The sequence below is a fragment of the Quercus robur genome, chromosome 4 (assembly GCF_932294415.1).
Source record: "Quercus robur chromosome 4, dhQueRobu3.1, whole genome shotgun sequence".
Classification (NCBI taxonomy): domain Eukaryota; kingdom Viridiplantae; phylum Streptophyta; class Magnoliopsida; order Fagales; family Fagaceae; genus Quercus; species Quercus robur.
In genome coordinates, this window is record NC_065537.1 from 68,469,755 (window position 1) to 68,541,275 (window position 71,521).

The 71,521-nt window shown below is 34.6% G+C and overlaps 5 protein-coding genes across 42 annotated transcripts in view; 4 read left to right on the forward strand and 1 right to left on the reverse strand.

The window, feature by feature from the left end:
• LOC126723489 (THO complex subunit 1) overlaps positions 1-13,338 on the reverse strand; it is a 16,172-nt gene extending 2,834 nt beyond the window's left edge. Inside the window, exons 1-21 of one of the 5 annotated variants that reach the window (XM_050426953.1) lie at positions 13,146-13,323; positions 11,683-11,766; positions 11,336-11,389; positions 10,900-10,974; positions 9,580-9,673; positions 7,984-8,129; positions 7,795-7,866; positions 6,364-6,436; positions 6,202-6,267; positions 6,036-6,082; positions 5,557-5,628; positions 5,324-5,449; positions 5,134-5,199; positions 4,992-5,033; positions 4,635-4,751; positions 4,430-4,512; positions 3,341-3,407; positions 1,583-1,654; positions 1,365-1,415; positions 96-155; positions 1-3 (exon numbers count right to left, since the gene is read on the reverse strand). The exon at positions 1-3 is cut by the window's left edge and continues 147 nt beyond it. In XM_050426953.1, the coding sequence (XP_050282910.1) occupies positions 1-3; positions 96-155; positions 1,365-1,415; positions 1,583-1,654; positions 3,341-3,407; positions 4,430-4,512; positions 4,635-4,751; positions 4,992-5,033; positions 5,134-5,199; positions 5,324-5,449; positions 5,557-5,628; positions 6,036-6,082; positions 6,202-6,267; positions 6,364-6,436; positions 7,795-7,866; positions 7,984-8,129; positions 9,580-9,673; positions 10,900-10,974; positions 11,336-11,389; positions 11,683-11,766; positions 13,146-13,220 (1,545 nt within the window). In that variant the 5' untranslated portion in view covers positions 13,221-13,323. Of the gene's footprint in view, positions 4-95; positions 156-1,364; positions 1,416-1,582; positions 1,655-3,340; positions 3,408-4,429; positions 4,513-4,634; positions 4,752-4,991; positions 5,034-5,133; positions 5,200-5,323; positions 5,450-5,556; positions 5,629-6,035; positions 6,083-6,201; positions 6,268-6,363; positions 6,437-7,794; positions 7,867-7,983; positions 8,130-9,579; positions 9,674-10,899; positions 10,975-11,335; positions 11,390-11,682; positions 11,767-13,145 lie in introns of those variants that run through there. The other 4 variants (XM_050426954.1, XM_050426956.1, XM_050426955.1 and 1 more) reach the window with 4 other exon arrangements.
• Positions 13,339-17,978: 4,640 nt separating this feature from the next.
• LOC126723486 (putative disease resistance protein RGA4) lies at positions 17,979-29,565 on the forward strand. 34 transcript variants are annotated; one of them, XM_050426952.1, is made up of 16 exons: positions 17,979-21,661; positions 23,280-23,366; positions 23,984-24,066; positions 24,277-24,360; positions 24,752-25,425; positions 25,775-25,862; positions 26,320-26,430; positions 26,555-26,648; positions 27,390-27,460; positions 27,593-27,656; positions 28,047-28,169; positions 28,266-28,376; positions 28,500-28,589; positions 28,680-28,772; positions 28,861-28,911; positions 29,057-29,565. In XM_050426952.1, exons 1-2 carry the CDS (start codon positions 18,430-18,432, stop codon positions 23,288-23,290), a joined length of 3,243 nt encoding a protein of 1,080 aa, XP_050282909.1. In that variant the 5' UTR covers positions 17,979-18,429; the 3' UTR covers positions 23,291-23,366; positions 23,984-24,066; positions 24,277-24,360; positions 24,752-25,425; positions 25,775-25,862; positions 26,320-26,430; positions 26,555-26,648; positions 27,390-27,460; positions 27,593-27,656; positions 28,047-28,169; positions 28,266-28,376; positions 28,500-28,589; positions 28,680-28,772; positions 28,861-28,911; positions 29,057-29,565. The 34 variants fall into 34 exon arrangements, with proteins under 34 accessions (XP_050282909.1, XP_050282908.1, XP_050282902.1 ...); XM_050426926.1 differs by lacking the exons at positions 23,280-23,366; positions 23,984-24,066 and adding exons at positions 21,980-22,065; positions 22,775-22,967 and having other exon boundaries at positions 17,987-21,661; positions 26,233-26,430; XM_050426925.1 differs by lacking the exons at positions 23,280-23,366; positions 23,984-24,066 and adding exons at positions 21,980-22,065; positions 22,775-22,967 and having other exon boundaries at positions 17,987-21,661; positions 26,284-26,430.
• A 1,256-nt stretch (positions 29,566-30,821) lies between these two features.
• LOC126723485 (putative disease resistance protein RGA3) lies at positions 30,822-36,066 on the forward strand. Its single transcript, XM_050426915.1, has 4 exons — positions 30,822-34,280; positions 34,671-34,760; positions 35,008-35,139; positions 35,702-36,066. The coding sequence occupies exons 1-2, from the start codon at positions 30,943-30,945 to the stop codon at positions 34,693-34,695; spliced, it is 3,363 nt and encodes a 1,120-aa protein (XP_050282872.1). The 5' UTR covers positions 30,822-30,942; the 3' UTR covers positions 34,696-34,760; positions 35,008-35,139; positions 35,702-36,066.
• A 2,975-nt stretch (positions 36,067-39,041) lies between these two features.
• Positions 39,042-40,189, forward strand: LOC126722457 (putative disease resistance RPP13-like protein 1). The gene is made up of 2 exons (XM_050425615.1): positions 39,042-39,121; positions 39,310-40,189. The coding sequence occupies exons 1-2, from the start codon at positions 39,042-39,044 to the stop codon at positions 40,187-40,189; spliced, it is 960 nt and encodes a 319-aa protein (XP_050281572.1).
• Positions 40,190-40,751: 562 nt separating this feature from the next.
• On the forward strand, positions 40,752-42,218 carry LOC126723490 (putative disease resistance protein RGA1). The gene is made up of 2 exons (XM_050426958.1): positions 40,752-41,261; positions 42,060-42,218. The coding sequence occupies exons 1-2, from the start codon at positions 40,847-40,849 to the stop codon at positions 42,101-42,103; spliced, it is 459 nt and encodes a 152-aa protein (XP_050282915.1). The 5' UTR covers positions 40,752-40,846; the 3' UTR covers positions 42,104-42,218.
• Positions 42,219-71,521: the final 29,303 nt, after the last annotated feature.

Sequence of the window (71,521 nt, forward strand, 5' to 3'; positions counted from 1 at the left end):
GAACTGCAACCATATGAATCCATATTTACGTGAATTCTTTGTGATTTTTTTACCATATAAAAGTAAAAAGGCATAGGTTGTAAAATTAAACATACTCTAGAAAATCCATCCAAGTCCTGTCGAGCCGAAAATCGAAGACCTTTCCAACAATAAACCTGCAGAAGAATATGATAAACCTTTCTGAGAATAAAATACACTTCAATATCAAATTGAAGGCCAGCAGTCAATACTACTAACTATAACTACTTAAAATGCATGCTTTACAGTGCACAGACACGACACAAGACACTGCTATTCTAGAAACATTATGACACAACACAATGGGGACATGACAATTAATATCTCGATAAACATATATTTTATTTATATTTTAAATATTTTTAAACATATTTTATGTTTTAGAAATAAGTAATAACAATAAAAATGTTTGAAAAATTATCAATTTTTAAGCAATAATTAATAACAACAACAAAAAAACATTTATATTCATAAATTTTAGTGTTAATAACCACAGGAACTTTTTTTAATAATAAAAATTTTGTATGTTAAGTTTTTTTAATAAAAGACTTTTCTTTAATAAAAATGGAATTTTTCAATAATAATTATCTTTTAGTTAAGTTTTTCTTAATAGCAAACATTTTTTTTATTTAAATAAAAAATAAAAAAAAGGAATCTAAGGCCACACAAGTCAAGGAGGTTATAAGTAATAACAGAATTCTCTGTGTTTTAAATAATAAAGCCGGTAAAGAAAAATATTGGTCAAAAGACAAAACACAACAGTTAGTAGAAAACAAAAATCTGAAACTGGGATGAGCTCTGGGCAGTTGTGGTGAGTTGTACCCGTACATGTGCGTGCACAAGAGATAGAGAGAGAGAGAGAGAGAGAGAGAGATGAGATTCAATCAGCAGCCAATACAAGTGCCGATATAAGGCAGGAGAGTTCCAAATGATCGATCAAGAGAGTAGATCAACAGAGTTCAAGAGAGAAGATCTAATCTGATTAAGCGTCAATCAACAGCATTGATTCAATTTGATTATGCCTAATAATCAAAATCTTTAAAAAAAAAAAATAGTGGTTGTGTCCCAGCCGCATTGCCACCGTGTCTGAGATATAATTTTGCTGGGACATGCATGCAGCCATGTCCCCGACGTGTCCACGTCCTAGATGGAAACACCATGGTTTTTGGCATGTCCATGCTTCTTAGATCCAAACACAAGGTAAAACATTTGAAAGGACAAATTACCGTCATTAGCACATCTTGTGGCAATTGATACTTACAAACATAATCTGTATTGAGAGTACAACCATCTTCTGGGTAACATCAACCTAAATTAAATCTGAAGTACTAAGAACCAAATCTCACCCGACTATTTTTGTGGTGATATTCAGCTTCTATTCCAGCTGATGCATCCATCTGCAATTCCAAGAAGAAATAACTTTATTCTGATACTTGACAAAATAAAATTGAGGTTCAGATATGAAGGAGAAAGACTCCTGATAACTTAGCAATATGAAAGGGACAAAGAAAATAGGAAAAATAATTTATCCGTTAAATTGACTTCAGGAAGCAAGGATCCTTACATCTTCAGCCAAGGGTTTCCAGTATTCCATGATGTGAGGAGTTCGGACACGTTGAGGATCAGTCAAAGCATTCTGGACATGTTAATAAGATCTTAGGCATAAAATAATAGTCCAGAAGTGTTATATTAATGCCATGACATCAAGTACATTGAAAAGAAAAATCTGGATACAAGGATAGAAACATATAGCACAAAGCATACAGGACCGGGAGTTAATTTAACTTTTTGACCAAACTGGTAAACTTTGTGTGGTTAGTGTTGCAAAGTTTTTTTTTTGATTGGTTAGTTACACACACACACACACCTAGTGGGTCTTGAACTCATGACCTCACCCTCCACCGAACACTTGCCAGGGGAGGAGATGACAGTTGCAAAGTATGAGTCATTAAGAGTCTTTTATTGCATTAGAGTTACATGATGAACAATATTGCACAATTAACTAATTAATCAGAAGTATAAAACTTAAAGAAGATCAAACTGAGCAAAATTGACCCTGCAATAAAGAGAGAGAGAGAGAAGAGAAAAAGGCAAAATAAAGCTTGAGGGCTAACTTGACTTTCGTGAGTTGTATGCCTACTGGCTCTTGTAAGTTGTAACATATATCTAGTAGCAGTTTCAAGAACAAAAGCTACTCAAAGTAAAACTCTTTCAGTACTCTGTGGGTCCAGTCTGAGCCTAAAGCATTTGGATGTGTGCTTTGAACAAAAATTCTCCATTCTTCCACCGAAATGTCCCATGTCGATTAGCCAACCATAACTAAACCATTCTCTTAATTTAATCACACTACAAATGTCCATGATCTGCACAGTATCTAGTTAAGAGTTACGCTAACTATTATACCGAGATCCTAGCACTAGCCTAAAGATCTTTTACCCACTATCCTTAAACAAACTCTCCCCTAAGTCCTAATCAGATTCAGACCATGACTTAAGGTACTAGATTTTGACTCACCCTCATTCGCACTACTTCCTTGTTTTCCTTGTTGCTTCACAGCATCAGAATCCCATTTTATGTCTAGCACCAAATCAGAGCAGGCCATGTTCTCTCATGACTATAAGTGCATAAATTATTACTTTTTATGTTTGGAACACTTAATTCTATTCCGATACATTGTTAAGCCAATTACAGACAGTTGCCTTGTCCAAAATCAAATTTAACCTTTTCTTGCTGACTCTCCTTTCAGTTTTATTTTAAGAATGAAGCTGCACTTCCTTCTCTTTACTTGAAATCAAGAGTAATTAATATTTCCTGGACAATGCTTATGATCTTGGGCAAGCATGTGCAGTGCAAAGCATATCATGTGAGGAAGAGTGGCCAATCTACAATAAAAGGGAGTTATTGAGAGCGAAAGGAGAGAAAATTCCACTAGAAAAATTGATATTGAGGATTTTTTTTTTGTTGGGGGGGGGGGGGAATGCCAGTCTTAGTACATGGTGGACAAATACCCCAACCATTGTAAGTGATATTAACCGCCTAATTGAAAACCTGTTAAGAGCTCAAAAAGAGTTCTGAAAACAAAGCAAAGCAAATAAAAGGCGTTCTAGAGTTAAGTGATGAACACTTTCCATGGAAATTATTGTGCTCAGTATGAATGATCCACCCAAATCCCCATATGTAGAGTTTTGTAGCGACCACTTTTTACTTTTAGTGGTAATCAACAAATATATCAAGAAAAGGTAACTATTGATTGATTAAATCAGTAAAATCAACATATTGCTATTATGAACTAACGTAAGTATTGAGTTAAATGAATACACACCGGATTCTGATCTGCCCACTTCCACAACTGAGAGAGTTCTCTATTTCCCAGTCTCCACTTTTGTCTACTGCAGTAATAGAAGTACTCAATTTATTACTAAATCTAGATTGACAAAGCAAACATATTCAATATTTATATATAAATGGCAAACAATGAATGAAAACAAAATTCAGGCCACAAAAAGCTCGGTAAGAATTTAAATTTAGGCATGAGGTACAATAACAAAATAATGTCATGCAAACAAAAACATAATGGTGGGTTTGGTTTGCACCATCATAACTAAAGAGGTCACAAGTTCCTAGAAAACCATCCTTTGAAGAGCCACATCAAAACTCAAACATTGTTGGAGATTACTAAAGCCCACATCCAATGCATTCTACACAGTGCCAAACCAGAATCCTTGTTGGATAGGGACAAGAAATGACAACTTCTACTCCCATAATAAAATCCCCAACAAGCTGTCTTAATCACCAATCTATTAAAAATCAAAAGAAGATCATTTTTAATAAATTATAAAGTTTGCACAGGTTGTTGTATCATTTAAGAATGAGCAACAGTATAGACAATTAACAAGTTTTTTTTTTTTTTGATACTTCAACAGTTGGGGGGGAAGGGGGGACTTGAACCCTAGGTGTCTTTGTTGGAAGCACTAGAAAGTAAAAACTAGTTTAGCAACAAGGCCCTTTGCAACGAGCTTTTCTATTTTCTAACCAATGGCCTTAGCCCCCCACCCCCCTCCCGAGTAAAAAAACTATACCTAGCAAAAAAAGAAATTCCATATTTCTTCTCCACCTTGGCAGTTCATAATATTATTTCAAAACCTATTTATCAACAAAGTATAAAGATTGTAAACATCTGGTTTTTGTTTTTGAAATATCATTATTTTTAGCTGATTGGTATCTTTCCGATTTAAAAACAACCCCTGCACAATTCCTCATATTGACCATTGGGGTATGGAAACATGGATTTTGAAGAAAAGATTGATGTTTCTTTCTATCCTCCTAAATATTCCTTGAAAAAACCACTAAAATCTAACAGAATTTGTTATCATAAAAATAAATAAATCGCCATAAAAAGTTATATGCATACCGCTTTTTAGATCCATCTTGTACTGTTTTCTTCTCCAATGGTTGCTTTTCAAATGGTGGGCAACCATCACGTTTCCACCACACCTAAGAGCAAAGAGATTTGAAAAAAATTAAGATATATTGCAAAAATAACAATTTCCAAAGAATGTCTTGAGTGAGAGAGAGAGAGAGAGAGAGAGGAGGGGGGAACTGAAAGGTGTTCTCACCCAATTTTTCTCACGTTCTAAGACATGATCAATTTTACGAAGAAAATCTTTCCCTTTAGGTGGAGTCATTTCAAGCAACTTTTTCACACGCTCCTCACATGATTTTATTTCTTCTTTCTGGAATCAACAAGGAAATGTTGTTAAAGCAAATGTTAAATGTTAAGTATAATGAACACATATTTACACATCTTAAGATGTCAACCTTGATATACAATTCTGAAGTATATACAGGAGAATAGTATAAAAAGCATGATGTTGATGTACACAAACGATAAAACTTCTTTTCCTGATAAGTAATAACCAAATTTTATTAGGAAAAAAAAAAAGGAGAGACCTTATCAAAGCAGCAGAACTTACCATGCTTTCAGATGGCAAATCTTTCTCGTTCTTTCCTGGGGCCTATAAGCAAATAAGAGCTGTTTAGTCACCCACTACACAGTTATTGAACCAAAGAAGGCCCCTATAACAATTTAAATTTAAACCTCCAGATAATCATTACCTTCAAATAATCAAATAATATAAGGCACTGCACAAGAACGTGGCGTCGAAAACTTGGATCCTTCAACTGTCCCAAAATATATTTATGTGAATAAAGGGTTTTAAAATCAAGATTCAAGCTATTCTCCAAAAAGCCACAACTACATATTTTTAATCTGCTTCATTATAGAAAACTTCTAAACACTGCTTACCTCTAAACCCATTAGTTTACTGCTAGTAAGATATTTTATGCTGAAATTTGCTGACTCTTCCTCCAAATTATTAGCATCCCCCTCTTCATCACTTAATGGTTGAGCTTCAAAGGTATTCAAAACAATCTATACATCTCAAAATTCAAGGAAAAAAAATTGAGGTCAATAATGAAGTAGGAAAAACTAACAAAAAACCAAGATCGACAGAACCTATTGACAGATGAAAGTTGTACCATTAAACTGGATGTAAATTTCTGCCACTTAGCAGAAGCAAGAGTTAGAGAAGCAGGGTTGCAAAAGTGTTCCTGAACAAAAACAGACACCCATAAGAAAACTTAGATGAAGCATGAAAACATCACATATCTCATCTAACTAAGGTAATTGAAACAATTCTGAACTCAGTTTGTGAATCTCTATGTCAAACTAAAAACGTTTCAATTAGAGGTAATCAAACGAGCAGATTCTAACAACTCTGACATATGGACTCATGGAGCCATGAATACTACATGCAGCATGATTAATAGAAGTGGCAAGTAATTGTTAATAAACCACTTGTACTTTTAAGTTTGTGATTTGTTATCACAAAAGAGTACTTCTGGCATTATTCCATATGCATTAGGTTCAGAGACTACTCAATAGCAAGGAAGCAATTTACATGGCAGAAATAAACTCTTTTCTTTCACTAACTATGCATCCAAATGGGAAGATTTACCTGTAAACTCCAAAAGGTCTTATAAAAGTTAAAATCAATAGAAATCCCTGGAAAAGTAAGGAAATTAATTAGTGTATATGCTCAAGCAAGAAACCTGTACAGAATAAATACAACTTAAGAAGACTGACATTGAAGTAAGCCAAAATATTGTTTAGCAAGTACATACCATCAGGGGGGTCTTTCTCATACTTTGTTTCATTTGATGTGTTAAAAACTCCTTTAATATTCACAGCTGCAATAATTAAATGACATCAACAAAATGTCACAAGGCGAGAAACTTTGTAAAGGTGAGAAACTTTGTAATAAAGTGAAAATCAGGGTTGAGTACCTGAGCGTTCAGACAAAGGAAAAAAATGTGCCAGAAACATGAGAATTCGTCCACAAAACACCACATCATTTGCCTAAAAATTTAAATACAAAAACGTTAAAAAGAAAGGGTCAGATTCACATTTCTCAATTGAAGTTCTTTGTTAATATGAAGATAGATCAACCAGGTCCAGATTCCAAAATAATGGTGTCCAAAAAGTTTAGTTTCCAGTAAAACAATTAAGAAAGATGTTGAATAAAATAATTTTTTTAAATTAAAAGTTGTCAAGATAATAACATCTCTATATTTTTGTTATTAAACATGTATATTTACCCAACAGAAACACAGATTATGGCTTTTGCTTGGTTAGTAACTCTTAGGATGGTTCATACAAACAACTTGTCTCAAAATAGATTAAAAAGATGCTTCCACTTGTATTAAATCTGTGAAAGGTCTAATAAGTAGTGGGACTATCTTTCACCCATCACTCTGCACTTCTATTTACTTGGTAAAGGGAAGTTGATCATTGATGGCGGCACTTCAAGTCAGCTATACCAACTAGCAATGAGATTATCTTGTGAGGCCACCTTTAATGTGTTGTCTTCCCCTGTTGGCTTGGAAGATTGTTTTAAGGCAGAAATTCTAAATCTAACTTAGGAATAGAATTGAACCTTGGGAAACTCCAAAGAACAACCATCATCTTTATTTATTTTTATTTAAAAAAAAAAAAAAACTTTCCTTTTCTCCTTCAAAATTTTAAACCAATCTTTTAACTGGGAATCACTTGTTCTGTGGTGCAAACACAAATACTGATAAAGAAGTAAATCTGTTGGCTAAAAGGAGGCTCAATCTTAGAGAACCTTGACCCATTGCGAGTCTTTCCTTTTTCCATCTTGGAAATATGAATCATGATAATACAAAGAGGATTGCACTATCATGGGGTATACCAACATACATCATATTAATTTCTGTAGAAATGATCTGTAGATTAGTAAGGCTTGTATTTGCCAGAGAATGGTAATTTCTTATCAAAGTGCAAAACTACTTAACAGTGGGATTCACTGCAAATGCTAGCTTGGTTGTTATTGCTGAAATTACTGTCTACTTCTTCACATCCATTGTACACCACAAAGTAGATTGAGGACATTTGGTAAATATCTTACAAAAATTACGTTCCAAATTTATCACATCTTAAATCTAGTTAAGCTCTTCTGTTGCAATTAATGAAACTTTGCTAAATTTTATCAAGACTAAAGATTTTAGGTTAGGCCAAATACGTTAATCACTTATAAGATCACTTCAGTTGTAACTTTGTTAAGAAAAATCACTAACCACTTCCAATATTGGAACAAATCATAATATTAAGGAAAAAACAAAAATATGAAAATTGAATTAGTAAGGGGGAAAAAAGAAAGAAAGGAAAACAACAATGATAATGGTTCTCTATACAACCTTTGATAGACGACGAAGAAGTTGATTGCATGTTCTTAACATCACAAGTTTCCCACGCGCAAAAAGCTCTTGCTGTATGTAATGCAGCCAAAGATTTTAAAAACAACTAGGTAAGGATTGCAGTGATTAATGAGTCCAATAAATCAAGAGGAAAATAAATAAATATAAAAATTCTTATAATTCAGTTACCTTCCCTAAAATATCTTGTTTACTCTCTATATAACCAAAAATATCCTTGCAGTTTCTCATTGTAGACATTTCTGTCAAGTCTTCCAACAGTTGAAATATCATGCCACCTTCAACATGTTCTCTCTCACAAAGATATAGCACAATGTCTGACCGAAAAAGAAACATTAGAGCGTGTAACTAATAGATTTTTAAAATTTTAACGATTATATTAATTATGTACCTAAAGCAAGTAAAAGCTGTATCAAAATGTCAAAAGATACACCCCAAAAAAGTCAGAACATAGATATAAATTATTACATTTTTTCAAGACCTATGGAAGTCCACCCTAAGAAGCCTTCAAATTAAAATATACCAAAACACTAACCCCAGCATGCTGGGTGGCTGAGTACCCTCCAGAAAGATATACAACAATTACAAAGCCTTAGTCCCAAATTTTTGGGGTCAGCTACGAATCCTCGACAAATTAGTTAGGGTTGGTCATATTTGTAATTTTCAAACATTTTTCCTAAAGTATTTTTATAAACAAACACCACACAGCCCATTTAAACACCATACTACCATACTTCTTCTCCACCAGCCTTTGCCATAAGGCATCTTGTTCTATGGCAAATCACCATAGCCATTTCCCCAAAAAAGGCTTGATATTAACAGATTTCTAAAGTCCAAAGACTCCAAACCAAAGGTAATGGTAAACCAATCTAATTGAAGCATAACCACAGCGCATACCAGTGGCACACATATAAGCTGTTGGTCCCTAAGGCAGTTAGCCTGATCTTCACGTCAAACAAATACTTAATTGACCATGTAACTGAGTTGCTTTTCTTCATGGAACATTTTCAATCTGAATATAGATTACTAAACATGTACATCAATAACGAAATCCATATATGAAAAGAAAATCCAATTTTTATGTTGACATTGTCAAAATGAAATATTGGAAGTACATAACGACACAGCAGTGCAAGTTGAAAGGAAAGAAACTAAATGGTGCTCTCAGATATTATATTTTCAATTTTTCAAAATCCATTGGGACTAACTTCCCTACAGGAACTACTTGAATCTGAATGTTAACAGAAAGATTTTTCAAGTGGAGATTCACAACAAAACACAAAAGTATTCAATTCAAGAATCAATTAAGGAAATAGTATTATGTAAAATCTATTCCAATATTACATTTTCAGAAATAGCCTAAAAGAAACAAATAAATACATAAAGATTTCTGAACATAATAAAGTAAAAATAGTGTTAAAATTACAACTAAATCTAAATAAAAACCTCTGACTAAACCAAAATTTTTGTCATGGTCATCTTCTATGCCACTGGCACATCAGCAAGTGAATTTTCTCCCTAAGATTGATTTATACACTGAATTTGAACTTTTTTCTCTACATTTTTCTGAAAATTTCAATCAGAAAATCAAGTTTCCAATTGTCCCTTGCTATCCTTGATCTCAAGACATGATTCCTTGCAGAAAACTCATGAATAATGCAGATTTCCAAAAAGGTCTATTTCTTTTAAAAAGCTGAGGTCTGAGAATCAGAAACAGCTTATTGAAAACCTAATATAAACTTTTAGCAAGGGGGAACTTGTACAGACCAAGAAGACGAGGAATATGACCCTGGCTAGTTTCACCATCATCAATCAATTGCCCATACTGCATTATTTGCTCCCCTGACTGCACTGCAGATGACTGCACAAAATACAAGAAAACTAAAATTTTTTTTTGATAGGTAACGTAAAATATTATTAAAAAAGTAGCCAACCCGAGTACATTGGGTATGTACTATGGAGGCAAAAATCAGGAGCCAAAATTACAATGATCAAGTAGAACAGGAAGGGAAAAACAAGAAAAATGAGACAAAGCCACACTCCATTCAAGGAGAGTTTTCAAGAAAAAGGACTTAATCTCTAGCATAGAATGTTCACATCCCTCAAAACTTCTAGCATTCCTTTCACGCCAAACACACCACATCACACCAAGAAAACTTAATTCAATCACATACAAAATTTAGTTAATAATATCAGTGAACTACGATAGGACAATACATGCCCCAGCTCTGGAGAAAGTTGCTACTTTTTTTTGTGTGGGTTTTTGCTCTGTTAACCAAAGTTTAAGAAAAATTCTCAGAAACATACTTTAAACACAGTGAACACAGCATATTAACCAAATTTAATTTCGAGAAAATTGAAGTCTCAAATTTTATGTTAGTTTCAAAATTAAGTCCTACATAAAAAAATGCGCAAGCAGCAAGCAATGAGATCAACTAATTGTAAATGTTTCCTGAATCAAATATACAAGCAAACATTGGTTTTTTCTTCTTCTTTTTTAACAACATCTGCATCTTTTCTATAACCAAATTTGAAAAAAGAACAAAAAAATACAGGAGAACATTTAAAAAGAACCTAAAGAAGTACCCAAATAAGTAGATGATGGAAGCAATACAAGCAGACCTTTTTTTCAATAAGTAATAAATTTCATTAGAAAAGCACTATCCTAATACATGGAGTATATAGAAAGGAATAACTAGAAAGAAAGAATCAATACAAGCAGATCTGCCGCAAGTTTGTAGTCTTGTGAAAGGACATAATGAATTGGCTTAGTAAATTATTGCCAATGAAGTGACTATGGATACATCGAAAATTAGGGGCTTCCGTCCCTCAATACCCAAAAAGCAGAAAATTAGCAGGAGTAACATACAGAAAATCAAGCATATTCAGGAAGAAATAATTATAAACAATATATTGTCATGATTTTCTTCAAGAACAACTAAATGCACCCATTCATAAAAGGATGTAAAAACAATAAAAACCCAACTAAATCTTATCAATACATAAAAAGATATGGATAAAATACAGTGCACAAGTACAACCACATGCATGATTGAAATCTTGAACAAGCACAAAAGAGTAACCTACCACTAGTTCCTGAAGCAACGTCCGAAGAATGTTTTCTAATAATTGATTCTCATCTTGGGCTAGTTTTGTTTGTTTCTGTCAAAGAAAAAAACAGAAACCAAATCACCTATCAAGCCTAAAGAAAAGAAAAGGGGAAAAAAAAACAACAACAACGAAGAGCTTAACAATATAAGCACGCAAACCATTGATAGACTAGTTGTGTTTCATGATCACGGCATATGAAAAATTGAAGAGCAATAGTTAAATGTTAACTTGGTAAGAAACTGATCTGATCAGAAATCGTAGCAAGGATCAAGTATTGATCCCGGTTAAAACATGGATCATTCATCTGGGAGACACAATAGAACAACCCCCATATAAAGGTTTGAGCTTTTTATTTGTCATTTCTTTTTTCTTATTTATAAGTAAAGCTTGTTAGAAGGTTTGCACACACCACCTTTTTCACGCACTCCAAATGCTCAAATCCACTAGGGAAGAGCTCAAGGCTTACCTTGGAAATTTAGAGCCAAAGAAAGAAAAAAAAAAGACCATTAAATCAATCATTTGAAGTTAGAGAGTAGAGAAACCACAAGACATAAAAGTAAAACTTCTAAATTAATTCTATCCAAAGCCATATCCGCTGAAGATACAACACCCATCAAATCATAATTCCCTCCCAAATGCCATTATATCGTTCAATTTTACAAATGATAACAACAAAGGTAATGCAGATCCATGTTGATTGTCCTATACAAGGGAAGTTGATATTTGAATCACGAGTAAAGAGGGATATGTGTGAATTACCTGAGGTTTTATAACTTCCTGAACAGTCTGTAGTGCAAAGGCTTGAGGTGGCCCAGGCTGTAGTATGGCTCTCTTGAACACTTCCTGAGAATAATAAACAACACATGCCATAATACTAACATTAATACCATAATAACCCCTATGTGGTTTCCCTAATAAACACGAAAGCCGCTCAAAGTTTTGAGTTCAACACTTTTTTCTTTTTTTTGTTAAGTAAAGGAAATTTTATTCAAAGTCATAAAATGGAGTCACCCAAGTATACAGGAAGTATACAGCAGGGGACCAAAACAATCAAATACACAAGTAACAAGCATCCATCAAATCATAATCTGAAAAAATAGAATGGCTTCCTATGATAGACATCCAATTCTATAGTGTTTTAAAAAAAAAGTTTTTAAGTTGGCTATTGTCCTTTTGGAATCTTCAAAACACTGGTTGTTTCTCTCCTGTCAAATGCACCACATCAAACAATGAGGGACAGCCATCCAGATAACACCATTATGATGATGAGCAAATTTTCCTTGCCAACATGCAAGGAGCTAAAGCACAGTCTTTGGCATTACCCAGTATGTACCAAACAAGGTGAACACCATAGACCACAACTCAAAAACAATAGGACAATGTAATAAAATATGATCTACTGATTCTCCATTACTTTTGCACATACAACACCAATCTAGAATCAACACCTTCCTACGTAAATTATCAATAGTCAAAATAGTTCCCAAAGCTGCAATCCAAACAAAAAACGCGACTTTGGAAGCAACCTTTTGCTTCCAAATACTTCTTTAAGAGAAGGACTGAGTACATACACCCAACAAGGCCTGATAATAACTGCTCACCTCAAAGCCCCTACTCTTAGCAGGTGGCCAACACATCTTATCCTCACCAATACCCCTCAACACTTAACCCACGTAGTACTGTTTCATGTGTAAACTGTTAAACATCTGTAAGAATAAACAGTGAGCTGCACATATGATGACATGTGCCCATTCATATAAAACAGAACCACACAGGGTCTTCTGTTACACTCAAAACCCCCAGAAGGGTTTTATTGTTTACACAACTAACTTTATCACAAGGGTTTAAGTGTTAACACTCAAAACCTCAACTTGGGTTGTATTTTTCCCTAACAATGGATATTGGTTATGGTTTTTTAAGTATAAAAGCAAAGATAAACATAGAAATCAAAGTTTACATCTAACAATTTTAAATAGATGGGTAGAGATTAATAATTTTCAGTGTGGTAATGGAAGTATTAAACAATACAGTGAAGAAAATTTTACAAATTGTTAAGAACTGGGCCATACCCATGTATGAAATTTGCGGAAATAATTAAATTCAAATGGTAAACGAAAAACAACTTTAGAAAAAAAAAAAAAAAAAAAAAAAAAAGAGTCGGTATGCAATTTCAACCAAGGCGAAGGGTTGAAGTGGCTAACAACAAAAAAAGAAGGGCTTACCATGTTGATTGTTGAAAGCAATGAATGGTCCAATCTGGAATCGACGGAAGGAATAGCAGAGAGAAAGAAGAGCATTACTCATGCAGTTGAGCTGTAGAGCACCTTGGGTAACCGATGGTTCCGGCCCGACCCAATATCTGTGCCCGAATCAGTCAGCTTCGGCCCATAAGGCACCAAATTCAGTGACCCAATTTCGGATATGAGTCAACTCCAACAAACCTTTTTTAAGATTTTTTTTATTATTTTATTATTTTTATCATCCCCTTTCTTTTTTGGCTTTTGTTGACGAGACACCTAGAGGAGTTTCATAAGGGTCCTTCTGTTGCAAAATAGCAAAATTTTAATAAATAAAACTCAACTAGATGTTTAAAGTGGCTCGACACCTTATAAAAATGAGGATTAAAGTATTAAGTACGCTTAGAATAATTACATATTATCATTCAAATTTTTGAGCATAATAGAACAACACCCTTTTCATTATGGATAATAACTCTTAGGCCAACCCTTTTCTATAATATTTTTTTACTAAGTTTTCCTACTTAAAGCTAATAACAACAATCAATGGATTATCCATACATATTTAACTACATAGTTTATCAAGTGAGTCAAAAAATCACATAACTATGAAATAAGTCATTTAATTAAAATTATATACTTTAAACACAAATTCAGTCATTTTATTAATATTCTTTACCAATAATCCCCCTCCCAAAAAAAAACACAAAAGGAGCTAATCTAAGAAGGGAGGCCAAAAAGAAAATTTTAAGAACTTTTTTGTCAACATTGGAATGAAGCCATGCTATTAGATGAAAAGAGACGAAATGATTGACTTTTTTTTTTTTTAAGACTAAATTATAAATTACACCCCTAAAGTTTAGATGTGTTTGGATTTTATCCTGAAATTTTAAAATTTAGATTTTACTCCTAAAGTTCTATTTCATTCACATCAACAACCCTTCCATCTATATTTTTCATTAAATACCACATAAACTTATCACATGTGTTTAATTTATCCAATAAAATAATGCCACGTCCTTTTTGTAGCCTTAAAAAAATTAAATAATAAAAAATGGCATGGTATAATAAAAGCGATGTGGCATCATTTTGTTGGATTAACTAAACACATGTGGCAAGTTTATATGCACTTAACGGAAAAATATGGATGAAGGGGTTGTTGATACAAACATAGTAGAACTTCAGAGTGTAAAATCCAAAAACCTCAAAACTTTAAGGGGTAAAATCCAAATTCTTAAACTTTAGGATGTTAAATCCAAAAACCCAAGGACAGACCCAAGTGGGGGCCCAAGGGGGCCTGGGCCCCCTGGATCCAATTTTTTTTTTTTTAGTCATTCTATATTTCATTTTTGTAGTTGGCCCCCCTTCCCCCAGTCAGTCTAGCTAGCCTAATCCAAATAGCCTAATCCAAATGGTGATTGTATTTTAGTAAAAAAAAACTATTTTACTACCAAAGAACAAAAAAAAATCATGTGTTATTGAAGAAGTTAAAACTAAATTTTTTGCAACTACAATAAATTGGTATAAATACCAATTGACTATAGTAAATTGTTAAAAATAAAATACAATATTTTATTAAGATTATATCTCTTTCTTCAATTAAAAAACTCAAATTTTCTATCTTCCTTATTATTTTAATGAGTTTTTATATTATTTTAAATGAAGTGATAAAAAATAGAACATTTGATATTGGGTGTATTATAAAATGAGGTGGTAAAATAGATAAAATAGTTTTTTGAGCACCACCACCGTGAATGCTCTAACTCCAAAAAAAAAAAAAAAAAAAAAAAAATCATGACCAGCCTAGTATAGAAAAAAACATATTATTTTGTTTTTATTTTTGTCTTTGTTGGTAGATGATTGTATTTTATTGTATTTAGAAATAACGATTTTGTGTATTTATAATTTTTTAATACTATATAGATGTCTATTTGGAGTTTGTTTTTGTTTTTTTTTTTTTTTTACATCGGCCCCACTAGTTTAAAATCCTAGGTCCGCCCTTGCAAACAACTCCAAACTTTAGGAGCGTAGTTTGCAATTCAACCTTAAGAAATTAATAATAAAAAGTGGTAGAACATTTTATTAATACACTAGAAGTATAAGAAAAGAGTTGAATAAAACTAGGGCATTCCTTTAGCTACATTTAGGGCTATAAATGAAGTATTAAATATTCTGAATGATTTATTTAATTTTATTTGAACACAATTCGAGTTTGAGCTTATCAACGAACTAAATTATATGTTTAAGCTTAATTTATTTTATCATCAAATGCAAGTTTGAACTTATTCACGAGTTACCTATGATGATATTGATAAATAAATTATAGTTGAAATTGTATTATTTGAGTTACATACTTACATAGATATAATGATTTTTGCTTAGTAACTTAAAAAATATAGATTCACTTACCTTGTATTATGAAAAATTATATATCAAATTCAATAATTTTGTATACAATATATTTATGAGTTAAAAGTAATTTTAGTATTAGAAAATTAAGAGTTGTGGCTTCAAAAGAGAATATTGATATTTGCATTCACACAAACATATATATATATATATATATATGTATGTATGTATGTATGTATATGTTTTGAATTTATTTTAATTGGTATATCACTTTAATAATTTGAACCCTAAATAAAAAATTCTTTACTCTATCACTGCTTTTTTAATACAACAGTTATGATGATTTTCGAAATAATGTCGAACAACTTTTGACACAAAACCTCTTTATCTTAACTATTAACAAAGAGAATTCTAAAACACTGTATTTTCCTTTTATAAATAGTTATTTTCTTTTTTCTAAACTACTTCTATATTTTATTAATTATAAAAAAAAATTTCTAATTTTAAATATTCAATAAATAATCTTAAACATATGCCTCATAATTATATATATATATATATATATAATCGAAATTGAAAAGCCTATCTAAAATGTTTTTTTTTTTTGGCTGAATCTAAAATGATATTTATGAATGCTATAAAGTATAGCATAATTTTTGACAAGCTAGGGAACTAAATTTAAAAAGAAAAAAAAAAGTAGAAAATTATGAGCCCATTTGGTATGTGTGTTTAAACAACAGTTTTTAGTTTTTTTGAAAATACATGTGGGTGAAAAAATGTGTGGAAATACGTGTAATATTGTTTAAAAACTGAAAACATGTGTTCAAACACATATACCAAACAGGGCCTATATCACCATAACAACATTTTGTTTTTACAAATGAGGGTGTCTAGACATCTTCAAGTATTTAACTACTCTCTCAAGTGTATGCAGTCTCCTATTCTACATGCACTAGGTTATTACAGGCAGGAATCCCATGGGGGTGGCACTAAGATGTTGGTAAGAGGTTTCAAACTCAAGATCCCATGGATATCATGAGGCCTTAGGAACCACTAAGCCAACAAAACGACATTAATAATTGAACAACTATGAGAGTGTCTAATTAATTTTTTTTTTTGAGAAACTAGTGTCTAATTAAATTGAAAAGATAACTTTGACCACAATTTTATTTATTGTGAAAAAAGAGAGGAGGCATGGATTGCCAATAAATTCTAAGTACATGACAAAAGAAGGGAGTCTTAAGTGATTTGTAAAGAATAAAGTGGTTTAAACCACCTTTATTCCTTTCTCCTCAAGATCTCAATCTCCTTGGAGGACAAGCCATTAATGACAATATAGATGCTTTGCTTTCTATCTCTCTAGAATCCTTCTTCTTTTCTTTTCTAAGTTAACAAGTTTTGAATCTATAAATCTTCTCTAATAAGAGTGCACATGCCTCATACTTTAATTCATTCAAGAAACATATTTGTCGTATCAAAGTTTAAGAAAGGGACGTTGTTTTAGTGTTAGCATCATGTTCCTTTTTGGTTCACTCTATCTGTATGGCCAAACCAAATCTCATCAACAAACAAGCTTTTACTTCAAACAACTTTTAAAAAATAAATTTATTAAAATGTCTTGATCTTTTTTTTATTTAAAAATAAAATATTAGGTTGTTTTATTTTTATATAGACAAAGTTTGACTATAAAATTAATTGCAACTTTAGGCTTCAACTTCCTATAAAACGTTAACATGTGTGCAATGTACATAACAGGTGTTGAATAAGGACACTAGCTTCTTAGAGGAAGTTGGAGTATATGGCTGCAAAACTTTGTACTTTCAATATAGGAAGACTAAAAAGATTGAATAAACATTTCATGCCATAAAGCAAAAGTATTGAACTTTCGGGACGTTTGATTGCTTCCATGAAAGAATTAATTCCTCAAAGAAAAGAAGGTTATCACATTAACCTCTGTTAGTTCCACTTGCTATACTTATCCAAAAATAAATAAATAAATTATACTTGCCTTTGCTTAGGATTATACATCTACATAGAAGGCCTAAAGAAATCTTTATTTTTTCTTGAAATATAATAAGTAAATTATACTCTTATAATAATATTTGATCATAGAGGATGTTGTATGGATTGAAGATTCCCCTCCCCCAGCTGTGGAGGCTCTGTACTTGGACTCAACTTCTATTTAATGAAATATGACTCTTCAAAAAAAAAAAAAAAAAATTTGATCATGTTTGTATCAAATTACTTGTAACCCAGTATGGAAAACTTTATACTCCTTCAATTCACCATTTTTTTTTATAAAAATTTTATTTATTTTTTGTGTTTTTTGTATTTGTTTTTATATACTAACAATCCTGGGCTACATAGCCCCTTCCAAATCGCTATCCTTTCCTTTCATTAGTAAACCAATATTCCATTATTATAAAGAAGTTTCTCAAAAAAAATTCCATTATTGTTAAGAAGAAACACATGATATAAAAAATGGTGAATGCAATAAAAATACCTATAAGAGGGTGCAACATGTCTGTGGTATTACTTGGTATGTTCTCCAATCTTAAGAACCACAAAAATGGAGGAGAGTGGTATGGAATAAAATCAAGCCACCCTATGAAGAAAAGAACCTCGAACCACTCACGCCATCCGTGAAGGAAGGAACAATTGACAAAGTTGTTTGGTGATACCTTTTGTGGAGAAGTATGCATGGCTTTGTAATATTATTTGCTTTCACCTGAAGAACTAATGTTCTTTGCGCAAAGCATCATTAGAAGACAACTACAAGGAAAGTATTTAACAAGATAAACCCTTAAGGCTTATAAATATTGATGTTGATATTCTAAGCTGGACACAACAACAACCTGCCTCTCATCACTTTCATCATCCCACAAACACATATAGTATTCCTGAAAGAAAGACAAAAAAAATGGCTGAAGGAGCTCTCTTCGACCTTGCCAAGAAAGTCCTTGAAGTGGTGGGTTCCTTAGCTCTCCAAGAGATCAAGTTGGCCCATGGTGTCAAAGCTGAGCTTGAAAATTTAAAGAGCACAGTTTCCACAATCAAAGATGTACTTCTTGATGCTGAAAAGAAGGCTGGTGATAGTGTTGCGGTCAAATGTTGGCTCGAAAAGCTTAAAGATGTCCTCCATGATGCAGATGACGTGCTGGATGATTTCTCCACTGAAGCTTTGCAACACAAAATGATGGCTGGAAATAAGATGACTAAGGAGGTACGCATTTTCTTTTCAAGTTCAAACCAGCTTGCTTTTAGTCTTAAGATGGGTCATAGAATAAAGGCAACTAGGAAGAGACTAGATGTCATTAAAAATGAAATGATGAAGTTCTCCTTTATAAAAGGCTCCATCGAGCCACAAGTCAAGAATAGGGATAGGGAAACTTATTCTTTTGTACTTCAAGAAGAAGTAATTGGGAGAGAGGATGATAAACAAGAAATTATAAAATTTCTTTTGCATACCAATGTTGAAGATAATGTTTCAATTATTCCAATAGTTGGAATTGGAGGCCTAGGGAAAACTACACTAGCTCAACTCATTTACAATGATGAAAATGTCAAAACACATTTTGAGCCGAAGTTGTGGATTTGTGTATCTGATAACTTTGATGTAAAACAAATTGTTAAACAAATTTTAGAATCTTTAAAATTAAAAGAAGAGAGCCATGAAGAAAACCTTGACAATTTACAAAACCACCTTCGAGAAAAACTTAATGGAAAAAAATACTTCCTTGTCCTGGACGATGTCTGGAATGAGGACAGAGATAAATGGCTCCTCTTGAAAAATTTATTAGTAGGTGGTGCAAGCGGAAGTAGGATACTGATAACCACACGTTCCGAAAATGTAGCAAAGATAACTGCCACAAATTCGTGGTATTCTCTAAAAGGTCTACCTAGAGAAAAGGCTTGGAGTTTGTTTGTAAAAATGGCATTTGAACACGGTCAAGAACCAACAAAAAAATTCTCAGAAATAGGAAATAAGATTGTTGAAAAGTGTGATGGATTACCTCTCGCTATAAGAACAATAGGAAGCCTATTGTATCTCAAAACTTCTGAGATTGAGTGGCAATCATTCTTAGATAATGAACTCTTAAAAATAGGTCAACAAGAAAATAAGATCTCATCAACTCTTAAGTTGAGTTATGATCATCTTCCACCACACTTGAAGCAATGTTTTGCTTATTGTCGATTGTTTCCAAAAGATGATAGGATTGACGTATACACACTTATTAATCTTTGGGCAGCACAAGGATTTATTGTTTTAGTAGGTCCAAAGCAGCGTTTTGAGGATGTTGGTAAAAAATATTTTACGGAATTACTTTGGAGGTCATTTTTCCAAGATGTAGAAAATGATAAATGGGGCAATATAAAATCGTGTAAAATGCACGATCTCATGCATGATCTTGCAAGTCTTGTGTCTGGAACGGAAAGTGCCGTATTAAATTCAAGTGGGGAAAATGATATTGAAAAAGTTCGTCATGTATCATTTAATTTTATGGATTCACCAATGCAATTTTCGACCCCCATGCCTGATGGAAGGAAGATACACACAGTTCTAGTATTTCATTTATGGTGGAATTTGAATAATTTAAATTGTGATGCATTAATTTCAAATTGTAAGTATCTACGTGCATTGGATTTGAGTAATCTACGACTACTTGTAGTGCCACGTTCAATTGGGAAATTGAAGCATTTAAGATACCTTAATCTTTCTGGAAATGGAATTGAAATTCTCCCTGATTCCATTACTAAGATGCTGAATTTGCAAACACTGATACTACGAGGTTGTGAATTGCTTAGAGAATTACCCAAGGGCATTAAAAAGTTGGTCAATCTCAGGTTTCTAGATGTTACAGGTTGCAGCCGCAAATTGACTAATATGCCCCTTGAAATCGAACACCTTACTTGTCTTGAGACGATACTACCAGCGGTTGTTGTGAGAAAGGAAGGTTCTGGGGCTAGCTGTAGTGGTTTGTATAAGAAAAAGGGGGCCAAGTCCAATGGTGGGCCAAGTCAATTAAAGGAACTACACAACTTGGGAGGGAAATTAATAATTGAAAATCTGGGATATGGAAAGGATGACGTGTCGGAATATAAAGATGCAAATTTAAAGGAGAAACATCACCTTCAACATCTGGAATTACATGCTTATCAAAAAAAACATCTGGAATTACATTGGGGTTGGTCGGATGGAGAATGCGAATGTGATGAAATACTGGAAGAGCTCCAGCCACATCCAAATCTTAAAGCGTTGGAATTGGTGAATTATATGGGTGTGAGAATTCCAAGTTGGGTCTCTTCTCTCACTAATCTTCTTCATTTTGTATTATATGAAAATAGGAGATTGCAGCACCTCCCACCGTTAAATCAACTCCCTTTTCTCAAGGTCGTCTCTCTTTATGAAATGGAAGCACTTGAATACATTTCAGATGAAGACAGTGTTAGTAACGTGTTGGGTGCTTCCTCTTCTTCTTCTTCTTCAAAAACACCATTCTTCCCATCCTTATCTTCTCTTACATTATATGATTGCCCAAAACTGAAGGGATGGTGGAGGAATTCAGATGATGATGATAATGAGCCACACCATCTCTTACTTCCATCATTTCCTCCTTCTCTTTCGGAATTATATATTTCCGAATGCCCTAACCTGACTTCCATGCCCCCGTTTCCATATTTGAAAGAAAGTCTGTCCTTGTGGAGCTGTAGCTGGAAGGTAATGGAGCAGACAATGAAAATGAAAATGAAAATGGGAGCAGCAACCACATCAACCTACTTTCCTCTCTCTCAATTACAGCAATTACACTTACGTCAGATGAATGATTTCGAATCTCTTCCAGAGGAGTGGCTTCGGAACCTCGTTTCTCTCCGGGAACTCTCTATACAATGGTGCGATGGATTGGTTTCTCTCCCTTGGATAGGCATCCTCACATCACTACAAACCCTTGAAATTTGGGGATGTCACAATCTGACGTCACTTCCTCAAGAGATTCGCAATCTCACCTCTTTAAAAGAGTTGAGAATTTCGCATTGTCCCCTCTTAGGGCAAAGATGTAAGAGGCAAATAGGTGAAGATTGGCCCTTCATTGCCCATGTCCCAACCGTACTAGTGGATTGGCAGAACCAGCAAGAAGAAACAATTTCTTCAGGTATGCATCTCATCTATCTATCTTTTAATCCCAAATTAAAAATCAACCTTTTAAAACTATTCAACTTCTTTTTTTTATGCTGAACTGAACCAGTTTAAAACTCTCTTTCCTTCTTTTCCCTATTTTTCCTTTTTCCTGTCTATAAAGTGTTAATTAGACACACGATTTCTTCACAAAGTTATTTGAACAAGAAAAATTAGGATAATGTAATCCATCCTTTTTTATTTTTTGTTTTCTTTTAATTCTAATGATTTATGTCTTTGTACCTAAGAGCATGTTGATAATATGATGTGTATGGTTGCTTCTTAATTATTGCAGAATCTGGGTCAGATTCAGTTTGTTAACAATTCGAGAGGAGGACTTAATCTATCAATTACCATTGCAGGAATTAGCTTATTTTGCAGGTATCTTGTTGGTTCACCCTCTTTTATTTATTTTATTCTTTTTTGGGGGTCTATATATCTACTAGGATTATTTTAAGATTCTCATTTGAACTATTGATCTATAGAAAAATAACTAATGGTTTAGTTACTATTTTTGATGGGATAATTGCTTAATGCATTCTTTCTTTTCTCAGAATTTTTTTATTTTAGAGACTTTGTTTTAGTCAAAAGCAGAACAACTACAGATGTAGACATTCACAATTCTAGAGATAATATTTTTTTTGGTTTCCTAGTGATTTTTGGGCTCTTGCTCTACCTCACTTACAGCCTTTCTTTCATCTTGAAGTATTTCAAAACAAAAAATTCAAACCTTTTTTTTAAAAAAAAATTCTTCCTGCTCATTGTTGTCCTGCAACCTGCCAGAAACGGAAAAGTTCTAATTTTTTAATGCATAGTTGCACACTTCATGTGCTTTATTTTTTGGTTCTTGTGCTAAAACAGAGGGTTCATAACGATTCCATCATGTGTGTAAATAATACTGCGATATCCAAGTACTAGAGAATGGGTCTAATTAGTCATGTACAATTCATGGATAGATTGGATTGATTATTTTTTATTACTGCCAATAAAAATTTTAAATTTCTAATTAATTTTTTTATTACTTGAATGCTAACTAAGACTTGAAGACCCCTCATTTTGCTTACTTTCCCCCCCATTTTTTGAATAATAGGTTATTTTGTCAATTTCTCTGCCTCCTAAAGTCGTAGTCCTTTCTGCATTTGGTTGTGAAGTCCTTGTAATCTTGAGGCAGCAGCACATCTGTTCATTTTTAATCAGTGGGGACCAAATACAGTCCCACAAAAATGAGTAGGAGAGAATATTGGATAGAAGTTGGAATCTGATGGCATCTTTAACTACTTCAGGTATTTGACTTTTAATGAAGAAATCTTGTTTTGATATATCTTGGAGAACTTATCAGGCATTGGACTTTTCAGTTTTCATGCAGAACTTAAAATTCAGACCTTTTACTAAACTTTCAGGCCTTGCAATTGTGTAACACGTCCCAGAATTGCAAGTGGATTGTCAGAATCTGCCAAAAACAATTTCTTCAGTAGGCATCTATCTTTTAATTCCAATTTTTCATGGACAATCATATGCAGATGCCCTTCTTCTTGATGCCTTTTGAGGTTTGTCATATTTTGGAGAACTTCTTAGTCATTTGACTTCTTATGCAGAACCAACTTAGGCAAAGAACAAGCTTGGGTGCCAAATTCAGACACTATTCAAAAACTGCAATTGTGCAACAGGTCAAGAACTTGGTGGTAATCATTTGTTTCCCTTTTTTCCCATCAAAACTTTAATAAGATGCACGATTTCTTCAAACTTGTTCTATCATTTGTTCTTTTATTCTAATGATTTATGTATTTTCCTCTAAACTTGTGTTAATGAAATGACATATATGGTTGCTTGTTCATAATTGCAGAATCATAGCAAATTTCTTAGAACTTTGAAGGGAGGACTTGACCAGGCAACTAACACTGCAGGAATTAGCTTACTAAACCGGTATTTTGGTAGTTAATTTTTTTTTTTTTTTTTTGGGTTATAAAGGTTTCCAACATATATCTACTAAATGCTTTTCATGAGATGATTAAACCAAAATACTCCTCACATGTTTGTGTGTATACTTGCTTTAAAAAGCCAAAAAGGAACAAGAGAATGACTAAATGAGCCTAATGTATTCATACATGCACTAGTTCAAAGATAGTTTGAATTGAATTTTTATCTGTTAATAGAATATAATTACAAATTATGTTTTAACTACTTCAAGTATCTTGCTTTTTATGCTCAACTGAAAACCAATTTTTTTGTTCTTATTCATTATGCTTTTTGAGGTTTTGATATTTTGAAGAATTTCTCAATCATCTGACTTCTCACGCAGAACAAATTAAGGACAAACCTGGCTTACCTTTTTCAAAACTTTATGCCCCAGAAATTATGCCAAGTACAGTCTTGGACTCAATGGTAATCATCTTTTTTTGTTTTTTTAATAAATCCCTTTACTTTTTTTTAACATCAAAACTTTAATTAGATTCTTGATTTCTTTAAATTATTAGGATAATAAAAAGGGATAATTGTAAATTCTTCCATTTGTTCTATTATTTTAATGATTTATATCATTGTATCTAAGCTTGTGTCGATGAAATGACATATATGGTTGCTTAATAATTGCAGAATCGTAGCAGCTTTGGTAGAATTTTGAAGGGAGGAACATGACCAAGCAACAATAACTCAATGGGGAATCAGCTTACTATAAAGGTATTTTGGCAGTTACTTTTCTTTTTCTTTTTCTTTTTTTTTTGGGGGGGGGGGGGGAGGGGGTGTTAATATATATATATATTTTTGAGAACAATATTTGTTTGATTCCTCACATGTTGGTGTGAAAACTGACTTTTTAAAGTCAGAAGAGCACAAGAATGACTGATCAAGTATAATTTTTTGTACATGCGCAAATTTGAAGGAAGATTGGATTGAATTTTTATCTGTTACTCAATTAAATATTACTAATTAAGGTTTTTCATCTTGCTTGTATTCCAATTAAGACTTGAGGATAACACCATTTTTCTTTTCATTTCTTTTTAGTTGGTATTTTGTCTATTTCACTACCTCCTAAAGCATGGCCTTTGCTTCTTAACTTTTGGTTGTGCAGTCTCTGTTCAAACAATGGGCAACATGATGCATGTTCTTTTTTATAATCATTGGAAAGTAGAGGGGGCAAGCAGTGTAATGGATGGATAGAGTGTATGGAGTTTTTAGGCCAAAGAGAGGTAGGAGGAAGGATGGCTGAGCTGTGATGGGTAAGAGAGGCAATTTGATTAAATGTCCCAGACTGGAAGGTATTGGAGCAGACAATGAAAATGAGAGCAACCACATCAACCTACTTTCCTCTCTTTCAATTAGAGGATTTAGAATAATATCAGATTAATGATTTAAAATCACTTCTAGAGGAGAGGCTGCAGAACCTCATTTCTCTCCGGGAACTCTATATAAAAAGGAAAGATGGACTGGGTTCTCTCCCTTGGATAGGCATCCTCACATCACTACTAAGTCTTAACATTTGGGAATGTCCCAAACTAATGTCACTTCCTCAAGGGATTCACAATCTCACCTCTTTACAAGAACTAGGAATTGATAATTGTCCCAATCTGACGTCACTTCCTCGAGGGAGTCGCAATCTCACCTTTAAAAAAGTTGGAAATTCTTGATTGTCCCCTCTTACGGCAAAGATGTGAGAGGCAAACAGGTGAAGATTGGCCATCATAGCTCATGTCCCATATGTGCATGTGGATGGTCTGATCAACCAAGAAGAAACAATTTCTTTAGGTATGCATCTATCTATCTTTTCATCCCAAATTAAAAACCAACCACTGGTTTTTGAGGGTTTTGATATTTTGGACTACTTCTAAAACTATTCAACTTCTTTCTTATGCAGAACTAAACCATTTTAAAACTCTCTTTTCTTCTTTTTCTTTTTCCTATCTATAAAATGTTAATTAGACACTTGATTTCTTCACAAAGTTATTTGAACAAGAAAGATTAGGATAATGTCATCCTTCCCTTCATACATACATACATATATATATACACGTATGTATGTTAAAATTTTAATTATTTGTATCTTTGTACATAAGACCATAATATGGTGTGTATGGTTGCTTCTTAATAATTGCAGAATCAGAATCAGAGTCAAAGTCAGTTTGTTAACGCTTAGAGAGGACATAATCTAGGTCTACCATTGCAGGAATTAGCTTATTTTGCAGGTATTTCGTTGGTTGATTCTCTTTTGTTCATTTAAAAGTCTGTCTTTTGTTCTTCGATTCTTTGGTTTCTTAAATTCTCTCTTTTGTTGAGGAAGTAACATGTTTTATTTTAATGAGGTGATTAAATGAAAAATTTTTGTTTGCTTCCTCACATGTCGAATTGTTAATGTAAGACTGACTTTGAAGTCAAAGAAGAATGAGAGAATGACTGAATGAGTCTAATTTGTTCATTCATGCACAAATTCAAATGTAGATTGGATTGAATTTTATATGTTACTCGATTAAAATTTACCAATGAAGGTTTTCCTTTTTGTTTGAATCCCAATTAAGATTAGAGGATATTGTTACTTTACCCATTTTTATATAATAGGTTGTTACGCTTAAAACAACACCCAGGTTTTAGAACTTTTCGTTTTTCCAGTGGTTGGTAATTTGACACTTTCTCTCTCTTCTAAAGCCGTGGCCCTTGGTTTTGAATTTGGCCGTGGAGTCCTATGTGAACATGAGGCAGCAAACATGAGTATAGGAGGGAAAGAGTTGAATCTGATGGTGTCTTTAACTACTTAAGGTATTTTTTTTTTTTTTTATGAAGAACCGAACACCAATTTTCTTGTTCTTGTTTCTTCTTCTTCATCTTTGCATTTTCAGTTTTGATATTTTGAAGCTTCTCAATCAATTGATATCTCACGCAGAACAAATTAAGGCAACAACTAACCTGGCGCAAAATTTGGACTCTATTCAAAACTTTCTGGCCCTGAAATTGTGCAACAAGTCATGGACTCAATGGTTATCATCTATTTGCTTTATATTATTTGGGAAATTTCTTTCTGTTTTGTTTCCCTTTTGTATGTGCAAAGGACTGTTGCTACTTATATGATCTCATCACATAAACGGAGAAGAAAGGATAACGTCTATATCATTGTACGTAAAACTTCTTTGATGTCATGAGGTGATGTTCTTTGTTTCATTTCTGACAATTGTAGAAATGGAGAAAATCTTTTGACACTTTAAGGGAGTATCTACCCTGCCAACTAAGACTGCAGGAATTAACTTATTATAATGTATTCAGTTTGGTCAAGTTTTTTCCTTTATATTATAAGCTTTTGACATGTTCTTGTATTTGCTAAATATTGATTTACACATAGTCATTTGGGTAATTATTAATGGTAACTAACTAATGACTTATGTAGTTTATGCGGTGAGATAATAAGGCTGAATAATATCTTCTTTTCCCAAATGTTTTTGGAGAATTTGTTTTTTATCAAAAGCATAAAATGAGATTGAGTCCAATAGGTTTATTTAGTCTAGCGTGCCTATACATGCTCACAAATCCTACGGTATATGTAACAAAACAATTCTCCATCATTCCATTTCTTATCTCTTTATTTGAAAAAATATAAAATTTCCAATTATATTCTGGATATGTTCTAAAATTCCAGATAAAACCTTGGTAATCTGTCAACTTTGTTGCTTTTTTTTTTTTCCTACTTTTATAAGCGAAGTCACTTTAAAAACTTTTTTTCCTAGTGGTTTAATCTTTTGGATCTTGTGGCACCTGCCACTGCTACAGCCTCTACCTCATCTCCAAATATATCAAGGTAAAATATTCTTATCATTTTTATTGTGCCTTAGCTTCCTATTGTTGTCCTCCCAAAAAAAGAAGTTCTTTCTTTGGTAAATTCAATAATTGTTATTGTTGTTCTTGTGCTGAAAATGTTTTATTTTTGCAGATACTTCATAACTTCCATTATTGTATGAATGAAAACTGAGCATCCAATTACCTTGTTATTCCAGGTATGCTTTCAGATTTTTTTTTTGGGTGTGTTCCCTGTTATATATTTATGTTTAAATTTTTCTCCAAAATTTCAAACAGAATGGTAGAATATCCTCTTTTTTCTTACTTCTTTACCTACTATTTTATGATGGTTTATTAATGCTGAAAACTTGAACTCAAAAACTTGTATTCACATGCACTAGAATCCTGTTCGTCTAGTCTAGGAAGATTTCAAGCTGAAAGAGAAATAACACAAAGAAAGAACAAAAAGGGGCAGAAAAGTATCATCAAGTGTATTAGAAAAAATCGATTTTCCACTAAGAACACAATTAATTGGAGTTGTGCTAATGATAGGAGTGTCTGTTTCATGTTACAGTTTCAGTTTTCTAATAATATTCCCTCTTTTGCAGTTGGGATGAAGGTCACTTCAACAATTTCTTTGAAGTAAGTGCAAATTGTGAAGTTGATCCTATCTTTGTGTACTATAGAGAGTAAAGAAAAGGGAGAATTTTGGTTGAATTCCACTTTGAGGAGTACGTTGTCTTTCACCTGAATTCTCCTGTTACATTTTGTTGTTGTAAGTTATAATCTTGGAATTTTCCTTATACAAATATTGCTGCTTGGTGAAGTTATTAATCAAGGAAGAATTGGTGATTGAAGCTTTGTCCTATTGTATTCTATTTAGAAGCAAGTTTTGAGAAGCCTTCAGAAAAGGCAAATTTGAGTTCAAATAAAAGCTGGTATGCAACTTTACATATTTCTCACAACAATTGAAGTTAAATCCAACTAATTCTTGCCACTTTAAGTGTGAATGTATGCCTTCCAAATCTTGTCGATAGTTCACTCCTTTTACCTCTTGCCAGTTTCAGTTTCAGCTCCCAATGTTACACTCATCCTTTGCCCATATGTTTGCTGGAGTTCTCTTGGATTTTTTTTTGGTCCAACTTAATTCGGTAAGCTTAGTCATTTATTACTTCAAGGTTTTTTGTTGGTTTATTCTTCTTTTTTTCTTCTTGTGAAGACTGTTGTATTATATTTTGTAGGTAAGATACTTGGAGCCTCTGTTCTCATTTTGCAGACTAATTGTTTCAATGTTGGATAGCTGTTCTTTTGGGTTATTAGAGTGCAAAATAGAGGTAGCTATAAAATTTTAAGTAAATGATACAAGTATGCTGTTATTGATTAGTATTTAATATGATATTTTAACCATTGTTTCCTCTGTAGATGGCGGTTCCATTGAGCACACAACTTGTCTCAGCTCCTTTTCCATGAGAGGTGAGCCTACATGTTTCTTTTTTTGTAAAATTGACAGTTCCTTGTTTCCTTTCATTGTGGGGTGAAAGTTGTTTGCATGCATGATCATATCTCTAGCTATTTGATGAAAACAAAATGTTTCTCTAACTCCCTTATTCTTTGTCAGGGATATCAGCCATTATATGGTTGTGAAGTTAACCATTGGAGGGTCATCAAAAGGGGATTGTTCAACATTAATAGAGAGCAAATTTTGTATTAAGTCTAGAATTTGATCTATTACAAGGAAGATGGTTAAGATCGCTCATGATAATGTGGATTGGTCATTTGTCCTTCTTTGGAAAAGTATTAGTCATCTTCAACAGTAGCGCCAGAGAATGAGAACAGTTGAACAGATTCATTCATTTCATTAGGAATGCTGATTTTGCAATTCTCAACTTGTTTAATGTTGCTGTTGGTTAGACTATCAAATATTTCATTTCTTTTTCAAATTGTATGATTTGGGTGGCCAGCTTTGTTCTGCACTTTCGTGTGAACCAGTTTATCGGGCTGTTCTTTGCTACCTGGATTTGATTATAGCTAGGCTGCTCTCCATAGTCCATACTTGTATGTCAATTTATGTTTTGTATTATTATTTTTATATGGTGAAGGAATATTCCAGAAAGAATTTTTTTTTTTTTTTTTTTTTAATAATAAAAATTCAGATTTATACAATGTGTTGTATCATGTATGACTCTAGTTTTACATATGTATTAACACATTCGCTGTAAATGAGACTATTATACGTCTGAAAGTGATACCTTATTGTAGCAATCCTTGTTTCAACTTTTTTTTTTAAAGGATTTTTATGAAATTTTTTAAAAGAGAATTTAATAGTATATTAGCATTAAGAAAAAGTTTAAAAAAAAAAAAATGGAAATAGGCACTTTTGGACGGTAGGAATAATGGTGACAAAACATGTAAATTTTATGGACTGAATTATAAAAATGAATGATGAGAATATCAATTGAGCAATTAAAAAAATGTTATTTGTATTTTAGCCTAAATTTTTTTGTTGTGTACTATTTTCTTTTTTAACCTATATTATTTAATGATACCAAACTTAAGAAAATGATGACTTGAAATTTGTACATTTCCATTTGAAAGATAATGTATTAAATACCAATCTTCTAAAAAGTTGGATTTTTCAAATAAGGCCAATAGTATAGGGCAGATAGCAATATGTACTAAAGATTAGGTATTTTTCAACTTGGATATTTTTTTTTTTTCTGAGAATCACGTGTTAAGAATATATGCTTCCACATAAGTGATACATTTTTTAGGACATGTTTTTTATATAGCACACTTTTAAGTATACTAATAAAACATTATGCCCTTGTCTACACAAGTGCAATTATAATCCTAATACTAAATTTCTCTTAAGAATTATATAAGAAGTTTGCTTACTTTTTAAAAAAGTGCGTGCATGATCTACCATCTGTTTTTTGTTGTTGTTTAATAATAAAAATTGGGATTTATACTTTATGTAACACAAATACATTATGAACTTCTTTGCTCTAAATGAGACTCTATTCCAGTAATGCTTGTTTCAACTTATTTTTATTTATATAGTCTTTTAGATAAATATAGTTTTTTAATTTTTATTTATATTTTCTAGATATATAGTGAGCATTTGGATCGTGTTTGCAGATCCACGTTCACGTTTTTTGTCTTCTTTTTTTTTTTTTTTTTCTTCTCCCAGTGCATGAATAGTAAAATCACATGATTTACTGAGTAGGAGACAAAATTTACTGTTTATGCACTGTTCACATACTGTTTACGGGTCCTACGACACTATTCATATATTAAAAATTTATTTTGTTACCGTGTTTGCAGTTTTTAGTTTTCAGTTTCAGCCTATAGTTGTACTTTTACACAACTTTTCTCCTAGTGTCAGCATCAACAGAACCGTGTGCCACCACCAACCATTCAAAGACAAACTACAAGATTTTGGATTAGAAGATAAATGTGTGTGTGGCTACTCTAAGCTCATCTAATACTCCTGTAAGAAAAACAATGGCTGAAGGAGCTTTGTTCCACCTTGCAGAAAAAGTCCTTGAACTGCTGCGTTCCTTAACTCTCCAAGAGGTCAAACTGGCCTCTAGTGTCAAAACAGAGATTGAAAAACTAACAAACACTGTTACCACAATCCAAGCAGTGATTCTAGATGCAGAAAAGCAGAGTTCTCAAGACCATCAGATCAAAGATTGGCTCAGAAAGCTTAAGGATGTTCTCCATGATGCAGATGACTTGCTGGATGATTTCTCCACTGATGTTTTGCGACAGAAAGTGATGACAAAGAAGGTACGCATTTTCTGTTCAAGTTCTAACCGGCTTACTTTTAGTCCTAAGATGGGTCATGAAATAAAAGCAATTAGGGAGAGACTAAATGCCATTGCAAAAGATAAGGAGGATTTTCATTTTAGTCAAAGCTTCGTTGAGCCACAAGTCATGAATAGGGAAAGGGGAGCTTATTCTTTTGTATTTGAAGAAGTTGTTGGAAGAGAGAATGATAAGGAAGTGATTATAGAACGTCTTTTTAATGATAGTGTTGTAGAGAATATTTCTATCATTCCAATAGTTGGCATTGGAGGATTGGGGAAGACAACCTTAGCTCAGCTAGTATATAATGATGAAAATGTGGACAAAAATTTTGAGCTAAAGCTTTGGATTTGTATCTCTGATATCTTTGATGTAAAACGAATTGTTAAAGAAAGTTTAGAACAATTGACAAAGAGGAAGCATGAAGGAAGCTTTGAGATCTTGGAAAAACAGTTTCGAGAAGGATTTAATGGAAAAAAATACTTGCTTGTCCTGGACAATTTGTGGATTGAGGATAAAAAGAAATGGCTTCTCTTGAGAAATTTGCTAATGGTTGGTGCAAGGGGAAGTAGGATAATCGTGACCACACGCTCAAAAAGGGTAGCATGGATAATAGGGTCAATTTCATGGTATGCTCTAAAAGGCCTACCTATAGAAAAGAGTTGGAGCTTGTTTGTAAAAATGGCATTTGAACAAGGCCAACTGCTAGAACACCAAGCCTTTATAAGCATAGGAAAAGAGATTGTAAAAAAGTGTGGTGGGGTACCTCTCATCGTAAGGACGATAGCAAGCTTGCTACGTTCCAAACCTTCAGAAAATGAATGGCAATCCTTCAAAAACTATGAACTCTCAAAAATAACAAAACAAGAAGAATATGATATTTCATTAACACTTAAGTTGAGTTATGATCATCTACCATCACACTTAAAGCAATGCTTTGCTTATTGTAAATTGTTTCCAAAAGATTCCAAAATTGATGTAAAAACACTTATTCATCTTTGGGCAGCGCAAGGTTTTATTAAGTTATCAAATTCAAAGCAACGTATTGAGGATGTTGGCAAAGAGTATTTTATGGTATTACTTTGGAGGTCTTTTTTTCAGGATGTAATAAAAGATGAATTGGGCAATATAGTATTTTGCAAAATGCACGATCTCATGCATGATCTAGCAAATCTTGTGGCTGGGGCAAAAAGTACCATGTTAACTTTAAGTGAGGAAAATATTGATGAAAAACTTCGTCATGTATCATTTGATCTTAGGTATTCATTGAGGCAATTCCCAATCCCCATGGTTAAAGGAATGAAAATACGAACAATTCTTGGAGCTAGTGTAGGGCAAGAGTTGGGTAAATTAACTTGTGATGCACTCATTTCAAATCTCAATTATTTACGCACATTAGATTTGAGTAAATTAAAGCTATGTGTAGTGCCAAATTCAATTGGAGAATTAAAGCATTTACGATATCTTGATCTTTCTGAAAATGAAGATATTGAATTTCTCCCTAATTCCATTACTAAACTGTTGAATTTGCAAACATTAAAACTCAAGTATTGTAAGTCGCTTAGAGAATTACCGAGGGAAATTAAAAATTTTGTCAATCTCAGGCATCTAGATATTTTTGAATGTCAAAGATTGACTCATATGCCCCTTGGACTTGAACTTTGTACTTCTCTTGAGATACTACCACTTTTTGTTGTAAGCAAGGCTAAGTGTAGTGGTGGATTGAGTGAATTGAAGGAGTTAAGTAATTTGGGAGGAAGCCTAAGTATTAACAATTTGGGACATGGAAAAGATGACATGCTGGAGCTGGAATGTGAAGCTGCAAAACTGAAGGAGAAACAACAACTTCAACAATTGAAATTATGGTGGGACTCAAGGTGGGCTGAAAATAATTTAAGTTATGATGAAATGTCACTAGAAAAGCTCCAACCACATCCAAATCTTAAAGCTTTGAAGTTGTGGTTTTATATGGGTGTGATAATTCCAAGTTGGGTTTCTTCGCTCACTAATATTGTTGATTTGGAATTCTATAGAAACAGAAACTTGCAACACCTCCCACCATTAAATCAACTACCTTTTCTAAAGTCCGTCATCCTTAAGTATATGGAAGCACTTGAATACATATCAAAAGATACTATTAGTAAAGCACTTGGTTCCTCAAAAACAACATTCTTCCCATCCTTATCTTCTCTCATAATGTATGAATGCCCAAATTTGAAGGGTTGGTGGAGGAAAGTTGATGGTAATGAGCCAGGCCATCTTTTACTACCCTCATTTCCTCGTCTTTCTTTTTTAAAGATTACCGAATGCCCTCACATGTGTTCCATGCCCCTGTTTCCATATCTCAAAGAAGGGCTTGTATTAGATACAACTAGCTTGAAGGCATTTCAGCAGACAATGAATATGGGAGCAACACAGAGTCCATCAACAACAGCAACGACATCAACCTCCGCAACATTAGAAGAGGTTAACGATTTAGAATCTCTTCTAGAGGAGAAGTGTTTACGAAACCTCGTTTCTCTCCGAAAACTCTTCATTTACAACTGTAATGGACTCAGGTCTCTCCCTTGTAAAGGTATTCAACATCTCACCTCACTTCAAGAGATGGAAATCATGTACTGCAATGAGCTTGCGCTACTAAACGATGAAGATGATGGCATGCAATGGCAAGGCCTTAGGAGCCTCCGTTTTCTTCATTTAGAGAGAATTCCAAAATTTGTGTCTCTGCCAGATGGGCTTCAACATGTTACCACTCTAAAATATCTCAAAATTATTAATTGTCCTAATTTGATGGCTTTACCAGAGTGGATAGGCAACCTCACATCACTAACAAAACTTGAAATTGACAAATGTCCGGAATTAGCATCACTACCTCAAGGGATTCACAAGCTCACTGTCTTACAAGAGATAATAATTACTGAATGTCCCCTCTTACAACAAAGATGCCAGAGACAAACAGGAGAAGATTGGCCCAACATTGCTCATGTCCCATATGTGTATGTGGATAATAAAGCAACACAAAGCTTCTTAAGGTATGGATCTATCTTTTAACCCCAAAATTTGAACCCTATTCAAAACTGCAATCGTGGGTCAAGAACTCAGTGGTAAATCATTTAAAATATATATATATATATATATAATTTCTTTGCTTTTTTATCCATCAAAACTTTAATTAGATACATGATTACTAGAAGAAAAAGAATATTTAAATTCATTCATTTATAAAAGTTTCAAACATATTTCTGTTAAATACTTTTATTATTATTTTATGAATCTACATGTTGGTGTGAAGACTTACTTTAATAGTCAAAAAAGAAAGAGAGTGATTGAATGAGTACAATTTGTTCGTACATGCACAATTTCAAAGGTAGATTGGACTGAATTTTATAAGTCAGGTTGCTAATGCTTAAACATGACTGTAGGAACTTTTTATTTTCAAATGGTTGAATCTTTTGGACCTAGTTGCACCTTCTACTGCTGCAGCCTCTACCTCATCTCCAAATACATCAGAGGTAAAATATTCTATGATTTTATTGTGCTTAGCTTCATATATATTGTTTTCTGGCCAAAAAGAAAAGTTCCATGTTCTTTCTTTGGCAAACACAACGACAAAAAATTTGTTCTTGTGCTGAAATATTCCATTTTATGGTGGATGCTTCATAACTTCCATTGTGTGCGGTCTCTGATGCTTCATTTTTTATGTGGCTGGTTCTTAACATTTGGTTGTGCGGTCTCTACGAAAATTGGGCAACAATGCAGAGGGAGCCAGCACACACTGAGTATGGAGGATTGTGTGATGGTGGATGAAGTGTATAAAGTTTTTAGGCCAAAGAGAAGCAGTTTGATTAAATGTCCCAAAAGTGGAGTAATTTGCTGCAAAGTGATGCAGAGGTAAAAGAAAATTCTGGCCATTTTATTATTCTTATCATTTTTGTGCTAATTGCCAAAAGATTATGTAGGAACCAATATCAACAATCTTCCTATAATCATTTAGATAGTGAATTAAATACAATATGTCTCTCATGAATCTATTTCTGATGGACATAAGACAAAACAGATTCTTGTTCTTCAATTGTTTTCCTTGTTGTTAGACTATTGCATTGTATGGAAGATACTTAGAGCCTCTGTTCTTTTGCAGACCAATTGTTTTAATTTTGGACAACCATTATTTGAGTAAAACGAAACCATTTAGCGGATATTGATTAGTACATAATATGATTTTTAAAGTATTTTTTCCTCTAAGATGATGACGGTTCCATTAAGCACACAACATGTCTCTTTGTGTTAAAATGAACAGTTCTCTACATTTTTAAATATTTAGTATTTGTATATTGGACTCTCTTTTTATTTTATTATTATTATTATTACAAAACCCATTGTTTCCATTCATGACCATATACGTAGATATTTGAAGATAACATGTTTCTCTAACTCATTTCTTATTCTTTGTCAGGGATAAAAGCCATAATATGGCTGTGAAGTTCACCATTGGATGGCCATCAAAAGGAAATTATACAACATTAAGTATACATAGAGCAATTATTTTGTATTAAACATTAAGTATACATATATCGCAAATTTTCTATTAAGTCTAATTTTGAACTATTACAAAGAATATCACATAATGATGTGGATTGGTCATCCCCTTCCAAGCACACGCGTTCTTGTGTGTGGGGTCCACACTTCCAACTAGAGCTTGGTTTTGATACTATCTGTAATGACTCAAGAAAAAACGCTAGCCACATCTACGCTATACCTTAAAAGGATTGGTCATAATTGAAGCTCTATGTAGTTGTTAATAAAACCTAGTTCAACCTAGTATATGTCCGATGTGAGACTCATCACACAACCTATCTGTGGGAGGACTTTCGTCTCGACCCCCAATCAGGTATTGTTCACTTTGGAATAGGCAAGGATCAACCCACGTCCCACCCGCACAAATTTGCTCAATCCCACATTGAGGAGAGACGCCCCCCACCCATGCCTTATAAGCCTTTGGCCTAAGGATGAGTGTACCACTACAGTACACCCTTCCTTAGGCCAAAGCCTTATAAGGCAAAGGTGGGAGGCGTCTCTCCCCGACGTGGGATTGAGCAAATTCGTGCAGATGAGACGTAAGTCGATCCTTGCTCATCCAAAAGCGAACAATACATGATTGGGGGCCGAGACGAAAGTCCTCTCACACTATCAAATTGGGGCATCACATTGGGTGTTTTCTATACAAGTCAATATTTTGTGTTATTTTTTTTGTGGTGAGGGAATTCTCTAGAAATAAATTCTATCAATATGTTTAAAGGTTCAAAACCTATAAAATTAAAGGGAAAAATGTTGAAAAAAGAATAAAAAAGCAACAGTTTTAATTGGAAAAAGGAAAAAAAAACATTATTAATGCCTTTCAAAAGAGATAAAAAGATTTTATTAATCTTCATGAATATTTGTATATAAATAATAAAATATAAGGATAATTACATAATAGTATAATACATTTCAAACAATAATATTATTTTCAAATTAAACTCTAAAATTTAGGTGCATATATCATATATGCATATAATACAGTTTTAAAAATATTACAATTTGATCATTTTGTTAAGTATTTACCAAATTATCATAATTTACTTGTTTCAAAAATTGGGAAAGGGGCTATGCTTATACAGGAAACCAGACAATGTGACTAAACTATAAAACTCTTGATAGTATTTTATTGTATGATTTTAACAAAATCGAAATATTAGGTTCAATTGTGTAAATTGTAATAATTTATTTATTAATGAGCTTATATAGTTAAATGAAACCTAATTATTTATTAGGCATGACAAAATTATCCCAAACTAATGACTTAACCCAACCTAAGATGACCCTTTTGGGTTAGGTTGGTTTTAGAGCTATTATGGGTTGGGTTAGGTAAAAAAAAAAAAAAAAAATCAAGCCAATGAGGTTGGTTTGTGTTGAAAAATGCCCAACCCTGAAGCCATACACATTCCTACTAATTCCATCAAACAAATGTGTTCTTTGTGTGTGTGTATACATATATAGTTGAAAAGGGTAGTAAATGTTTTTTGTTTTAGCTTATTTTATAGATATATTTACAATTTTCTAATGAGAAAATGATGATGGTGACAAACGATTTGGGGGAAGGATGAAACTTATAAACACAAATCAATCTTAGAGGATATAATTTGTAATTTAGTTTAAAATTTTATGTATCACTAACTTAATAGATCCATTAAATACAACCAGCAAACCCATTTCCAATTCACTGACGTGTCAAATATATAATCATTAGTCATTCTCAGAATATAGGTGCAAATCACCTTCTTGAAAATTATAACATGATGTTTTTTCATTAAATTATTTAAAACCTTTGAATTATTAAAAACCAGTGACAAAACTTTAATATATATATATATATATATATATTTTATGGGAAAAACTTTAATAGTTTAGTATCTATAAGACTATAACAGCATTCTCAAAAAATATATATATATATATATATATAATAAAAGACTATAACATTGTTTTACTTTAAAGACTTCTCATTTTCTACGTTGGCGGCTATTAAAAAAAATACATAGTTAGCTGTTTCTTTCAATTGTCGTTTATTTAAACAAACATAGTTAGCTGCCTTTGTGGAAAGATTCAACTGCTCCAATTATCTTGTCTTAAGAACATGTATTGTTAATTTAAACATTGATGTAATTTTTCAAAGCTGGACACAACAACAACTACCATTCATCGCCTTCACTAATCCACAAACCCATCTAATATTCCTGAAAGAAAAAAAAAATGGTGTATGGAGCTTTGTTCCAACTTGCAGGAAAAGTCCTTGAACTGCTGGGTTCCATCACTCTCCCAGAGGTCAAACTGGCCTTTGGTGTTAAGATTGAGATTGAAAATCTGAAGAACACTGTCTCCACAATCCAAGCTGTGATTCTGGATGCAGAAAAGCAGAGTTCTCATAGCCATCTGATCAAAGATTGGCTCAGAAAGCTCAAAGAGGTCCTCCATGACGCAGATGACTTACTGGATTCTATCTCCACTGAAGTTTTGCGGCACAAGGTGATGAGTGGAAACAAAATGACAAAGGAGGTACGCATTTTCTTTTCAAGTTCAAACCAGTTTGCTTTTAGTCTTAAGATGGGTCACGAAATAAAGGCAATTAGGGAGAGACTAAATGTCAATGCAAAAGATAAGGATGATTTCCACTTTATTCAAAGCTCGATTGAGCCACAAATCATGAATAGGGCCATAGAAACTTATTCTTTTGTACTGGAAGATGAAATTGTTGGGAGAGAGAATGATAAGAAAGAGATTATAGAATATCTTTTCAATGACAATGTTGTAGAGAATATTTCTATCATTCCAATTTTTGGTATTGGAGGATTGGGCAAGACAACACTAGCTCAACTGGTATACAATGATGAAACTGTCAAAAAATATTTTGAGCTAAAACTTTGGATTTGTGTCTCTGATACCTTTGACGTACAACACATAGTTAAAGAAGTTTTAAAACAATTAACAAAAGAGAAGCATAAGAAAGCCTAGAGATGTTGCAAAATCAGCTTCGAGAAAAACTTAATGGAAAAAATTACTTGCTTGTCTTGGATGATTTGTGGAACGAGGAAAATAATAAATGGCTTCTCTTGAGAAATTTGCTAATGGTTGGTGCAAGAGGAAGTAGAATAATAGTGACCACACGCTCAAAAAGTGTAGCGAGGATAATAGGGGCAGTTTCATGGCATGCTCTAAGAGGCCTACCTAAAGAGAAGGCTTGGAGTTTGTTTGTAAAAATGGCATTTGAACAAGGTCAACTACCAGAGAACGAAGCCTTTATAAGTTTGGTAAAGGAGATTATGGGGAAGTGTGCTGGGTACCTCTTGCCATAAGGACTATAGCAAGCTTGCTACGCACCAAAGCTTCTGAAAATGAGTGGAGATCCTTTAAAAGTTATGAACTCTCAAAAATAACTCAAGAAGAAGAAAATGATATTTCATCAACACTTAAGTTGAGTTATGATGATCTACCTTCGTACTTAAAGCAATGCTTTGCTTATTGTAGATTGTTTCCAAAAGATTATGTGATTGATGTAGAGACATTGATTCATCTTTGGACAGTGCAGGGTTTTATTAAGCTATCAAATCGAAAGCAACATGTTAAGGATGTCGATCAAGAGTACTTTATGGAATTACTTTGGAGATCCTTTTTTCAAGATGTAAAAAAAGATGAATTGGGCAATATAGCATGTTGCAAAATGCACGATCTCATGCATGATCTTGCAACTCTTGTGGCTGGGACGGAAAGTACTATGTTAACTTCAAGTAAGGAAAATATTGGTGAAAAGGTTCGTCATGTATCATTTGATCTTGAGGATTTGTTGAGTAATCTAGAGGATTCATCAAGGGAACTTCCAATTCTCATGGTTAAAGGAATGAGAATACAAACAGTTCTTGCACTTAGTGTAGGGATAGAGTTGGGTAAGTTTACTTGTGATGCGCTCGTTTCAAATCTCAATTATTTGCGCACATTGGATTTGAGTAAATTAGATCTAAGTGTGGTGTCACATTCAATTGGGGAATTGAAACATTTAAGATATCTTGATCTTTCCAAGAATAAAGATATTGAATTTCTCCCTAATTCGAATACCAAGTTGCTAAATTTGCAGACAATAAAACTCAGTGGCTGTGACTCACTTAAAGAATTACCCAAGGGCATTAAGAAGTTGGTCAATCTCAGGCATCTAGACACTAATTGCACCAAATTGACTCATATGCCCCTTGGACTTGGACATCTTACTTCTCTTAAGATACTAACACGGTTTTTCTTGAAGAAAGGAGGTTTCAAGGCAAGCTCTTATAGTTGGTGTAAGAAAAAACAAGCTAGGTTTGGTGGTGGGCTAAGTGAATTGAAGAAGCTGAGCAATTTGGGAGGAAGCCTATGAATTGAAAAATTGGGACATGGAGAGGATGACATGCTGGAATGTAAAGCCACAAATATGAAGGAAAAACATCATCTTGAAGAGCTTCTTTTATGGTGGGAGTGGGATGATGGAGAAAGCGAATGTTATGATGAAATGTCACTAGAAGGCCTCCAACCACATCCAAATCTTAAATCGTTGTGGTTGTGCTATTATATGGGTGTGAGAATTCCAAGTTGGATCTCTTCTCTCACTAATCTTGTCCATTTGAGATTATCTAGTAATAATAGATTGCAGCACCTCCCAGCGTTAAATCAACTCCCTTTTCTCAAGTTTGTCTATATTTTAAATATGAAAGCACTTGAATACATATCAGATGAAGACATTACTAGTAACGTGTTGGGTGGTTCCTCTTCTTCTTCTTCAAGAACACCATTCTTCCCATCATTATGTTCTCTCATATTAGACGAATGCCCAAATCTGAAAGGATGGTGGAGGAATTCGGATGATGATGTTAATGAGCCACACCAGCTCTTACTTCCATCATTTCCTCCTTGTCTTTCTAAATTACAGATTCTCGGATGCCTTAACAGAACAACAACAAGCCCGTTTCCATATTTGAAAGAAGAGTTGGTATTGCGTATCGGCGGTATCGCTAGTTGGGGGGTATTGGAGCAAACAATGAAAATGGGAGCAACCACATCAACCTCCTCCTCATGCTACTTTCCTCTCTCTCAATTACAATATTTGAAGTTATATTCGGTCAACAATTTAGAATCTCTTCCAGAGGAGTGGCTGCGAAACCTCGTTTCTCTTCGAAAACTCGAAATTTACAAATGTGATGGACTCATATCTCGCCCTTGGATAGCCAACCTCACATCACTACAATTCCTCACATTTTGGGAATGTCCCAATCTAACATCACTTCCTCAAGGGATTCGTAGTCTCACCTCTTTAACAGAGTTGAAAATTACTGATTGTCCCCTCTTACGGCAAAGATTCAAGAGGCAAATAGGTGAAGATTGGTCCATCATTGCTCATGTCCCATGTGTGATTTTGGATTATGAGAACCAGCAGGAAGAAACAATTTTTTCAGGTACGCATCTATCTTATAATCCCAAATTAAAAATCAAGTACTTTTTTTGATGGGATAATTGCCGAATGAATTCTTTCTTTTCTTAGATTTGTTTTTTGAGACTTTGTTTTAATCAAAAGCAAAACAAAGACATTCACAAATCTAGAGATAATATTTATCTGAGCTGTAAATTTCCTATCTTCTAATAATTAAATACTTCTAAATAGATGTTAAACATTCTAAACAAAACCTTTGGTGCTTTCAATTTTCTTTCTTCTTAATCTGTTTTTTATATGTTAGATTTTTAATGCCCAGAGCATCACCCAGTAGTAAATTGTTTGGTTTCCTAGTGATTTTGGGCTCTTTCTCTACCTCCAACAGCCGCTTACAACCTTCCTTTCATCTCCAAGTATTTCAAAAGGAAAAATCCTATACTTCATTTTTATTTTTATTTTATTGTTCCTTGTCATCGTTGTCCTGCAAGAAACAGAAAGTTCTAATTTTTTAATGCACACTTCATGTACTTTATCTTTTGGTTCTTGTCCTAAAACAGATGATTCATAACACTTCCATTATGTTTAAATAATACTTTGTATCCAAGTACTAGAGAATAGGTAAAAATTCATGGATAGGTTGGATTAAATTTTTTTATATTACTGAAAATAAAATTACTAATTAATTATTTTATAAATTGAATACTAACTAAGACTTGAAGATCCCTCATTTTGCTTACTTTGCGGCCCACTTTTTGAATAATAGGTTGTTAATTTCATAGCTATACTCAAGTTTAAGAACTTTTGGTTTGTCTTTTTTATGCAGAACTGAACACCAATTCATTTGTTCCTCTTCATTCTGCCTTTTGAGGTTTTGTTCTCAATCAGTTGACTTCTCACGTAAGGCAAGGACAAACCTGGCTTAAAATTTGGACCCTATTCAGAACTTTATGTCCCTGAAGTTAAGGCAAGTACAGTCATGGACTCGATGGTAAATTCCTTCATTCGTTATTTTATTGTATTTTTTTTTTTTTTGGCTAGGTAAATGCGGGGGCTCAAACCCCTGAGTAATAGGTTACTTACATAACTGGGTACCAACTCACCTAGATGTGGCGGTGGTTAATAATTTGTATTGTTGTGTCAAAGCTTGAGTTGATGAAATATGACATATATGGTTGCTTTTTAATAATTGCAAAATTATAGCAAATTTGGTAGAATTGTGAAGGGAGGACATGACCAAGCAACTAATACTTTAGAGAATTAGCTTAGTGTGTTGTATTTTGGTGGTTATAAAAGTTCCCAACATACGTTTATTAAAATAAAATATTTTTTATTTCCTCACATGTTGGTGTGAAAGACTAACTATTTAAAGTCAGAAGAGCAATTGTAACTTTTTTTTTTTCATACATTCACAAATTCAAAGTTTGATTGGATTGAATTTGTTTTACTCAAATTAAGAATTATTAGCAAGGTTTTTCTTTGGGTAAAAGGGACGGAAAGAGCATAAATTTGGGTAACCGTATAGCTTTATAAAAATATTAAAAATTAAAAATTAAAATAAAAAGAAGAAGAAGAGAGAGAAAAGTTGGGTGCACAACAAGGCAATGTAGATGGTCCCATCAAATCACCACTCTTTCAAAGCTCATAGAACACAACGACACCAGCCCATTGGGCCCCATTGCTCTCACACACAGATAGGCTGGGCCCCCCTTTTCACTTACCTAGCTACTCAGCTCCTAAAACTAAATAAAGATAGATAGGGTTCATGAACTATTTCTCATTTGGATCTACACAAAACGCCATCGTATATTCACTCTTGATCTGAAGAAAACATGCTTCTCTAACTCTGTAGTGACCCAAAAAGGGGGGTCTTGCATTCCATGGAATCCCACATTGCCTAGGGAAACACATGAGAATGTGTTTATAAGGAATGACCTCCCTTCAATGTGTAGAGGCCTTTTCTCTCACTGCTGTGTGCTTTGGGGGAGAACAAAACCGTGAGGGGTATGAGGCCCCAAAGCAGACAATATCTACACATGTGGGGTGGGGTCGTTACAGATGGTATCAGAGCCATGCCCTAGTCGAAAGTGTGGGCCCCAAAAGCGGACAATATCTACACAGTTGGGATGGGATCGTTACAGATGGTATCAGAGCCATGTCCTAGCCGGAATTGTGGGCCCCACACGTGAGGACGCGTGTGCCCGTAAGGGGGGTGGATTGTAATGACCCAAAATGGGGGGTCTTGCATTCCATGGAATCCCACATTGGCTAGGGAAATATATGGGAATGTGTTTATAAGGAATGATCTCCCTTCAATGTGTAGAAGCCTTTTCCCCCACTGCTGTGTGTTTTGGGGGAGAACAAAACCGTGAGGGGTATAAGGCACCAAAGCGGACAATATCTACACAGGTGGGGTGGGGTCGTTACAAACTCGTTTCTTATTAGTTGTTAGAGAGATACTATTAATTAGTATTAGCCATTATATGGATGTGCAGTTTGCCATTAATTGAGCTATCACAATATATCAAAGATGGTTAAGGTCACATTATAATGATGTGGAATGGTTATTTTTCTCTTTCAATAAGTCTCACTCACTCATCTTCCAATTAAGGCTGCACCAAAGAAATGAGGACATTTTAACAGATCTATTCATTCATTTTATCAGGAATGGTGTGCTGCACAGTCGACTTATTGAACATTTCATTTCTTCTTTCAATTTTATAATTTGGGTGTCCATCTTTGGGTAATGTTTTGGGTGTATCAATCAATTTATTGGGTTCTTTTTTTGCTATCTGGATTTGCTTATGATTGGGGTGTTCCTTAGTTATACCTCATGTACGTATGCCAGAATGCTGTTAAAGTATCTCTTTTGACTTGATAATGCTGAAACATGCATGGAACCAATTCGCTCTATCGTTGGCTTGATTATTTCTAATCAAATTGTTACAATACCATATATGAACAAATGTTACTGATAGAATTAGTTTTTAAAATTTCCCAATCAGTTTTTTACATTCTTTAAGTGATCTTTCAATGATCAGAGGAACTTCTAAATAATCTGATTGAGAGGTTAGCATGCTTGAATCAGATTAGCTTGAAACTTGGACCATAAGTAAACCTTGGCCTAAACATAATTCAGAATTAGCAACTATGAACTCCATTATAGTTATTAACAAAGCATAACAGGATAAATTCAACATTAAACACCAGGAAAGATTAAACACTTCCATTACTCGCATAAACAAGAATAGGGACGGGATTGTCCTTTAGTCCATTTTAATCACTTCAAAATAGTTGCTCAAAAAACCATTAAGGCAACAATAATTCGAGGGGAAGCTATTCACTCTACCATCAATTTTTGAAAAGGATTCGGGAATACCAATTGGAATGAGTGTTTAATTCCCCAGACACATTATAGATTGTCATCTGCCTTCATGAGGTTATTTCAATTGCACATCTTGGGATCAAAGAGGTTTTGTTATGATTCTTAACAATCTCTTGAGCTAGGAGTACAAGTTTCAGCCATTGTCCTCTGAACATAAGGCTGATTGATCATAATAGATCAATGATGAAATAAAACAATGACTATCTACTAGTAGCTTCACTATATGCCTTTGTAGTTTGTACAAACTATTACAACATGACATTGACCCACTCACTCATCTTTGATGGACTAGGACCCTTATCATGAACCAGTGTTATTGCTATTACATTTGCTTCCTACTTCACTTGAAAGGAAGAAAGAGGGCATTCATTGTATGAGTGAAGTTTCTGCCTACTTTGCCCTTAGTAGCTTTTGAAAGTTCAAAAACGTGTACAAAAACACTTTTGAACGTTTAGACCCCCAAAAACCAACTTAACCAACCCAAGCAATATGTCAAACAACTAGTGTGCGGAAACTTAACATATGCTATAATATGGAATTGATTAATCAACTATCTAAGCCACAACAAAATAAACCACAGCAGATAATGTAAAGGCAGAGATAGAGAGGAAGGAAGATGCAAGCACAGAGATAACACCAGATATGTTATCGAAGAGGAAACCGAAGACCTCGGCGAAAAACCTCTCCGCCGCCCTCCAAGCGGTAATCAATCCACTAGAAAATACAGTTGGGATACAAGGACAGCAATAGACCCTCCAAGCCTAATCTACCCAATGCACCTAAGCCCTCCAAGCTTCTTGCTCCAACGAGGTTGCGCCGAACCTTTTTCTTTTCTAGCTTTCCGGATTCCACTACTACACCGTAGCATCAACCAATGAACATTGGCTCCTTCCTAACTGCTTCCCAGAACTCCAAACGACTGTCTCACAGAGATGATAATGGTGAGAATCAGGTTTGGTATAATGGCCTCTCAAGGATTTGACAATGGAGAGGAAGAGAGTGAGGGATTTTGATGAGACTCTAAGGTAGAGATTGTGGTTAAAACAATCTGGTTTTTCTTTAGGGTTTCTCTCTCAAAATTCTCTCTGGAAGCTCTCTTTCAATCGTGGGTTAAAAGGGTATTTATACTGAAGTGGAGTGGAATGCGAAACGTCAGGTTTTTCCAAAACAGGGGTGGCTCGCGGCTTGACCTCGCGGCTTGACTAAGTCGCGAGTTCCAGTCGCGAGTTAACCGTATGGCCAGTTGTCCTGTTTTGTCCTGTAATGCTCCAGCTAGCATGACTGTTCATCTTCCAGCATGCTTGGCACGTGTGCATCTTCTGGCGGGTTGAAGCCGCGAGTCCAGTCGCGAGTCCCAGCCGCGACACTCTGTTTTCTTGCACACTCTTGAGCAATCTTCACACTATCTCACTCACTACCCTTACAACAATCTCACCTAAATACAGGGTTACTAAATGCTGAATTACAAGCAAATTTGGCACGGAATAAAGCCAATTAGATGGTTGAATAAATTCAACCTTACAATCTCCCCCTTTGGCTATTCCGTGACAAAACCCTAAAACAGACTCTAGACTTAACATGTGAGTTGGGAACAGTTGATCAAAACTCACTCACACCTAATTCTAGAAGCTGTGAAGCACTTGAATCATATGAACATAAACTCCTGAAACACAACAATACACCATGATCATTGTAAGCAGAAAATTATAAATGCATATGAAACAGGCAAAAAGAGATCAAGCATAAGATGGAGTTAATGAACAAACCATGGCTTGATCAACCAAGTGAACACCACAAGGTAGTGATCACAGTGTTCATTCACACTTGGAATGAACACAAGGACATACAAGCTAACAAGCACAAAGCAAGACACTTGTATGTTCAACACTCAACCAATGCATAGCTCACATGGCATATGCATCTAGGAACAATCCTACAAGGGCACAAGAGTGACAGTACATAAACCACAATGCAGAACATTTAGATTTAAAATACTGATTTCACATAGCATAAAGGCTGCACTTAAGCATGGTACATACCACAAGGCCTACAAACTATGCATAAAACATAAACCCTCAAAGCTTACAAAAGCATATGGGTACAAACCACATTATATTGAATAAAAACTTAAACAATATAAACTAAAAGTGCATAAAGTTTCTCCCCTTCAAAGTGATGAGAAGCTGTGATGCACTTGGAACATATATACTTGTAACCTGAAACACTTGCACAAAACACATTAGACCCTCAAGGTAAAGCAAGTAATAAATGACAAGTATAATATAACAAGTATAGAAATGACTATAATGATCACATAGCAAAGCAAATGATCATCTGAACATGCATTCAATGAAGCATAATAACATAGGGATATATGCATGTCCAAAGCACAAACATGATGCAATGAGAACACCAAAGCATAACACAAAGCATCATAAAGCCAACAAGAAAACAAACAGAACAAGGTTTTCTAGTTAACACAATGTCTTCTCCCCCTTGGTATATGCATCTCCCCTAAGGAATATCTCTCCCCCTACAAATGTGCATGAGAAATAGAATTTCTCCCCCTAAGGATGTGCACAAGAGTCATATAGAAATGACAAAATACTCCGAAGCATTCTCTAGAGTATACTCTCCCCCTTTTTGTCAGGAATAGACAAAGGGTCAAGAAGAAACGAGAGCAAGAGATGAAGGTATGAACAATGCTAATGATGCATGAGGGGTGCAAGATGAATGAGAAAATGAAGCTCAAACCTAAGACAAAGAAACATGCTACAAAGCATAAGGTAAGCATGACATGCTAGGATGAAGAAATAAGGTAAAGACCAATGCATGACAAGGGTAGCAAAGGTGTGTGCAAGAGGTGGCTAAGTGCAATGCATGACCAATGCATGAAAAATGCACATGTGGGGCAAAGTGTGTTAAAATACACAACCAATGAACCAAACATGTTCCTAAAGAGGAAACATGAGAAACCCCAAAGTTTGGTACTCATCGGAGTCCAAACAAGCGAGAAAATGTCTAAGAGGCATTTTATCAAACACCTAGCATGCACACTATGAACAAAAATATGAAACAATGCATGAACATCATGAAATCCACCCTTAATACATGTTCTTTCTGCCACAAGGGGCCAACATCCAATGCATATCAACAAAAGAAACCAATCCCATGAAGAAAATTGACAGAAAATAAGTTTTCCCAACCCCAATGATAAAAATCCCAACCAAGAGTACAAAACTCTCCAAAACATAATCCAAGGATAAAAAAAAAATGAAAAGAGTTTATAATTACCTTAGAGATGTTAATGGATTGAAAAACCATTCAAATTGGTTGGGTTTTGATGTAAAAATATTGAAAGAGGGGTTTTAGAGAGGATGGGAGAGGTTTAAAACAAGTTTCCCACGAAAAAGCTCTTTAAAAAGCTGATTCTGGGCGACTCGCGACTGGCGAGTCGCGAGCTAAGTCGCGAGCGAGCCGCGAAACCTCTCTGTCTGAGCTCGCGGCTTAGACTCGCGGCTTGCAAGCCGCCAAACCGACCAGCCAAAACTGGCAGCTTGCTGGCAGCTCACGCGACTAGCCAAAATGAGTGGCCAAAAAATCTGACACTTGTTTTTCAAACCAGAACATGTTTAAACATTGAAAAACAAAGTAAGCACTAAACATAAACACAAAAAGTGATAAAAATCACTTCCAAAAACATATAAAATGATCAAAAATATTTTTGAATTGAACCATATATGATTGAGCACACACACATCACATTTAGACAAGTACAATCTAACAAATGAATGAGACATTCATTGAACATTAGGCATGTGTGTTGTGTGTGTGTATCAAATGTGGAATAGTCCTTAGTCTAGAGTGAAGCTTCAATGATCAATTCAATCAAGTCATACACAACTAGTGCTAAGTCAAGTGGTCTATCTCAATTATAGAAATGAACATATATGACCTCCCACAAGAAAATGATTACATAAGATGAAGCTTTTCATTTGGCTTCTTACAATTCATATCATTTGATCATTTTGAATCAATACAACTCATTTTGAGCAATACATCTCATTTTTGAGATTGATGCCTGAAATTTTTGATATTTCAATTTGATGAACAAGCCTTTGGCTTTTTGGGCATCATACATTTTCATATAAGTCGCTTTCCCTTTTTCCTAGTCGAATACTAGTATGTGCGACGGCTTTTGCAGCTCATTATCTCTTTTCATTTTGAGATTTACATTTATTGAGCTCTTTAAGCAATAAAGATAAAAGAGTGGGAAGAGATATAAGCACAAGTCTACGCATGTATCAAAACCAACATGACTATTGACAAATCATTCATGACAAGCTTGAAGATCGATTTACAACAATCACACAAAGATGTCAAGATTTTTCCACAAAGATATAAGTGCAAAAATAACAAGCTAAGCTCGAAAATGCACAAAGCCATTTGTACAAAGGTACAAGGCCAAACTCACATGTGATAAGTGCTCAAACATATACGATCAAACTTTTTGAATTTTTCACTTTTTATGTGGTTTTGGATTTTTACTCACACAAAAATAGAAACATAAAAGTAAGATAAAAAATGAAACAATGCATACAAATAAATGCAAGATGCACAAAATGCATGAAGATATGACATTTAATGCATGAAGGGTCCTACAAAGATCGAAAGAATTAGATCAAGGACCAAAAGAGCAAAAGCTCAACCATAGGAACCCTTCCTCATCCAAACGGAACGATTGTTTGGAATGAGTGTCTCAAGAGAAGCGAGACGAGGGTTGGAAGAATGAGAACCGGAGATGCACATAGTCAAGGAGTTAAGAGCATTAAACATTTTCTTAAACAACATGCTATTTTCACTCAAATCCAGTTTACTCTTTTTAGCACAACTTCCAAAAAGCTCAAGTTTCTCTTTTCTTTTGATTCTCTTAAGAGCTTGAAACTTAGAGCAATGAGGTCTTAGATGACCAAAGGCACCACAATGGTGACAAATAATGTGTTTAGGTCCACTAGGCTTTTTGGGAATGGATCTAGCAACATGGTTTTGTTCCCTCTTCAACTTATGACATTGAGGTCTTATATGACCAATCACACCATAATGGTGGCAAGTTGGAACAAACTTAGATCCATCCAAAGCCTTAGGTTGAGACCTAAACGAAGGCTTTGACTTAACAGCCTTTCTCTCCACCTTTTGATTTCTTTTATGTGGAGGAATGTACACCGATTTGTCCTTTAAGGTAGAACACACACTAGGCACAAAATCGGGTACCACAACATGATTGCAACAAACATTATCATCATTTTTAACAATAGGTTCAGCAATCAAACACTTGGCATGCATCTTAAGAGATTCATTTTCACATTTAAGATCATCAACAAGTTTGTTAGACAAAACAAGTTTAGCATCCAAGTCCATATTCAAACATTCAAACTCTTTCAGCTTTTCAAGAGAAATTTCAGCAAGTTTTTTATATTTCTCAACCAATTTGTTGGATTCATTGAGCTTAGCAATCAAATCATCCTTTTCACAAAATAACTTGCTCAAATTCTTTTGAAACTTCTTAGCATTTTTCTTGAAGAGTTTGTCAACAACACCCATAGATTCAAATAACATGTCATCACACTTATGAGGATTAACACTCATAGAGGCATTTTCACAAACACGTGGCATGTTACATTCATCACCAACCAAATCATGCAAAGAGTCATACAAAGCACAATCCATGGCAAATAAACACAAGGGGTCAAGGATCACACTTAGGTATTTAAACCACAACAAGTGTACCCGCTCTGATACCAATTGAAAGTTCAAAAACGTGTACAAAAACACTTTTGAACGTTTAGACCCCCAAAAACCAACTTAACCAACCCAAGCAATATGTCAAACAACTAGTGTGCGGAAACTTAACATATGCTATAATATGGAATTGATTAATCAACTATCTAAGCCACAACAAAATAAACCACAGCAGATAATGTAAAGGCAGAGATAGAGAGGAAGGAAGATGCAAACACAGAGATAACACCAGATATGTTATCGAAGAGGAAACCGAAGACCTCGGCGAAAAACCTCTCCGCCGCCCTCCAAGCGGTAATCAATCCACTAGAAAATACAGTTGGGATACAAGGACAGCAATAGACCCTCCAAGCCTAATCTACCCAATGCACCTAAGCCCTCCAAGCTTCTTGCTCCAACGAGGTTGCGCCGAACCTTTTTCTTTTCTAGCTTTCCGGATTCCGCTACTACACCGTAGCATCAACCAATGAACATTGGCTCCTTCCTAACTGCTTCCCAGAACTCCAAACGACTGTCTCACAGAGATGATAATGGTGAGAATCAGGTTTGGTATAATGGCCTCTCAAGGATTTGACAATGGAGAGGAAGAGAGTGAGGGATTTTGATGAGACTCTAAGGTAGAGATTGTGGTTAAAACAATCTGGTTTTTCTTTAGGGTTTCTCTCTCAAAATTCTCTCTGGAAGCTCTCTTTCAATCGTGGGTTAAAAGGGTATTTATACTGAAGTGGAGTGGAATGCGAAACGTCAGGTTTTTCCAAAACAGGGGTGGCTCGCGGCTTGACCTCGCGGCTTGACTAAGTCGCGAGTTCCAGTCGCGAGTTAACCGTATGGCCAGTTGTCCTGTTTTGTCCTGTAATGCTCCAGCTAGCATGACTGTTCATCTTCCAGCATGCTTGGCACGTGTGCATCTTCTGGCGGGTTGAAGCCGCGAGTCCAGTCGCGAGTCCCAGCCGCGACACTCTGTTTTCTTGCACACTCTTGAGCAATCTTCACACTATCTCACTCACTACCCTTACAACAATCCCACCTAAATACAGGGTTACTAAATGCTGAATTACAAGCAAATTTGGCACGGAATAAAGCCAATTAGATGGTTGAATAAATTCAACCTTACAGCTTTGATAATGCAAGCTCTGTAATCATCGCCTTGTGGAGCTTTTGCATATTCCGAGTAAAAAAGAAGTTTCTTTATAATGCTAGCCTGAAGGCATTGAAGCAAACAATGAAAATGGGAGTAATAACATCAACTTCCTCCTCAAGCTACTTTCCGCTCTCACAGTTAGAGTGGTTGTGCTTAGAAGAGGTTAATGATTTATTTCTATGTGCTTCAATACAATATGGACAGTGGCCAAAAAGAATTAAAAGAAAAAGAGATGCTTCAAAAGCTGCGGATATTCAAGACAGTCAAAAGGAATTATTCTTTTTGAAATTTTCTCATTTAGAGTTTTGCATTCAGCAAGTACTTGTGCAATTGTTTAAGGTGCTCCTAAATATCTTATTGGGAGCATGATTTTATCACAAAAATGCTAGCATATTGTTCTGCATGTAAAAAATCTTGCACTTGGCTGGATTAACTTGAAGCCTAGACCATTGGTGAAACTTACCCATTACGGTCTATATCACATGGGCTAATTTCAGTAAGAAAGCATAAATAGGCTAATTTCAACTTTCGACCCCTAGAACAATGTAAATACTTTTATTATAGACTATTCAAAAAACCATTATCTTGGGGACATTATTTATCCTGCAATCTTTGAAATGGCTTTGGAAATGCAATTGCAGTGAGAATACAAAGCCCCATTATAGACTGTCATATGCTTTCATGTGATAAACTTTTGGAAAGAAGAAACTTGTACAAACCAAGAAGATGAGGAATATGAACCTGGTAGTTTCACCGTCATCAATTGATTGCCCATACTGCATTATTTGCTCCCAACTGTACTGCAGAAAACTGCACAATATACAAGAAAACTTAATTCAATCGCAGAAAAAATTCAATTAATAATAGAAGTGAACTTTGATAGGACAAATACAATACATGCCCCAGCTCTGGAGAAAATTCCTACTTTTTTGTGGGTTTTTTAGCTCCATTAACCAAAGGTTAAGAAACAAATCCCCAGCAGCATAGTTTAAACATGATGAACACAGCATATTAACCTAATTTAATTTCTAGAAAATTGAAGTCTCTTAGCTTTTATGTCAGTTTCAAAATTAATCAGTACATAAAACTAGCCTTAAAGTGTGCAAGCAACAAGCAATCAGATCACCTAATTGCAAATACTTCCTAAATCAAACATACAAGCAAACATTGGTTTATTTCTTAATTTTTTAACATCTGCATCTTTTCAACAATCAAATATGAAAAAAAAGAAAAAAAAGTTACAGGAGAACATTTAAAAAGAACCTAAGGTAGTACCCAAAAATGTAAATAATAGAATCAATACAAGAAAATCTTATTGCTAATAAGTAATAAATTTTATTAGAAAAGTGCCATCCTAGTATGTGGAGTGCATACAAAAAAGGAATAGCTACAGAGAAAGAATTGATACAAGCAGAACTGTCACAAGTTTTTTTGTCTTGGAGAACATAAAAGTATATAATGAATTTGGCTTGGTAAATTATTGCCAATGAAGTGACTGTGTCCATTGAAAATTAGGGGCTGGATTCAGTTTTGTATCTTCTTATCATTATTAATGGTACTCCTTAGGCAAGGTGATCCTCTTTCACCTATGCTGTTTGTTTTGGGAATTGAGGCATTTAGTAGACCAATGTTAGGAGCAGAGGAGGGTGGTCATACAGATGGTTTTTAGTTTTCTTCATCTTTAGTGATGCAGATTTAGATCAGCTACATCACCTTCAGATTTAGAAGTGGGGAAATTTTTTTGTTGCCCCATTGAGATGGCTTTTGAGACTTCCACAACAAAGAACTTGTTCAGTAAGTGTTGTTATCAGTACAATAACCTGAACTCAAAATTTTTTTTTACACATGCACTGAATCCCTTTGTCTGGTCTAGGAAATTTTAAGTTCGAAAGGGAAATATTATGAAGAAAAGAAAAAAAAATAGGGGTAAAAAAATTTGATCAAATTTATATGAACATATTGATTATTCCTACATATATATACAAGATTTGGAATTCTGCCAATAGTAGGAGTATCAGTGTCATGTTATAGTATCAATTTCCCAATAATACTCTCTCTCTTGCAGTTGGGATGAAGGTCACTGTATCAATGAGTCTTTGAAGTAAGTGAAAAGCGTGAAGATGATCCATAACTTTGTGAAATTAATGTAGAGAAAAGAAAAAAGAAGCATTTTCCAGCAATGGAGTACTGATTAGGGAGGTAGATTATGTCCCAGGTTGACTTCCATTTTGATGAAGTTCTTTTTTACCTGAATTCTCCTATTAATTGTTGTTCTTATTGGATAATCTTGTGCTTCCCCTTACAGGTGATATTGGCACTTGCTGAAATATTTAATCAAGGAAGAATAGGTGACCAAAGCTTTGTCCTTTATGTTACTTGCTAGTCTTATATTAAAACAATGAGTTCGTGGCATAGTTCGTGAAAGATTTAAAAAGTTATATTACTTGTTTTATGTTGACAATTTCAAGTGCAGAGGATTTGTGATTGCTCCATTGAGTTGGCTTTTGAGACTTCCAGAACAAAGAACATCTTCAGAAAGTGCTGTTATCAACAAACGCTTAACTGAACTTAAAACTTGTATAAACATGCACTAGAATTCCCCTTTTCTGGTTTAGGAGGTTTTCAAATTGAAAGTAAAATAACATAACAAAAAGAAAAATAGGAATAGAATACTATTATCGAATTTATAAGAATGAATTGGAGTTATGCTAATGATAGGAGTTTGTTTCATGTTATAATATCAGAACAAATCCCCAGCAACATAATTTAAACATGATGAACACAGCATATTAACCTAATTTAATTTCTAGAAAATTGAAAGTCTCTCAGCTTTTATGTCAGTTTCAAAATTAAAATATGTACATAAAACTAGCCTTAAAGTGTGCAATCGGCAAGCAATCAGATCACATAATTGCAAATGTTTTTTGAATCAAATATACAAGCAAACATTGGTTTATTTCTTCTTCTTTTTCACATCTACACCTTTTCAACAATCAAATTTGAAAAAAAATTACAAGAGAACATTTAAAAGGAAACTAAAGAAGTACCCAAAAAAGTAAATGATAGAAAAGAATCAATACAAGCAGATCTTATTGCTAATAAGTAATAAATTTTATTAGAAAAGTGCTATCCTACTACATGGAGTGTATAAAAGGAATAACTACAAAGAAATAATTAATACAAGCAGATCTGCCACAAGTTTGTTGCCTTGGAGACCATAAAAGGACATAAAGAATTGGGCTTAGTAAATTATTGCCAATGAAGTGACACTGCGTCCATTGAAAATTAGAAGCTGGATTCAATTTTGTATTCCTAAGGTAAGATTCTCTTATCATTAATTCATTATTAATGGTACTCCTAAAGGATTCTTTCCTAGTACTCGTGGTCTGCGGCAAGGTGATCCTCTTTCACCTTTGCTATTTGTTTTGGTATTGGAGGCAATTAGTAGAATAATATTAAGAGCAAAGGAGGGTGTTCATATGGATGATTTTTCGGTTTCATCAACTGGTGGGGATGCTATGGATATTTCACATCTGCTGTTTGCAGATGATACCCTGGTCTTTTTTTATGCAAATTTAGATTAGCTACGTCACCTTCGATCCATTTTATTATGTTTTGAGGCTGTTTCTGGACTTCCCATTAATTTGGCTAAAGTCTGAGATGGTTCCTATATGGAAATTCTGACTGGTACTTTGGGTTGTAGGATTTCGAATTTCCACTCTTCCTATAAAGTATCTGGGTCCTCATCTTGGTGCTCCGAAGAAATCTTGTAGAATCTGGGATGGGATTATTTAGAAAATGGAGAAGAGGTTGGCAGGTTGGAAGAAAATTTATCTTTCAAAAGGTGGTCGCCTCACCTTAATTAAAAGTACACTTTCAAGCCTCTCTACTCTCTCTACTTATTTCTTGTCTCTCTTTCCACTACCGGTCAGTATTGCTAACAAGCTAGAAAAGATTTTTTTTGGGGGGGGGGGGGGTGTTCATAATGGAGAACACAAATTCCACCTGGTTAATTGGTCTACACTGTGTAAGCCAATACGACAAGGGGGCTTAGGTATCAGAAGTATCAAGTATGTTGTGTTTTAATGGTGCTTTACTGCTCTAATGGCTATGGAGGTATGGTTTTGGAGAGGGAGTCCTTGTGGAGTAAAGTCATTGACAGTAAATATGTTAAAGACATATGACCAGAAATCACTCTGAGGATCAAGCATTGATCCTAGTTGAAACATGGGTAATTTCATTTGGGAGACACAAGAAAATAACTCCCATATAAAGGTTTGAGCTTTTTATTTGTTCCTTTTTTTTTTTCTTTCTTTTTTTTCTTTTTTAAGTAATGCTTGTAAGAAGGTTTTCACACACCAACTTTTTCACACACTCTAAATGCTCAAATTAATTAAGGTAGAGCTAAAGGCTTACCTTGTAAATTGAGAGCCAAATAAGACAAAGGCCATTAAAACAATCATTTGAAGTTAGAGAGTAGAGAAACTACAAGACATAAAGGTAAAACTTCTAAATTAATTCTATCCAAAACCGTATCCACCGAAGATACATTGCCCTTCAAATCATAGATCTCTCTCAAACGCCATATATCATTCAATTTATTTTACAAATAACAACATAATTTTTTTTTTTTTTTTGGGTGAGTTATGCATGAACCTGGTGGGTCTTGAACTTACAACCTCTCATATACTAAACAAAATTAAAATGAACAGCACAACAAAGGGATAATTGATGTTTGTTTAAATAACCATAATCACACCAAACATAAAAGGAAACAAAGCTGATACATGTTGATATATGATGTGTGAAATACCTGAGGTTTTATAACTTCCTCAACACTTCCTGAGAATAATAAACACCACGTGCCATGATACTAACATTAATACCATAATAACCCCTATGTGGTTTCCCTAAACAACACGCGTATAAAACAGTACCAAAGGGGGGGTCTTCTGTTACACTCAAAACCCCCAGAAGGTTTTAATGTTTACACAATTAACTTTATCACAAGGGTTTAAGTGTTAACACTCAAAACCTCAACCAAGGTAATGATAGTTAAACTCGGCAACTTTAGCATTCCACAAAGGATATTGGTTAGGCTTTTTTTAAAAGTAAATAAAGCAAAGATAAACATAGAAATCAGAGTTTACATCTAACAATTTTAAATAAATGGGTGGAGATTAATGGAACTCTTGAACAATACAGTGATGAAAATTTTACAAATTGTTAAGAACTATGCCGTACCCATGTATGAAATTTGGGAAATAATAAAAATCAAATGGTAAACCAAAAACAATTTAAGGGAAGAAAAAAACAAATAGTTGTATGCAATTTCAACTGGAATCGACAGAACAAAATAAGAAGCCTTACCATGTGGATTTGTCTGAAGAAGTTCAAGCAAAACCTCAAAGAAAGCAATGAATGCTCTCCAATCTGGAATTGACGGAAGGAATGGCAGAGAGATAGAGAGGAAGACTAGCATTACTCATGCAGAGAGCATTAGCATTGGGGAATGCTATTGCTAAGTAATGCAAATTTTTTTCAATGGTGCTACAGTGCAATTCTATCTTTAGAATTGTACTGTAGCACAATTCTAAAAAAAAAAAAAAACTAATATTATATTGTGATGGTGATTGGAAAAAGAAAGAATAAATGATGGTGATTGGGGGAAATATTATTTTATCGTGTAGATATATTATTTTAATGAGTAGAATAGGAAAATAAAAGTTTGGGATGCTGGAAATATTGTAAAATGGGGTGGTATAATTGATAAAGTAACTTTTTGGGATGGTAAAATAGAATAGAGTAGCATTTCCTGATGCTAATGCTCTGAAGAGCACCATGGTTAATCGATGGTCCGGCCTAGCCCAATATCAGTCAGTGTCGGCCCATAAGGCCCCAAATTCAGCAACCCAATATTGGATATGAGCCAACTCCAACAAACCTTTTTAGAGGAAAAAAAATTATATATAAATTTTTTTTTAAAAATATTTTTATCATTTTCTTTCTTTTTTGGCTTTTGTTAAGGAGGCATTCAATAAAGATACATTACAAAATAGCAAAATTTAATAAATAAATAACTAAAAATCATTAGGTGCACTTGTTTTTGTCATTTTCATAGACTTAATGGTACGCATTAGATAGAACTAGCATAAAGAAGTACATTGAAAATAAGATAAAGCAAAATGACTAAAATGGGAAAAAAAATTATATGATTAAATTGAAAATATATCTAAGTTAGGGGTTCGTTTTGGGTCTAGTGTTCTATACATTGGACCCGATAGGATGTAGCCATGTTTCTAGGAATTGTCATGTGGCAACATCCCATTAGGTCCAATGCAACTGGACCTAAGCCTGTCCCCAAAGTTAGAGGATATACTTTGTAATTTAGCTTTAAAAATTATTATTACTTAACTAATTATTACTCGGATAAAAATTCTAAATTTTGAGTTATCATTCAAATTTCTATGCATAGCAACACGTCACCCTTTTCAATTTTCATTATGGATAATAACTCTTAGGCCAATGTTTTTTTTAAGAGAGATGCTACGTCTACAATATTTTTACAATAAATCACAGGTGGTTAGTTGTTATTGGTTCAAATTTGAAACTAACACTAAGATTACTTTTTTGCCCCAACAATAACAACCAGTAGCAACCTACCACTTAGGATTTGTTATAAAAATGTTGTGAAAATATTGTGGACATATTATTTCTCTTTTTTTAACCAAGTTTTTCGGCTTAAAACTAATAAATAACAATCAATCAATTATCCACACATATTTAATTATATACGGAGTAATTTATTTCATAAAAAAACTATATAATTTATCAAGTGAGTTAAACAAATCACAAAACAGTGAAATAAGTCATATAGTTAAAAGTTAAAACTATATGTGAGTAGGTATTGATGGTTACATATTGACGTAGAGAAACTTTTCTCTAAACTAGAATTTTTTTTTTTTTTTTTTGGTGTGGTTATTTTTCTTAATATTCTTCACCATTTTTTACCAATACAATCCAAGAGGCACCATATTTGAAATTAAAGAGAGAAAAAATGATCATTCTTTTTTAAAAAATAGAACAATTTATTAATGCACTAGAAGCATCAAAAAGGGTTGAATAAAACCAAGGCACTCCTCTAACTACACTTACTGCTATAAACAAAGTATTGAATTTTCAAAATTATTTATTTAATTTTATTATGAGCACAAGTCAAGTTTAAGTTTTTCAACGAACTAAATTACATGTTTAAGCTTGATTTATTTTATTATTAAACAATTTTTTGGACTTATTTACAAGTTACAATGATTAAAATTTTGTGTTCCTTCACAAATATATGTTGATAATTAATAAATAAATTATAATTTAAATTATATTATTTGAGTTACGTAGTTATAATGATTTTTCTTTTAAAAACTTACAAAATATTACGTTCACTAACCTTGTATTATATATCAAAGTCAATAATTTTGTATACAATATATTTATGAGTTATAACTAATTTTAGAATTAAGAAATTAAGATTTTTGGCTTCAAAAAATAAAAATAAAAATTCATATTTACACACACACATATATATATTAGTTCATGAATATGTTTTTAGCTTATTTTAATTTTTTTTATCACTATAATAATTATGAATCCCAAATAAAAATTCTTGACTTTGTCACTGCTTATTTGATAATAGTTTTGATGATTTGGAAACAATGTCAACAACTTTTAACACAAAACCTCCGTATCTTTACTATTAACAAAGAGAATTATAAAGTCATGTATTTTCCTTTTCTAACAAGCCTTCTCTTTCTTCTAAACTACTAACCAAAGGCCTTGTAGTTGAATTAGCACCTCCCCATGTATAAAGTGCTTGGGGATCTAGGGGGAAAGGATTCGAGTTGCGGGATTAGCAGCATGTTGTAATTATTCTAAAAAAAAAAAAAAACTACTACTATATTCTCTTAATTATAAAAAATTATATTCATTTTAAATATTCAATAATTAATCTTAAGCATATGCATTGTAATAAGAAGATCAATTTATATATAAAAAGATAAAATAAATCATATCTAAAATGAATATATATATATATATATATATAGATATTGCTGAATCTAAAATGAATATTTATGAATGCTATGAAGTATATGGTACTATAATTTTTGACAAGCTAGGAAACTAACTTTTTTTATAAAAAAAAATCAGGAAAATATATCACCAAAAACAACATTAATAAATGAATAACTTTGAGAGTATCTAATTAAATTGAAAAGATAACTTTGACCACAACTTTTTTTATTATGAAAAAAAAGAGGAGGCATAATTGCAATTAAATTCAAAGTACATAAGAAAACAAGGGAGTCTTAAGTGATTTGTATAGAATAAAGTGAATTTTTGTTGTTGTTGTTGTTGTTGTTGTAGAGAGAACCACCTTTATTCCTTTCACCTCAAAATTTCACTCTCTTTCGAGGACTTGGCATTAATGACAATTGCTTCTATCCTATCTACTCTCTAGAATCCTTCATCTTTTCTTTTCTAAGTTGGCAAGATTTGAATCTGTTAATCTATATTCTCTATATTTTAGCACAGTTTCAACAAAAAGCTAAATAAATTGTAAATAAAAATTTAGGGAAATATAATAATCTCTATACATTAAAAGGATTTAGAAAGTTAATTATTGCATTTTTTACTGTCAAAAATACCCCTAAACCCTAATTTAATTAACTTATCATTATTCTTGAAACATTGTTAGGTTCTAAAGACTTAGAATCTTATGTATTTAGAACTCTAATGTGTATTGTTGGCAAACTATGATCAAAACAAGATGTTTAGTCGTGTTTAAACTTGCTCAAAGTTGTATCATTTATGCAAAGTTGGATTTAAGTTGATGCAGATTTAATAAAGCATTTCGGCTTGGTTCAATCGATCGAAGCTTAGGCTCGATCAATCGAAAATCGGGCAGAATGCGTTTTTCTGCAGAATTCCAACTCAGCCCTAGTTCATTTAAAACGTTTAGGGTTTTATGGTTTTGCCCTAGGTATATAAGGCAAATCCTAGCCACGTTTTAGTGTTGCTTATATTGCTATTTGTGTAAATCTCTTGTGAGATCTGTGAGGAGCTTTCCTTTACACAAACTTAGGATTTTCAAGAATGAGATTCGTTCAAGAACTTGATGATCATTCAGTTACTGCCATAAGAACTTAAAGAAACACAAGCGGGTGTGCTTGTACTTGCTGGAGAATTCAAAAAAGAAGGAGTCCGTGGTCTCGGAGCTTGCACGTGGTTGTGTCAGTAAGTTTCTACTGGTGGGTAGCAATAGGATGTTAGTGGTCTAAGTCCTATTGTAAAATTTCGATTCTTTCATAGTGGATTCAGGTTTACCTTGAGAATAGTTAGGTTAAATCCTCCCCAGGTTTTTACCGGTTTGGTTTCCTGGGTGATCATATTTTTGTCTTATTTATCTTTCCGCTGCTATGCATGATATGATTGTTTGATTGTGTTAACCTAGATCTGAAATTTGGACTAAGTAATAACTTGGCTAATTAACTAGGTTAATCTAGTTGTGTTTTAAGGGGTCTAAAAACTATCAAGTGGTATTAGAGCGGGTTGCTCTCTTGTTGTTGATCTTTTGATCACTGAGCTGATCCTTGACCCTTGTTATCATGGAACACAGACATTCTCTTGTTATTCTTCCTCACTTTGATGGGAATAATTATGCTTATTGGAAATTATGCTTGTTGTTGATCTTTTGATCACTGAGCTGATCCTTGACCCTTGTTATCATGGAACACAGACATTTTCTTGTTATTCTTCCTCACTTTGATGGGAATAATTATGCTTATTGGAAATTATGCTTGTTGTTGATCTTTTGATCACTGAGCTGATCCTTGACCCTTGTTATCATGGAACACAGACATTCTCTTGTTATTCTTCCTCACTTTGATGGGAATAATTATGCTTATTGGAAATTATGCTTGTTGTTGATCTTTTGATCACTGAGCTGATCCTTGACCCTTGTTATCATGGAACACAGACATTCTCTTGTTATTCTTCCTCACTTTGATGGGAATAATTATGCTTATTGGAAAGTAAGGATGAAAGCATTCTTGAAATCAATTGATGAAAGAGTCTGGAACTCTGTCGAATACGGATGGGAGAAGCCCACTACTCTTGTTAGTGAGTGGCAAACTTCTCAAAAAGAAGCAGCCGCGTACAATAGCAAAGCTATGAATGCTATCTTTAACGCTGTTTCTATGGAGGAATTTAAGAGAATCTCTAATGTTGAGGTTGCTCATACTGCTTGGAATATCCTCCAGACTGTGCATGAAGGCACAAAGGCTGTCAAAATCAACAAACTGCAGCAATTAACTTCTAAATTTGAAAACATTAGGATGTCTGATAATGAATCTTTTGATGAATTCTATGCTAAACTTAATGATATTGTTAATTCTACGTATAACTTGGGTGATATCTATGATCAACCTAAAATTGTTAGAAAGATACTTAGATCTTTGACTGAAGATTTTAGATCCAAAGTGATTGCCATCACTGAAAGCAAGGATGTAGACTCCATCCCTGTTGATGAACTTGTAGGATCTTTTTAATCCTATGAGTTGGACCTACTTAAGACTAGCAAATCCAAATCAATGGCTCTTAAGTCAGTTGATGATGTTGATGTTGGTGGATTTGATGATGAGCTCTCTGCTACAGAGATTGCTTACCTTGCCAAGAACTTTAGGAATTTCCTTAGAAACAACAACAGAAGGGCAAGAGATAAGAACACTGCTGAACCTAGAAATTTTAGGAAGAATGATCCCACTAAGGTTAACAACATTGATAAACCTAAAGAAAAAGTAGGTCAATCTTCTAATAATTTTATGGGCCCTCAGTGTTTTGGATGTCAAGGGTATGGTCACATGAAATCTGAATGTCCTACTTACTTGAAGTCTAAGGATAAGACTATGGCTGTAACCCTTAGTGATGGTGAAGTTTTTGATAATGAGTCTGGTTATGACGAGGATGGAAACTTCATTGCTTTCACTGCTACTGCTGTAGTCAATGAAAGCGTATCTGCTGAAGAGAACCCTTCTGATGGAGAACTCTCTGAGGATGCAGATCTTCAAGAAGTCTATAATAAACTTTGCAAAGTTACTGCAAAGGATGCTATGAATGTTGAATTAGGTTTGAAGAAAATTTCATCTCTTGAGCTTGATAAGAAAAATTTGCTTGTTAAATTGTTTGATGCTACTGAACTTTTGAATAATGTGAAAACTGAGAACATGCTTTTGCCTGATAAAGTTAAGAATTTGGAACATGAGCTTTCTGTTGCTAGAGAACAATCTAATAGGTCTGCTAGTTCCAAACTTGATCATATGCTTAGTGTTCAAAAGTCTCATTCTGACAAAATTGGGTTAGGTTTTGTAGAAAGCATTCATGTGTCTGCACCCAATTCCACAATCTTTACTCCTTCATCTTCTTCTGAACCCCCTGTGAGTGAGGTTGTGAATGAGGTTGTCAAACCCTTAGAAGATACACCTTCTAGGAAGATTAGGGTTGATCTGAAAGAGTCTAAACCTAAGCAGTCTACCCTTTCTAAGGACAAGTCACATGATAAACCTGCATGGATTTGTCATTTTTGTGGAAAATCTGGACACATTCGTCCAAACTGTTATAAGCTACAAGCTGCTAAGAGAGCAAACAAATCAAAAGTACCTGTGCCTCAAGCACAAGATCCTATGGTACTCATTGGTGAATTGGTAAAGGCTCTAAACCTTTATTCCAATCCTGGAGTTGGAAATCATTCCCATATGAATAAGAACTCCAATGCTCGTGGTGCATCTAAGAAGTTTTGGATGCAAAAGGCTCAATCTAATTGAGTCCTTCTGTCATGGTCCTTGTGCTTCATTGCTATTCTTTGTGACCTTTGTTTTTTTTTTGTTTCTAGGATTTGCATTGCATAACATTCATGCATTTCATTCTAGGTTGTTTTTGTTTTTTTTTTTTTTTTTTTTAAAAAAAAAGGAAGAAAAAGAAAGCAAATTGTGTTTTGCACTATTTTCTTGGTTTTTGAAAACAAGGTTGGTCAATTTATTTTCACATAACATGTCTTTTGTACTTTGTTTAGCTTTGATGAGTTTATTTTTTGCACTTTACTAGTTGAAGTCTTGTAGTGTATGTTGTGTGGGAAAGATGTTTATGGTTTTGATCACCTTGTCTTGATCTTGAAGTCACATGTCTTTGACTGTTGGACTTAAACCTTTAGAGAAAGGCATAAATAACCATCTCACCATTGTTCACTAGCCAATCATGAACACCTTAGTGCATATCGTCAGATTTTGTGCTCAAGAAAGTGTAGTACATGCACAAAAAGATCGTAAGGTGTAGCCTAAGTTTAAATGCTAAAATTGGTGTATACATTATTGGACTTAAAGTTAAATCAAATAATTGCTAAAATTGGTGTGTACATTATCCCGGCTATTTTAATAAGTTTCTGAATAATTAAAATTTGTGTGTACAATATGAGGCAAAATCAAGAAACTTACATGATTGCAAGCTTATGATCTAGGAGATGTAGGAGTTATATGATGTAACTCTTTTGGTAATAGTCTCTTTCAAATTCAATGTGATGAATTTTGTAGACTTTGTGTTTAATTGCTATACACATATCACCTCACATGTACCTCATGTTTTTGCCAGTTGCACACACTACACAAGTTACTCTTTGTTAAACATTGTACATGTTATTGTGTGTGTTTTTGGTCTGACCAACCAAGTTTGAAAATATTTTGAGTTTTTATGCAAAACAATTTTGATGCTTGAAAATATTAATTTTGGGAAAACTGGGTTTAAAACTTTGTTTTTGAAAAAAATTACATCACATAGTCATGCATTTTGTTCATCAATTTCAATGCTTTGAGGTGTTTCTAAAATGTGTCTCTGTTATTTTCAAAAACTGTGTTTTTTTCTCAAAAATTTTGTGAGCCTCTATTTGTTTCGATTGATCTAATCTGTTTTTCGATCAATCGAAATTGTTTTAAAATTTTTAAAGAAGCCTCTGTCTGTTTCGGTCAATCAAAACTGATTTTCAATCAATCGAAAGTCGTGAATCAGTTTTTTTTTTTAAAAAAAAAGTAGAATTTGACTTGTTCAACCTTACTTTTCAAAAGTTTTTTTCAAACTTTTCTCTCTTCGAATTGGACAAGGCTCGCCCACAATTTTTTGTCGTTTTCCTCCGGATTTTTTGCAAGGTTTTCCTCTCTATAAGCCGGTAAGTCCTTTTTGCCCTTCCTTTTGCATTTTATTTCATGTTTTCATGCATTTCATTGGGTATTTTCAGCACTTCTCAATTTGGGGTTTATGATGATTCAAGTCATTTTTTTTTGAAATTAATCATTGGGTTTTGTTCCTATTATGTTATAATCATGATCTATGATGTTTAATTTGATCAATTTGGTGTTTTGTGCGACATTGAAAATTCTAGGGCTTGTATTTCTCCGAATTTGGGGATTTTGTTCAAATTGGGTTCAATTGATGAAATTGGCTTGTTGAATTGATATAATTGATCAGTATTTTCTGTATTCTATCTTGTGTGATGATCAATCAATTTTTTTAAAATTAAACAAGTGGTTTTTCAAATTTTTGGGGTTTTTGTTAGAAACTTTATGCTCAAGCCAATTTTGTGAATTTGAATTTAATTTGAACTTAATTGCACTGCATTAGATCATGTATCATGACATTTAAACTGTTCATGCATCATATATATTTTTGTTCTATTTTTTTTGTGCTAACTTGCAGTCTGCCCTTGGTTTTTTTTTTTTTTTTCTTGCTTTGTGTCTTTATCCTTATCCTAGCACCATGCCTAGGAAGACTAGAGCCCATAGGACCCCCTCCACTTCCTTTGAGTCTTCCTCTAGGAGTGAGTTGTTTCGGAATGACAAAAGCCGAGAGGTCTATAAGAAACTGAACTGTAAAAGAAAGATTTGGGTTGAGCGTTCTGTTATGTTAGATGAGGTTAATCCGGCCATTAGGGCAAATCTTGAGAGTAGAGGTTGGTTGTCCCTGTTAAAGGTAGATTATCCACCCCCGACTGCCCTAATTAGAGAATTCTTCTCGAATCTCTCTTGTCATGGCTATGATTCCAACACCCTTGTTAGGAGTTGGATACGAGGTGTTGAGTTCACCATTACCCCTCGGATAGTGGCTGAAGCTTTTGGAGTTCTGGTCGTTAGGGAGTCTGTCTATCCCTATGATGAGTCTCTACCCCTAAATGACGTTATATCATACATCACTGGGTCTTCTATCCAGTGGGGTTCTGATTCTCGGATCACGTCTGCTGAGCTTACTGAGACTACCTATCTCTTCTTTAGGATAGCGTGTCATTCTTTGTGGCCTATTTCTCATCTCCACACCATCCCTCTTGAGCGATGTGTGTTTTTGTACGCTTTTGTTTCCAGTGCTTCTATCAACTTTCCTCATTTGTTTTTTTGTTCTTTGAATGAAGTTCATAGGAGTTCTGCCATAGCTCATGCTTTTATCCATCCTATTTTCATTCATAGGATTTTGTTGTTTCTTGGTTTAGCTGATTTCCCTACCGGTGAGCTCATTCATGTCATAGCTCCCATAGGTGCCACCTTCCTTAGGCAAAGGGCTTCTCACTTGAGAGTTAGCTCTATGCGTCCTAGAGGTGTGTCATCTGGTGTTGTTCCCCCTCCTCCCTCTTCTACAGGTGCTGATACGGCTGAGGCATCTGGTGGTGGTGGTGCTGCTGATGCTGATGTTCCTCCACCAACTACTTCGGATGATTCAGACATTCAACGTATGTTGGATCATGTCTTGACCGTTCAGGCGGCTCATGGACAGATTTTGGTGGACGTGCTCGATGAGATCTGTGCTTTGTGTGCAAAGCTGGCACAGTTTCGACGATCCTCATCGCCACCTCCTTTTGATGATGGATTTTGATTGCCTTTTGGCATTCCGTCACAAAAAGGGGGAGTACATTTTGGATTTAAGCACTTGTAGAGTTTTTTGTTTTCAGGGGGAGAGCATTTTTGTTTGTTGGAGCTTGTAGAGTTTAGATTGTATCTAGGTGCTTCACTTTGTATTTACCCTTTTTAGCTCTTGCTATATTTTTGTTGGGTTATTTATGATAGGGGGAGATACTTTTATTGTTTTATATGTTTCTTGCTTCGCTGCTTATTGATTTATATTTATGAGTTATTCATTGATATATGTCTTTATTTTGTGTTGAGTGAAATCAAGAATTTATTTTGTTTACTTGTATTTTCCACACATGCGGTTATGCATTTTGTTTAATGCTTCAGGAAATATACAGGTTGATTCAATTGAACTGCTTTCGACACTTGCAACTGATGGATAGTAGTTAGGATTGGATTTGGTTTTTTTTATGAGCATTTTTTTTGTAAAGGGTTTTTCTTTGTAAACTTTGAGCTTTAAGTTGTGTTTTGTCAGGGATTGCCAAAGGGGGAGTTTGTTAGGTTCTAAAGACTTAGGATCTTATGTATTTAGAACTCTAATGTGTATTGTTGGCAAACCATGATCAAAAGAAGATGTTTAATCATGTTTAGACTTGCTCAAAGTTGTATCATTTATGTAAAGTTGGATTTAAGTTGATGCAGATTTAATAAAGCATTTCGGCCTGGTTCGATCGATCGAAGCTTAGGGCAGAATGCGTTTTTCTGCAGAATTCCAACTCAGCCTTAGTTCATTTAAAACGTTTAGGGTTTTATGTTTTTGCCTTAGGTATATAAGGCAAACCCTAGCCAAGTTTTAGTATTGCTTATATTGCTGTTTGTGTAAATCTCTTGTGAGATCTGTGAGGAGCTTTCCTTTACACAAACTTAGGATTATCAAGAAGAAGATTCGTTCAAGAATTTGATGATCATTCAGTTGCTGCCATAAGAACTTAAAGAAACACAAGTGGGTGTGCTTGTACTTGCTGGAGAATCCAAGAAAGAAGGAGTCCGTGGTCTCGAAACTTGCACATGGTCGTGTCAATAAGTTTTTATTGGTGAATAGCAATAGGATGTTAGTGGTCTAAGTCCTATTGTAAAACTTCGATTCTTTCATAGTAGATTCAGGTTTACCTCAACGATAGCTAGGTTAAATCCTCCCAAGGTTTTTACCAGTTTAGTTTCCTGGGTGAGCATATCTTTTGTCTTATTTATCTTTCCGTTGCTATGCATGATATGATTGTTTGATTGTGTTAACCTAGATCTGAAATTTGGACTAAGTAATAGCTTGGCTAATTAACTAGGTTAATCCAGTTGTGTTTTAAGGGGTCTAAAAATTATCAAACATATATAAGAAATGGGGTTAAAACAATAAATTGACAAAAATTAAAAACAAAAAACCTACTCATGTTTATAAAACTACCCCATTTTCTATAAAACTTCCCACTACCCAATGTACACAACCAAAACTACCCGATGTTCCTCTAAAAAAACCTACCCCATGTTCTAAAAAAGAAAACTACCACAAGTTCCTTTTTAAAAAAAAAAAAGAAAAAAAGAAAACCTATATAAAAAAAAAAAAAAAAGAGCCCCATTGATGAGACTAGTATAAATTATTGTTCTATAAATTATGAATTGCAATTTATTTATTAATTTATATTCTCAGGAACAAGAGTTACCAAACGAACACGCATATGCCTCATACTTTTATTCATTCTAGATACATACTTGCCATATCAAAATTTAGGAAGGGAACATTGTTTTAGTGTTAGCATCATATGTTCTTCTTTGGTTCACTCAATCTGTCTATATTGCCAAACCAAATCTCATCAACAAACAATATTTTGCTTCAAACAACTTTTAAAAAATAAATTTATTAAAATTTCTTGATCTTACATTGTTTAGTTTACACTTTACACATTTGTTTAGTTTACAATGTGAATCTTACATTGCTAGTGTAGGGGCCGTTCGATCAATAGGCCCATTAAGCTCAGGATCGTTGGACCTATGGCCCATCCGAGGATGCATATCCGATCGAGGAGGCCAAGTCAGGTCATAAGGCAATTACTGAAGGGGGTGGTAGTCAATATCACAAGGGTGGAGATCTGTATTTGTCCGAGGACGTCATACTCCTCGGCAGTACGCGTCCGAGGACGATCAGGACGCGGTCTTGTTGCAACCAAACCTCGGAACTAAATCACCACTGAAGATAGGATAACCGACCAAGGATGAAAGAGATAAGGCAAACAAATATCTATAACTACAGCTGCCTCCACATTAATGACCTCTCAACCAACTCTCTAGCCGCATTAATGTGGAGGTGATACCTGAACAGTAAGGAAGCAGCCTTACAGCTGCCCGTAGGAAGTTCCAGGAGGTGCTAGATGGGACAGAAAGAAATACTCCGAACCCAACCTACACGTGTGCGGTGAGGATGGAACACAAAGAGGGATATATAAATTGAAAGAAGAACACGCCAGAGGGGAATCGAACAAAAAAAAAAAGAAAAGCAAGAAGAACACAGGCAAAAAAGAAGAAGAGCAAAAAGAGAGAAAAGGAACTGTACTGATTACCAGAGGGAACGATCGTTGTACCAAATTAAGATTTTCAGTATACGTGGGAGTAAATCTTTTTATTATTCAAGAGTTAACCTAGTTCTTTACACCCACGCTCTACAAATCATATTGTTTGGGCCTTTTTACGTGCGAACCCAACACTGTTACGGGTCGTTACGAATCGCGTCCTTACAATTGGCGCCGTCTGTGGGGAGAGCTTGTGTTAGCTTGAAGGACCTCCGGTGCAACTTTTACGATGGAAGAAGTGGATCCACCTCACCCCGCAGCGGGACCGCATCAGGAGGATGTCAACCTACATCAGGCGGAGTCAAGGGGCTCTCAGCATGGTGGTCCTCGAAGGAGTCCCGAACAGAGAGAGGGCCGGGAGGGGAGTGTGCGTACAACTCATACCACTAAGAGCCACTCTCGGGGGAAGAGTCACGTCTCCCACGTGAAGCATGATGGGAATCTGCAACGTGAGATTGCAGATTTGAAGAGAGAGTTGCGCCATGCACGGCGGGAACGTTCCCCACCTTGCTCCGAACCATCATCTGGGGAGTCGGATGGAACTAGTTATAGGCGGAGATCGAGAACTCCGCAAAGCGAGACTTTCTCCTATGAAGAGGAGCATCGCCATCGACGTAGGCGTAGAAGTCTAACTAGCAGGGGCTTGGGAAACGATGCCATGAACAAGGCTTTGAGTCAAATTTCCAAATCACCCTTTACGAGAAACATAGACGATGCTACCCATCCTCCGCGGTTCCATCAGCCTACGTTCTCTCTGTATGATGGCCATTCAGATCCGGTGGAACATGTAAGCTATTACAGCCAGAAGATGGCTATTTACTCCAGGGATGATGCTTTGATGTGCAAGATTTTTCCATCGAGTTTGGGTCCGACGGCGATGAGGTGGTTCAATGGCTTAAGGGCCAATTCTGTTGGATCTTTCAAAACACTGACTCGGGCTTTTGGTGCTCGCTTTATTACATGCAGCAGGACTCCCCAGCCTTTGGGATCCTTGTTGACTTTGTCTATGCGGGAGGGCGAGACTCTCAAGGGTTATTCGGATAGGTACTGGGAAATGTTTAACGAAATAGAGGAAAAGAATGATCCCGTGGCTATAACCACTTTCAAAGCTGGTCTCCCAGCTGATCACGATTTGAGGAAGTCCCTGACGGGGAAACCTGTCACCAGTGTGCGCCAACTGATGGACAGAATAGATAAGTACAGAAGGGTAGAAGAAGATCAACTTTAGGGGAAAGGAAAGGCCAAGGTGATCCCTCAAGAGAGGAGGGATTTCAGGCCGGACCGTTATAATAACAGCCGACCACGGAGGGATTTTGTAGGGCAGCCGGGCTCGGCGGACGCCCAGGTTGTCAATGCAGTATTTCGGGAGCCCGTTCAGCAGGTTTTGGAGAAGATAAAAAACGAGCCATTCTTCAAATGGCCGAATAAGATGGCGGGAGAGCCTAGAAAACGCAACCCGAGTTTGTATTGCCATTATCATCAGGATCATGGGCACACAACGGACAACTGCAGGAATTTATGGGACCACTTGGAACAGTTGGTCCGTGACGGGAAATTAAAGCAGCTCTTGCATCACTCCAGTGGAAGAGGGAGCCAAGCAGGTTCCGAGGTGCGTGGGGACGCTTCATCAAGACTCCCCCTGGGTACGATTAACGTTATCTTTGCGGCCCCGGGAAGGACTGGATCTTGCCCCTCCAGAGTGTTGTCGGTGTCCCGATCCCCAGCCGAGGATCATTCTCAAGCATTGAAAAAAGCCAAGAGGCATGTCCCCCTGATTTTGGGCTTTTCAGATAAGGATATGGTTGGGACCATACAGCCCCATGAGGATGCTTTGGTGGTAACGTTGAGGATTAGCGGGTACGATGTCAGAAGGGTGATGGTTGATCAGGGAAGCGCCGTGGATGTGATGTATCCAGACTTGTACAAAGGGCTAGGTCTGAAACCAGAGGACTTAACAACCTATAATTCCCCTCTAGTGAGTTTTGAATGAAGGTTGGTTACTCCCATGGGGCTAATCAGGCTGCCCGTGCAGTCAGGTACGGATGTGGTGGAGGTGGACTTTATTGTCGTAGATGTCTTTTCCCCATACACGGCTATTGTGGGCAGACCTTGGCTTCACACCCTTAAAGCGGTCTCGTCTACCCTACATCAGAAGGTGAAATACCCATCCGGAGACCAGGTGTTGGAAATAGTAGGGAGTCAGACGGCTGCTCGGCAGTACTTAGTAGCGGCTATACAACATCGGCCAGAAGCAGAAACCTCGGCAACTGCCGACAATGAGCTATAGCAATTAAAGTCCCCATTATCAAGCTTAGACGTGCTAGCCAATGGGGTAGAGTGTGAAGATCTGGAGAAGGTAGTTGTTGCTGATGATCCAGGAAAATTCTTCCAGGTGGGGGCCAAATTGCCTTTGCA

Excerpts from the sequence above, each read along its gene's own strand:
- LOC126723486 (XM_050426945.1), top strand. The coding sequence starts at position 18,430 with ATGGCTGAAGGAGCTCTCTTCGACCTTGCCAAGAAAGTCCTTGAAGTG. Across the intron at positions 21,662-21,979 it reads AGAAGAAACAATTTCTTCAG|AATCTGGGTCAGATTCAGTT; the intron begins GTATGCATCTCA and ends TAATTATTGCAG.
- LOC126723485 (XM_050426915.1), top strand. The coding sequence starts at position 30,943 with ATGGCTGAAGGAGCTTTGTTCCACCTTGCAGAAAAAGTCCTTGAACTG. Across the intron at positions 34,281-34,670 it reads GCAACACAAAGCTTCTTAAG|GAACTTTTTATTTTCAAATG; the intron begins GTATGGATCTAT and ends ACATGACTGTAG.
- LOC126722457 (XM_050425615.1), top strand. The coding sequence starts at position 39,042 with ATGGCATTTGAACAAGGTCAACTACCAGAGAACGAAGCCTTTATAAGT. Across the intron at positions 39,122-39,309 it reads ATTATGGGGAAGTGTGCTGG|ATTGTTTCCAAAAGATTATG; the intron begins GTACCTCTTGCC and ends TGCTTATTGTAG.
- LOC126723490 (XM_050426958.1), top strand. The coding sequence starts at position 40,847 with ATGAAAATGGGAGCAACCACATCAACCTCCTCCTCATGCTACTTTCCT. Across the intron at positions 41,262-42,059 it reads GGAAGAAACAATTTTTTCAG|AACTGAACACCAATTCATTT; the intron begins GTACGCATCTAT and ends TTTTTTATGCAG.